Source organism: Haliotis asinina, chromosome 9 (genome assembly GCF_037392515.1).
Source record: "Haliotis asinina isolate JCU_RB_2024 chromosome 9, JCU_Hal_asi_v2, whole genome shotgun sequence".
In the NCBI taxonomy this organism is placed as follows: Eukaryota; Metazoa; Mollusca; class Gastropoda; order Lepetellida; family Haliotidae; genus Haliotis; species Haliotis asinina.
The window spans coordinates 60,640,583-60,712,671 of record NC_090288.1 but is presented as its reverse complement, the minus strand read 5'-3'; the positions used below and the strand labels follow the sequence as shown (position 1 = coordinate 60,712,671).

General features: G+C 40.7%; 2 protein-coding genes across 3 annotated transcripts in view; both read right to left on the bottom strand.

Annotated features, from left to right (window-relative positions):
- LOC137296218 (beta-1,3-galactosyltransferase 1-like) overlaps window positions 1–8,469 on the bottom strand; it is a 12,266-nt gene extending 3,797 nt beyond the window's left edge. Inside the window, exon 1 of the mRNA XM_067827957.1 lies at window positions 8,356–8,469. Coding sequence (XP_067684058.1) covers window positions 8,356–8,381 — 26 coding nt within the window. The 5' untranslated portion in view covers window positions 8,382–8,469. The remainder of the gene's footprint in view (window positions 1–8,355) is intronic.
- A 29,794-nt stretch (window positions 8,470–38,263) lies between these two features.
- LOC137296346 (NK-tumor recognition protein-like) lies at window positions 38,264–71,848 on the bottom strand. 2 transcript variants are annotated; one of them, XM_067828121.1, is made up of 9 exons: window positions 71,474–71,848; window positions 69,261–69,380; window positions 63,911–64,017; window positions 61,088–61,806; window positions 44,923–44,957; window positions 42,053–43,386; window positions 40,807–41,753; window positions 39,264–39,316; window positions 38,264–38,677 (listed from the first exon to the last, which is right to left on the bottom strand). In XM_067828121.1, the coding sequence occupies exons 1-9, from the start codon at window positions 71,599–71,601 to the stop codon at window positions 38,533–38,535; spliced, it is 3,588 nt and encodes a 1,195-aa protein (XP_067684222.1). In that variant the 5' UTR covers window positions 71,602–71,848; the 3' UTR covers window positions 38,264–38,532. The 2 variants fall into 2 exon arrangements, with proteins under 2 accessions (XP_067684222.1, XP_067684223.1); XM_067828122.1 differs by lacking the exon at window positions 71,474–71,848 and adding an exon at window positions 71,298–71,354.
- Between the last annotated feature and the right edge of the window lie 241 nt (window positions 71,849–72,089).

Sequence of the window (72,089 nt, the reverse complement as noted above, 5' to 3'; positions counted from 1 at the left end):
ATTGTTTCCAAGGCAAACTGTTAAAATGGTTTGAAGGTTATTTGGAAAATAGAGGATTAGGGAATCAATAAACGGGTACATGTATACATCTACTAGCTGGAGTACCTCGGGGCCCGGTCCTTGAACCATTTTCTTCTGATATACATTGATGATATCGTATGTGATATTGATAGTAGCATTCGCTTCTTTGCGGATGACACTTCGTTATATAATAATATATTATCACAGAAGATCCATTAGTTTGTGCAACCTGTCTTACAAAATGTCACAATGGGCCCATAAGATGGGGCTTAGATTTCACCCAAGTTACGCCGAACCTACTCATGGACGAAACAGTCACAAAAGAAGTTAAAAGTCCTAAACATTTAGGATTAACACACTTAAGCAGCTGTAAATGGAAAACTACACTAAAGTGATGCTGTACGTAAAGCTCGACCAATGATATTTTGTGTGATGAACTTTAAATATCGTTTACCACGTATAAGACCGTGGTTAGCACCATGTATAAATCCTATATTTTGCCAGTATCTGACTGTTGTTCGGTCATTTGGGACTACTCTACCTCCGAGCAATCGCTTATATTAGAAAACTTATATCTTGGCAAACGTTATGATAAACTCTACAAAAATACCAAAGTTTAGTCCTTGCGATATAGAAGGTACTACCAACAAATAACTTTTTTCTCAATTCTTTCTCTCAAACTCTTAAAGTCTCTTTATGATTTCCCCAACTCCGTTTCCGGAACTACAAGGTATTATTAAAGAATTGCTCTGAAATACAGCTTGAAGGAATGTCGAATTTACAATCGAACTGCCTCAGTCTTAAGCCAGATCATTTTACCAAAGTCCAAATAGTCATATAGTCTCTTAAAAACCTAATTACAAAAAACCGAAAATAATATATATTTTGCCCTTACTAGTGGCACTCGATTTTGTCAAATCGTTAACTGCCGCCTCGGCGGGTTTTTTTTGCTACCTAAACGCCGATAAATATAAGCAACATTTAGAGTTAGACAGTTTACATGTAGTAACTATACTAAGATAATACTTAATATGTATGCCTATTTTATAGGTTATATCTGGATAAAAGTATGTAAGGAAACAAAAAACTTACTCAGGGTGAAAACCTTAGCTCTGTATTTAGAAGCATTTGTTTACAAAATAATTACATTTGTATTTTCTGCAAATGTATGCATATATTATCTAACAGTCAATATCGATGACGTCCCATTTTTCATTTGATTTTGTATAAGATGTTGCTTGTTTATACCACTGTATATATGTTATCGTTAACATGCTCGGATCTGCATTTATCAGATTGTGGTGGCGTTAACATACTCAGATCTGCATGAATGAAATTGTGTTGGCGATGCCATGCTCAGATCTGCATTATCAGATTGTGGTGGCGTTAACATGCTCAGATCTGCATGTATCAGATTGTGTTGGCGTTAACATGCTCAGGTCTGCATGTATCAGATGAGGATTGAAATAGGAGTGTCTTGCCGTGTGTACTGAGGATCTTTAAGAATATGTAAGTTCCCAGACACAGTTTGTATATGGGTATGGAGTGTAAGCTCTTTACAAAACAATAAAGTAGTGTGATAATATCTACCAAAAATGCTTCACAATGAACATTTTGTATTATGGCCAGCATGAATAAGGGACAATTTGGCTGGATGGGCTACATTTGTGATGTTGTACCATGGATTATAGACTGATCGTGGGGAGACAAAACTTACAATGTACAGATTGCCAGAAACTAAAGTCAGGGCACCACACTGTGGACTTACAGAACCACCGCTGCTTGCGGGGTTGGAGTCATTGTAAATGGTATCATCCGTCCTTGAATGGTTTATTCTCGTTTTGCCGGCACCTTCACTGGCAATAAGCGGATTGGGATTAAAGATGGGCAGAGGCAGCACCCTCCGTGTGTATCTAAGCCTGGGGTCTTCTCACACACCTGAGTTCGCTCACAAGTCATATACTCTGAACACAGCTAATAATAATTAGTGAACTCAGTAATCATCAGTAATCATCAGTAATCACCAGTAATCAAATATGACGCGACGAGACCTGTTATAAGAGGGAATTTTTGCTTTCAATGTTACATCTACCAGACAATGCCAAACTAAAAGTGGATTCATTTATCAGTGGCTTCAAGGAACTCGTGACAGTAGATCATAGCCCAGTGCCAACCATCTACCAAGAAGAGATAAACAATAAGTCTTGTAATCATCATTGCAGATGTTGATATTTTCAGCTGCCAGTCACCAAAATACGTTCAAGTTGATTAACATCATCAAATCTGAACAATGTCATACTGAAGTGACCATTCTGGTTCCCTTCGACCAAAAAGCAGAAAATATCGACAACTCGACGAGAAGATCGACATCCAGAAATATAGACTTTTAACTGGCACCATCTCACCACTTGTTTTTACTGACGCAGTGTCCCATCTTGTTGGAGTGTAAACTGTTGGAGTGTAAACTGAAATGCGGCTAAATAATACGTGATATATATGTAAATTTAAGTGTGAGTAATGTAAAGTTCATGAATTTTTCCGTGATATATTTAAAATGTGACTGTGAGGTCTTTATGTAAAGTTTCTTTCTATGTGTAAATTAAAATGTGACCGTGATGAGATGATGAATTAAAATGTGACTTTGTAAACCTCAGTGTGGTATGTTACTTTTTTTCATTAAGGTATGGTGTGAAGTTTGAGGTGAACCCTGAATAATCTGTTTGTTGCCATCACGACCTGATCAGATACCGAGGGCCAAGTTTGTTCAATGGCGCGTCGAATATCTTCACGCACTACATATAGTGAGACAAGTAGAGTCTGTTCTCTCTTCCCGTTGCCACACACCTGAGTAAATCCATCTATTTATAAAGTATCTGTACCCTTCAAACCCGTACTCTCCAACATTACTTCGCGAAGGTTAAGCAGGTTTCATCTCTGTGGAGGCGTTTTCAACTTAATGAGAACACGAAAGGCCACAGTATTTGATTCATCGATCTAAGGAATCGATTCCAGAGTCAGTTTATGATAAACAAAAGTGTCATAAATATGAAATTCAATTCCAAGTTTACAAAGTAAAGCTTTAAACCTTGAACACTTGAAAATAGAGCTTCATATAAGATATCAAATAGAACATCATTATCACAATATTAATAGCATCACCATACTTCAGGGAAAAATGGACGATGTAAAATCACTTTTTGAATAACCTGGTGCAAATGTATACCATCTATGCCGAGGGTGAGTGAGTGAGTGAGTTTAGTTTTACGCCTCACTCAGCAATATTCCAGCTACATGACGGCGGTCTGTAAATAATCGAGTCTGGACCAGACAATCCAGTGATCAACAACATAAGCATCGATCTGCGCAATTGGAAACCGATGACATGTGTCAACCAAGTCAGCGAGCCTGACCACCCGATCCCGTTAGTCGCCTCTTACGACAAGCTGAGTCGCCTCTTATGGCAAACATGGGTTGCTGAAGGCCTATTCTACCCCGGGACCTTCACAGGTGAATGACGAAGGGTAATTACCTGAACTACTATTGCCTACAAGCATGTGTGTGTGTGGTGTGTGTGTGTGTGTGTGTGTGTGGTGTGTGTGTGTGTGTGTGTGTGTGTGTGTGTGTGTGTGTGTGTGTGTGTGTGTGTGTGTGTGTGTGTGTATGTGTGTGTGTGTGTGTGTGTGTGTGTGTGTGTGTGTGTGTGTGTGTGTGTCTGTGTGTCTGTGTTTACGCACAAAGTAAGAACATCAGAACTATGTTCTACCTTTTTCATCATAAGTGGTATTGGGCCGTTAGTTACCATGGGTGATGGTGAGGCCATTCTTTGTAACAGGGTTTCAGCGAAATCACCATCATGCGCACACTCGGTTGCGTAACATTTTACCATCATTACATATGCTTTAGTTTGATATGTTGATGGTTTCAGGAAATGAATTTTGAAGTTAAACCAGTGGACGAGTCGCACATATTCTTCAGTATTAATCATTTTAGTCCAGCACACCGAAAACAAAGAAGAAACAGAAAAATACTAGGTTCCGTCCTATTGCGCAACTTAGTACAATAACCAGTCCAGAATTTTGAAACAAACTCATTCAGGTGAATAAAAAACAGTATTATCTGTTACATGTAATCATTAGTATATTGCGACACTGCACTCCGTATATTCCGTCGTATAGCACGCCCTCTGTCCTGCAGCGTGCTCTAACAAACGAATATCTGGTAATCGTGGAAATCTCAAAACGAAAACGTTCGACGGTCATGTACGGCATTGCTGTCAATCACATTCTGCTTTACAAAAATACACGTATTGAGTGCAAAGAACGCATGATGGCAGGTATAACCCATGAGCCAGATGAATTGTGAATCGTTTAACAACGTCATCTGTGACGTCTCAGGTTAGCGCCACGATGCCTGAATCTATAAAATACGATATTTTTTAAGTTTAAAATTACATTCATTTGTAAATACCAATCTCTCATGAAACTTTCGAGTAACCATAGTAGTTTGAAGTGTCTCATTTTACATTCACACGAGAAAATTCGGATCGGTTGAAAAGTAAGTCAATGTCTGAATTAGTTCCTGAGACTCATGTTTCGGTTCGACCTCGACCATACATGTGGTAAGCTCTAAAAGTCTTCATTTTGCCTCAGACTGCATGTTAGGGGGATACACTACCGTCTCCACTGCCAAGTCTGTGTTAAAAAGTACCATCAACAGTGGGATATCGAGAGTTTATGCTGTGAAATCCACGCAACTACATGGGCAGTTACTTAAACGTAAACATCCAAAGCAATGAGCAGTTTCAACGCAACTCAAGGAAAATGTACAGTTTGATTTTTCGACCATAATTAAAGAATTACTGGCGCATTAAAGCCTACACTGTGAATGAAGATCTGAAGTAACAATGTCTAAGATCTGAGTATATGTTTATAAGATGTCTGTATGAATCATTATGAAATAGTGATGATAGCAGGTAAGCGTATCCTGCCCCACCGGTGGCACCCGTCATGAACATATGCCAATCCAGCCAAATGCTCACCTGAAAATAGTTTGGGAGGTATAAGTCAAAAAGGGACTTGCACCGGACATCATTTTTGTCTCTGCTGTATCAAATTTCGAAGTTTCCTCCATATGTCTAACTTATAAGTTCTGTTGAAAACAGAAAAAAAAACTTTTTTCACGTTATCTCTACAATGTATAATGTATTTGATATGCGAAAGAGTGCGAAACATCTTTTAAAATACGCTCGGCTTAACTACAGTCCCAGTGGTTGAGATAGAAAACGTCAAAAGGGACTTAACTGTGGAGTGATTAGTGCAGAAATGAACAATACGGATTTTTTCAAAGTCCAAAGCGACTTATTTGGAACAGACCATGGCTTTATGCAATTTAGTGTACGGTGATATCATATTACAAAGGGCACTTTTTAATTGTACATTTTGAAATGAGACATAATAACAACAGCTGGCGTAAAATAATAACTTTCATGCTAAAACTATTAAGGATGTAGTTACCGTGGAGTCTCACTATCACTAGAAAAGGGAACGGGTAGGAGGGGTCGTCTCCACCCAGGAGCAAAACCAGGGACAGACGATGGTCGGGGTCGGCCTGGGGGGTTAGAGATATCAGATAAGACATGATAATCCCAGGGGAGAAATAAAGTAGGGAATCACACAGCACGTCCTAACATATATGACAATATCCAGTCATTCGGGTGGTCACGTCACCTATATATTATGAGACATTTCATATGATGCTTTTCCAAGGGTAACTGTATGAAAGACACGCAAAATGTTTATCAATAGACGATACATATTCAGCACACGTGGAAAAGCACAAAAAATCGTTGAGATGGCCTCATATTTCATGCCAGCTTTCCGTCGTCATACCTGACTGAGCGACCTAATTGCCATCTATAGTCTGATCTATTGTCTTTAGCAGCTCTTCGTATTTGAAGTATAAGAGTAAACATGATTTTCTGGATAACCTCATACGCATCCCACTGAATGTGCAGTTAGGTCGAAGCGACTTATTTCGACATAACCTGTTTGCAGTTGTGTAAATTTGAAGAATAGAGATTAATAGCCTGCAGCAGTATTTTTCTATTCTCACTGTGCTTTAAAAGCTTGAAAACTTTAGTGATGCCCCGAAAGTTGCTAACCTGATAAAGCAGTTTCTGAACAACACTTGTTGCGGTCTCACTTATCTCCCTGAAGTATCGTGTTTTGATTTTGCCAATTCTGGGTCATATGCATGAAGAAGCACATCCGCAACGAGGGCTGCAAGGTTGTTGCCCCAACACAAAGAAGTTATCAATGAGGAAGTCCAGCATTTCACATATTGTTTTCTCGGTAAACCTGAAATGAGATTTGCTTTCATTTTTGACAAATTGTCCTGAACCCCATATCAGCAAATCCTTTGTCAATATCGAGTAAGTATTAGGTATCATGATTCATCAGGGAAAGGGATTTGCTGGTAATATACTGGACCAGCTATATCTCTCTTTGTACAGATTCTTGTGTAGCTTTGGAATCTAGTACAAAACAGGAATGGATACTTTAGGTTTGAATGTCAAGTCAAACGTTGAAATCATAGTTGCGTGGTTTAGGCATTTTGTCTTCCTCAATTAACGTATCAGCCTTGTATCTGGCATTATTTACGGAAGCGTAGTAGGGCTATGGTAAATTTTGGTTTAGTCTCGCTGTTTCCTGGGTAAGACATTTAGCATGTACTAAGTAGTATCCCCTTAATATCTCCTACATAGGAGATGATAAATATATAATATATACACAACATTATTCGATATGTCAGAAAGACTAAGCTTTTCGAATATACAATTTATGTAATGATAGTTAGATAATAGTTCTGGTATTTAGGGCCTTGTCAATGGGAATAACTGCAGGCGTTTCATGCAGCATTTCATTCAAGACGCCAAAAGATCCCTCGGTCTTAATATAATGGAAATGCTCATATGGTCACAATACCCTGTAGTGGCTTCCAGAACTAGGTCAAAATATAGCACAGTTCTAATGATAGCACACCACTGAGCCCTTCTGAATGGCCACAATGTCATAATCGTCCAACACTTACATAATGAATAGCACTACCATATGGCATTAACGAAATCAAATAAAATTGCTCAAAGTGACTTAGTTAAAAGTTTACAGCTCGACAATGGTCCACGTTTTACAACCAGGAAAATGGGAGCAAAAGCCAATGCTAAAGTCACCTGCATTCTTCAAGTGGTTTCCAAAATACTTAAACACAGAGTGAATGAGTTAATATTTAACGTCACATATATATCAGCCATATCGTGACGAAAACAACTTGAGAAAAATGAAAACATTTTGAAGAATGAAACCTGTTACGATGGGCAGTAAAAATACTAGGGTATCACAGATATGGGTATAAAACTAGCATGGAAAATGTAAAACATTCTAATGATTAAAGCAGACAATACAATATAAAGAAACTGTAGATCGCCAACAACTGGTAGATCACCATACTAGAGACCAGTACCTTTGCTACATGCATGGACCCTAGTTGGATTTACATTATCCCTTCAGGCGCTGGAGAATGTGCGAAATGCTAGTCAAAATTAAAATAACATGAATACTACGATCAAAAAATGGTAGACTTAACTTAAACTCAGAGGTTGGAAGAAACATATGCAAAACAGGGAATGCCTTAAGGCTGCAGGAACACACATTTATAAACAAGCATGGGCTTTTGTTACAGTGGATTGCAAATGGCGTCACGTCACGCCATAAGCGTCACGTGAGGGCAAATGAACAAAAGTCTCAGAAACATGAATACGGGACTATAACTGCCCTTCTCACGGAACAAGGAAAGAGGAAGACCAACTAGGTCTTATCGGCCTATCTTGCTCACTTCAAACATCTGCCAGCTGAGGGAGCAATAATTACAGACGCACAGAGTAAAGATGGTGTAAATGTCTGTGCCGTATACCAAGAATGGAAAATGAAAGCTCAGTCAGCCACGAGGGGAGTAGATAAATGGAGCAATAAATTGGAAATTCACTCTCTCAAGCGATAAACCAGTGAGCGTTGTCTTCAAGAATGGTATGATACCCAGTCACTTTCTAAAAGGCAAACCAATCAAACCACATAACTGGCAAACGTTCTAAGCAAATGTAAAGATGCTATGATACCCAGTCACTTTTTACACGGCGAATTAAAAAATGGTCACACTTTCTAGGCAAATTCTGAGATCAGCACCTAACAATTAAATATGTAGAAAACAGATATCACAAAGCAGCGAACGCATTGCTGGCAATTCCACGTACATTTTAAAGTACCTCTAAATGACACCTACCTGGATACAGTTGTATGACTGGACATGAAGAGGTGCTGAACTTCCCCTTCTTCCTTACGTGAAAGATGACCTACTGGAGGCAGTGGATGCGACAACTGAGCTGTCAAGGTACGGTGATTTCAATAACAGTGTCGTGACGACATGGGTTCTCGGCCATTTAAAAAAGTGATTTCACTCCAATGTAATGTTCACTTGATTAACCAAGCTTGACTCGCGAATATTACGAACACTACACGGAGGTAAAGTATTACCCAAATTTAATCGTGTGAGGGAGCACATTGTGGCCCATATTGCCAACATTTGAACTGTACGTATCATTATGGCCGCCTAATTTGCATTAGTTTTGCGGGTTTTGAAATAAAAGATCATGAGCAAACATGAGCAAACATGACAAAGGGATGTCAACCATCGTTTTCAAATATATACTGAGTCAATAAAGAAACGTCACAAAATGTAATTTTAAAAATAATGAATAATTTTTCTCTGATGGTACATCTATGTATCCGAAGTGGGATCCCTATCTTTTGGCTCTTGTAGATCGAGCGTCTTCGGTAGAACGAATGATGAAGAGTATGAGCAACGTCGCGCGCCGTTACCCACGCTAACCACCATGTCAACCAAGTGCTCGATCATGGTGGAGGTCGGAATTATCCCCCTATGCACAACCTTGGGACTTCCATCTTTCCAACCTCCATGGGCAGACGTAGAGGACAGCGTCGCAATTTCCGCATCGCCGTGCCCGTCTCATCGCCGTGCCCGGGGAACCTAGGCATTTCCGAGCAGTAGCCAAGCTGGCTCGGGTTTCCCTTATACAGAAAACTACGTCAATATGTTGGAAACTTAAACTTTCACCTGAGGGTAGTACACATTTTAAAAAGTTCATAAACACTTTAATTGAAAAGATGGAGCAACGAAATTTTGCATGTAATTCTGCATTCTGCTCAACGTCAGACACGTTCATGCCATACACCGTCAGAAGCGCATTGTAATTCGCTTTCAAATGAATATAAGATATTAGAAATCGCATCAGGCATGTAGACATATGATAAGAAATTATTAGCCAACGAAACATGCGCTGATAGTGTTGGCGACGCACAGGCCATGCGGCATGATACGTTTGCAGCTTGACATGCCCGTGCACATGGGCATGTTACACATAGCCTTGAAGCGAATTGGAATGGGCTTTCATATGCACTATAGATTTTAAGGATCCCCCAACGGAAATAGAAATTATAAGGAAGCAGAAGTGAGTGAGTGAGTCACATCGGCAATGTTTCAGACATATCGTGACGAGAACCATTAATGTAATACATAATAGAGAATGGTAGAAAATCTGTCAACGAAGGACAGTAAAGCAACTAGACTATCACAGACAGATATTAAAATTAGTAATTAAATCTAAACCAATTTAACTATAGAGGACAATACAACATAAAAATCAACATAAAAAGACCGTCAACAACTGAAAGTAGATCATCATACCAGGGACCATGGGGACTTACAGTACCTTTGCTACCTGCATGGAGCCTAGTTGGATTTACACCATCCCTTCAGCCGCTGGCTATTGTACGAATGTTTAGCCACATTTTAAAAGAGCAAATATACTACGTTTAAAACTGGGTAAGCAAAAAGTAAACTGAGAACGTTTTGGGACTTACGTACCCTCTCAGAAGCACAATAATTTTACGATACTTTAACCCCCTTTGAGGATACCGCCACTAACAATACCAGTTGCTAATTTATACCACCAATCATTAAAATACATCTGTCTACAGCATTCATTAATCAATAATGAAGTCAATTCCTTGTAAGAAAACAATAATTAAATGAGAACAAACAGTGGTAAAAAGATCCTTACCAGTTTTGACATTGAAATATTTATCCCTTGTGATGGAGAATTCAACACAGTCAAGCAGGATATGCTCATAACACAGTTATTTGACCAGCAGTATATACGCTTTGGGGGTTCTCTTGACAGGGTTACCAATAGCTAATATTTCCCCAAGATAACATCGTTGAATATTGCCAAAAACACCATTTTCGGCGACTGTTTACCTTGTCATGGTTGTACGTACGTCGTGTGCATCACCCGGAAGCGAGCGTATGCTAAATAGCATTCGGAATCGTTCGGGTACGAACCTTTTCGAGATACAAAATGAAATAGGTATGTGTGAATGTGCACTTTCGCGATTTGGTAAGCTATGTTCTGATTGGTCAATCTAAAAGGTTACCTGACACGACCTCCCATAAGGTTTTGTTAGACTCAGTGGTGGAATGTAACGAAAAGTACTGAGGATAAGTTTACTTAGACTGCACATTGAATGTCAGTGATGAAGTTGTTGGTTTCAAGGTACCAGACTAGACGATTATTAACTAGTTAAATAAACTGGTCTGTACTTAGATGGATCCGTATGATCCCGGCCAGGTTTAGGAATAGGAATGATTATGGCATTGCGCCATGATGGTGGGAAATTACCACAAGTCCAGATACTGTCAAAGATATTCAATAATTTTTCTAAACACGATTCAGGGAGATGTTTAAGGAGCTGATAATGAATATTATCGGTTCCTGAAGCAGTGTCATGAGCTTGCCCAAGAGCAGCATTGAGCTCATGAACAGAAGATAGTTCATTATAATCCTCTCTAATATCAGAATTAAAATTAATATTCTTTTTTATCTTGATGATTTTTTAAAATTTCTGAAAGGTCGGTGAATAACTGGATGAGGAGGAATTTTTAGTTAACGTTTCACCTAGTTTATTAGCAATATCAGCTTTTTCAGTTAAAAGAGTGTCACCCTACTTTTGGAACCTTTATCTTTTATCTTCTTCACTATATTCCATACTTTAGAAATTGGTGTTCGTGAATTAATTTTAGAATCATAATTTGACTGTCGTTTACTTTGTTTGAATGTACGACGAGCCTTGGCGTTTGAAATTTGTAACTGGTTTAAGTTATGGACGGTTGGATGCCGACGGAAATATTTTTCCGCCTTTTTCCTAGCCCTTCTAGCTTGTTTGCAATCACTAGTAAACCATGGCTTCCGAATATGTGGAACCATAGAGGACTTGGGAATACAATCATCGGCAATCATGTTTAGTTCATCAGAAAACATCTGAATAGGATCAGACACATTGAGAAAGAATTCTGGTTTTAATCTGTTAGTGCATAAGGTCTCGAATAAAGACCAATCTATCTTGTTACAGTTCCATCTAGACGACACTGGGGTTTATGGCCAAAGGTATAGTGGGAAAATGGTCCCTACCACAAAGATCATCGTCGACTGACCATTCAAATTCATTGTATAAACAGGAAAGAGCAACAAATAGGTCAAGAGAGGAGTATGGACCAGTCGCAGGATGAACATATGTGTGAGAATTATCATTGAAAATGCATAAATCAGTATTAGTGAAGAAATCCTCAAGAATCTTGCCTTTCCCGTTGGTGTTACCCCAAAGTGGGTTATGACCATTTAGGTCTCTCATGATAATGCAAATGTTTGGGAGTTGGTCATAAAGGCTCCTAAGATCAGATTGCTCCAGAGTCGATGATGGTGGAATATACAATGAACACAAGGTAACACCAACATGCAGAGTAACACGGACAGCAACTGCCTGAAGAGGGGTATTGAGATGAACAAGATTGTGGATAGTTCCCTGCTTCAACAAAATCCCCCAGCTGCATTATTACCTGGAGGTGGGAAACAGTTGTATGAATCATATTGTCTGATATCAAAGTTATCCGTGGGTTTTAGATAGGTTTCTTGCAAACATAATGCTGATGGCTTGAAGACTTGAATTAATAGTTGCAAATAATTGAAATCGCTTTTAAGGCCTCTACAGTTCCACTGAAGGATATTGAAAGAACAGCTCATGGAGGCTGAACTGGAGATCGTGATCTTGAGGAAGATCCTCTCCGCTGATTTGTCGGAGATGGAGTGACTTCCATGTCTAGAGGTTCAAAATTGTTATGAACCACTACAGGGGATGGGAATGGGGAAGGCACCTCTACATGTTTGATGGTCCTAGATTCTTTCTTCTTTGATTGTTTCTGTTCTTCGTTAGTAACTTTTACACTGTGATTTTTCCATTGTCCACTTCCACATCATTCGACCAGTCATGAATAAATGCGGTTTAACGAGGCAACTATCAGGCTATCACTATTTAATGATAGACTAACTATTATGCAGGCACATTCCACGTTTTCAAATGTAAAGGTCAGTGACTGAAAACTACAGTATGCTTTGACTGGCACTAGGCAGTACACAGTACACTACTTATTATGCAGACCAACTCTAAGCTTTCGAAGGCTAAAGGTCAGTAATATAAAACTTCAGTATGCTCAGATTGACACTTGGCAGTCGCACTTCCCCCAACTCAGCAACACTAGAGAAGGTACTCACTCTGTTTAAAAGGCGACTGTTCCATTTCCAGAGTGTAAGTTTCCCAAAGTGTCCAATGTATATTCCACTAGGTATCCAATTTGACTGACGTGTGTGTTGTTTACATGCTTATGACCTACTGACCCCGTACTATCTTGGTCCTTTCGCTTAAATATGACCGAAGCGGACGTCAGAGAAAACAACCTATAGTCGCCAGTCCAGATTCACGTCGTTTGTTTCTAAAATACTCTAATTGCCTTCTCATGCCTGTACGCATTAAGGGTAACATCTCTCATCATATGTGCAGGGAAAGATCTGAAACTAACCTATCTAACTTTATGATACGATATTACCAACTCCTACGTGCAAAAGAGATATTTAATTATAAAGTAGTTATTTTTTACTACTTCCGTAGTAACGAACTGAGAAAACGCTAAACTCTCAGTGTATCGAAAACTTACTTAACACTAACAATAATGTAACGGTGCTATGAAAAGTGGGCTACAAATTGACATAAGCAAAAGGTGGGTGTAAGCAATAAATAATGCGGTCGAAACACAATTTCCCGAGCGCACTAATCACTTAAACACTCAACTGCCGCCATTTTCAATTAAAATGTAGCTACACCGTTACAATACTTTTGTTTGATATTCTGGAATTGCTTCTGAAAGAATTGACAGGATTTTGAAGAAGGAAAGTGGTCACTGTTGCAGTTAATACAGCTGATATCATCTGTACAAGTATCCATACCTTCATGAGTTTTACTGCAACGACGGCATATTGGAGATTTATTGCAGGACCTGTCATGTCCAAACTTCTGACAGTTATAACAACGGAGTGGAGTCGGTATATAACCATCCACACCAATGTTGAAATAAGCAGTCCTAATTGATGGTGGTACTTTTGGTAAGGCAAATGTAAGGAGATGGGTGGTCGTTTCTCTTGCTGCTTCATAGTTAATCTCTTCACAGATGTCACTCCTTGAGACTTCAGCTCTAGCGCTATCTCATCCTCGGACATGTCAGAGAGACATCTAGCACGACCACGGATTACACCTCAACAACAATTTAGATATCTGTGTACCGAGACAGAAATTTCAGTGGTTCCAAAATGGCTTGTTTTGAGTAGACTGATAGACTGTTGACGCCTTGGACATTCAACTATCAGGGATCCATTTCGTAAACGTGATGCGTTCTTAACGTCTCCACAAACCTCTTCAACAGCCTTAGAAACAACAAAAAGGGATGTACCATTAATTCCATCGACCACCAGAAACCGTGGCCATGAGTCGTCATAATCTTGTGAGACACTTTCATCATCAGATGAAATGATTTCTGTATCTAGATGCCTTCTTTTACTTTTCGATCGTGAACCAGTGTATTGTAAGGTTGCCATGATAAGGAAAATGATTCAACATCCCTGTTGCCCGCCCACCATTGAGTGTCAACTACAAGCAACAGGGTTACAGGGATGCTATACTCCAGTAAAAGAGACACAGGTTGCTACAATAGTCAAACAGAGTGGACGTAAGGCTGGTTCCGCCCTAGACATTTACCTGATGACAAATAGAACCCGGAGGTCAATAATGCCAGACTGGCCAATGAGCCACCGCCTTCTGGAAAAGACTCTAGTGAGTGAGTGACTTAATATTTAACGTCACATCGGCAATATTTCCAACATATCCTGACCAGAAGATTTTGATACTAAAATGAAATATGTATACATTATAAAAACCTGTCATCAAAAGGCAGTAAAACAACTAGAACATCACCGTTACAAATAAAACTGGTATGGAGACTTAAAACAAATACCACTATTTGGACAATCCAATATAAAATACGGGCTGTAGATCGCCAACAACTGAAGGCAGATCACCATACTAGGGACCATGGGGACTTACAGTACCTTTGCTACCTGTATGGGCCCCAGATGGATTTACACCATCCCCTCAGCCACTGGCGATTATACTGAAATTTAGCCATTATTAAAAACTACAAATATACTACGATTAAAAGTTTGGTCGTACTATATTTACATAGAATATTTTGGACTTACGTACCATCTCAGGAGGACAATAATTTTACATTACTTCACACCACCACCACCCCTCCCTCCACCCCCCACCCCCCCACCCACCACCACCACTACCACCACTACCACCACCCCCTCGAGGGCACAGCCACTAACAATCTCAGTTATTAATCTAGACTACCAGTAATACAATATATAATTATTTACAATTCTGATAACAAATCTAATACAAAACGGAGGATCCTCACCTTTAGCAAATATTTATGTGTATATCTTGTGTGGCCAATACGACATCGTCGTAAATAACCTCTTCATATCTAGACTGACAACCCAAGTAGGTGTAACCAATAAAAGGTTTTATTTCATGTAATTTATTTACACCTACCTGGGTGTCCCACTTCTTCTGCATCAGATCACGGATGTAAGTTCTAATGCTAGCTTTGTAATCAGAGTATGGAATAAGAAGTGGTGTCACAGATTTGTTGAGTGCTGCCTTGACAACAAGATCGGCCATCATGTTAACAGAAATGCCTACGTGTCTGGGTAAGCAACAAAAGACAATGTCGTACTTGCCAGTAGCAAGATCATTATACAGTTCAATAATTTCTATTAAAAGTGGATGTTTACAAGATAAAATTTTTAATAGCCTGAAGGCAAGAAAGAGAGTTGGAAAAATTATATACCGTTTATGTTTAGGGTGTCTTTGAATATATTTAAGAGCTGTTAATATGGCGTTTGCTTCTGCAGTAAAAATAGAGCTGTTATCTGGAATTCTAGAAGATATTGTTCTCGATCCAGTGGCACAAGCTACTGCACCACCGTCCTTAGAACCATTGTAGTTGTTATATTTAGTTTTTAAATGATTATATTCTTGTTTATATTGTAGTTTCTGATTTTTTTAAAATGAAGTTAATGTTAGGTAAACTTGTGGCCTAACCAACTGCCAAGGAGGAGAAGAAAGAAGACGGGGTGGAGCCATGTTTTCCAGCTCAATACCGACCGAAGAATGAAAGAGTTTAATTCTGTGCCCTAGAGACGGACGGAACAAGAGAAGACTTCTTGTCGTACAAATCCTCATAAAGTGGATTTTGTAAATTGGAGTTATACAATCACAAAATAGATGTATCATCATGAGACCATGACAGCTGACAAAAGTCTTAAATAATTTCTAAACATTTATGCAGCAAAATGTACATGTACAGGGCTTACATGCCCAGCCGATTGATTGAATCGGGCCCATTCAACCACCCGTCTAGGTGAAGTCAGGGCCAAAGTGGTGTGTTGAGCAATAGGAACAATGGTCCTGCCCCCTTGCCCTCAACCACCAGGATCCCTTCCTGGACCGACACAGGGCCGCAACCCACGGCAAACGGGTTGGTAGATCAAATATCCCCCCGGGTCCACAACGGGGGTGAACGGCTCTCAGCGTTACCCAGCACCCAACACGAGGAGGTGGCCGTTCAAGGGTGCCTGGACTCCAGGCAAATATATTTTGCAATCATTTGTATACTAGAAATCAAGATGACCAATACCGAATAAGATAAGTGTGCAAAACATAATTGCTATGCACAGGGCATGGCGTGACCAGCCGATTGATAGAATCGGGCCGATTCTACCACCGGTCTAGGTGAAGTAAACGCCAAAGTGGCGCGTTGAGCAAAAGGCACACGGTTCCAGGCTCCTATAGCCTTCAACCACCAGACTACCGTCCTCCACCGACACAGGGCGCAACCCACGGCAAACAAGGATAATCTACAACACTGTATATAGACTCCCTGGTTTAACAGAACTTCAGCCAGTTTATTTTATCAGTCGGAATTTTACAGTAAATTAATCAGTGAATTATAGTAGGAATTAAGAGTAAGAATTATGTGAATGAATGAAAGAAATAAAGAAAAAGAATAAAAAGAAATAAGTACATATGTGAATGAATGAAGGAATAAATGATACACCGCGTAAAGAACGCAAAAGTATCGAGAGAACACGTGCCAACATCAGCTGTCCTTTTAAAAAATCTACTTTGAGACATTTTTGTTTATATTAATAATTAATTCAAAAATCTTATTGCATGTGGGGAATTGAATGGACATTAACAAAATGTTAACTGACACTGTCACACCCCTCAAAAACAGAAAGTGTAAAACTGTCACAAAGCGCTCTCAACACCTTTCCACCTGTCAAATAATATGATCAACAAGAAAGAAGTTATGGATCTATAACCCTCAAGCATCAATGGCGAATCAGATCAGACCGGCGATATGTCATATTTTTCACACACTTCAAATACACCCTAACATTTTGTTTTAGATTATGAAACTATCACTGTTACTTGCAAACACACTGTCACACCCCTCAAAAACAGAAAGTGTAAAACTGTCACAAAGCGCTCTCAACACCTTTCCACCTGTCAAATAATATGATCAACAAGAAAGAAGTTATGGATCTATAACCCTCAAGCATCAATGGCGAATCAGATCAGACCGGCGATATGTCATATTTTTCACACACTTCAAATACACCCTAACATTTTGTTTTAGATTATGAAACTATCACTGTTACTTGCAAACACATTTCACCTGATGGTATATTCCCCTTGTGTGAATTAAAGGTATATGTGAAAGATGTTTTTGAAGTAATATCTAGAAACAATAAAAAAACAGCGTGTAGCATTTCAATGGCAGATCAGATCAGATAAGTGATATGTCACATTTTTCACACCTCAAATACACTCTAACATTCTTTTTGAGATTATAAAACAATCACTATCACCTGATAGTGTATTCCCCTGTGTGAATTAAAGGTATATATGAAAGATGTTTTGGAGGAAATATCTAGGAATACTCAAACAACGGCTTATAGCATTTCAATGGTGGATGAGAACAGATCAGATCAGATTTTTCACACACCTCAGTTACACCCTAACACTTTTTTAAGTCACAAAACTATCACTATTACTTGAAAACACCTTTCGACAAAAGGTGTGTTTCCCTTCTAAAAATTACACGAATGTGTGAGAGAAGTTTTTATCGGCACAATTTAGTCTATCTTCGCGGTAAATCGGGAATACAAGTCAGTGAGCTATAACATACCGACGTGAAACTTGACTACAAATCTACTGTCCTAATACGGACACTAATACCAAATTATTTGACTTAAACTGAAGTGACAAAATAGTGAACCTGTTTTCTACATGTAGGATTTCATTTCTTACAACGCTCAGCGAATTTAATCAGCTGTTGAACATAAACCGGGCTCAATCTTACATACTACGCTGCCACCATATTGGCTACACTGGTTTCGTAACGACCCGAGACATACGTTGAGGGGCTTTCCGGGGAGTTTCTTCTCCCTCTATATACAGTCTCCCTGTTTCAAAGTAGGTGTAACATTACCCGTTTATTCACGTTTTCAGTCAGACTCACATATTATGCAAACAACAATGAGGCTCTGTTATAGACGTACACAATCGCTGTAATCGCTATCAGGTTCACTAGACATTTTTGCTGGTAAGGTCTTCATCGTATCATATACCTCCTTTCCGGTTACACTGAATCTGTAAATGCTGAAGGTATCTCAGAATCAACAGTTGTGCTTGACAAGCTTTGTCACAAACAAGATGCACTATATGCACTATGATGTATTCCTTTTGTTAAGAATAAACTGTAACATAATAGGCTATGTAGAAATATAAGCAATGTAATACTGCAGTAGAGCTATTGTTCACAAAGGCTTTTTTTACAAAAACAATAAAGGGCTAAAAATATCAAGGGTGTACAATGTGAATGACAGGCAAGCACACAATAGCGCTTGACAAACGTACGATAGTCGTATACAGAATGGTGGTTCGGGACCACTTCCCTGTACTGCTCCTACAAAGCTTTAGTTTAGTAAATAAACCCTACAGAACCCTGTTTGATTGGCATTTTAGAAGTTGATGGAAAATAGAAAAGTATAATACTTTACGGATGACAACTTCTTTATTTCTATGATGCGACGTTTCGGTATAGCTTCTTATATTTGTTTTCAAACAAGAGTAAAGCCGGTTCTTTGCTGTGTTGCCTTACTCTTGCTTGAAAACAGTATAAGAAGCTATACCGAAACGTCGCATCAAAGAAATAAAGAAGTTGGCATCCGTAAAGTAGTATACTTTCCTACTGAACCCTAATTTAGCTACCACTTTTGGAAATCAATAAGCATGCCCTGCAGAATTGCTGGTCAAATTGTTTTGTTGAATTAAAATTATTTGTTACATTATGAGATCAAGTGCAAGTAACTGCTTTCCCAAATGGCAGTGGAGGAAGATAAAAGTAAAGCCAAAATGGGATAGACTGACAGCTCTCACAGTCAGCAGCAAAGCCAAACAATACTTGGTCAGCGTTGACGTCATGACTGAGAAAATTCAGAAAATGCCTGCCTAAGAAATTGAGAAACTGTACACCAGGTATGAAGCCTGGCTCGGTGTTGAGATGACAAAAACTATAGGATCGGTCATGACCCAAATTTACACCGGCATATCATCATACTTTCTCCCTGCTCCGCTGGAGTATCAGCTTTAACTGTGGGAAGGCCTCAAGAAAGATCTGTTCATCAAAAACGCTTTGAGCACCATCAGCTGTTCTCTATACCACAAGTACGGTATGTTTTTAACCCCCATGATGGCGGTAATCATCACGGTAAAGCATTGTCAATTTAAAAAAAAGAAAAAAAGAATAATGTTATTATACAAGATGGATACTGTTCAGGAAGAGAATCTGGAGATTCTCAGAGAGAAATGACCACCCAAGTTACCAAGGAGAAGAATGCTAAACGAGTTGCTGCTGGTAGAAAAGGCAATGGCCACCAAGTACGTTTTCGTAAGACAAGGAATTATAATAAAAAATATGGTGAAGAAAATATATACAGAAAATGGCTACGACCGCTATGATCGTCGGCGTGGCTTTAGTGAATGCCCTGGCATTTTCCGGGAGCAATTACCTTTTCTCCTGATTATAAACGTCAAATGAAGATAGAAGCTGAACGAAAGTGTCACAATTTGATCGTGGAGCAACTACATGTCGTGCAAGCTGTGTGGTAAAAAACCTATGAGGAGGCTCGATTTCATCAACAAACAAAGCGAAAACCACAACCTCCGAACTTTCAAAAAAGTTGACGACGCTTTGCAAGAATACTACTGCTAACTGGCCAACAACTCAAACACCTCCTCGATGAACCTACTCTCTCTCAGTATTATACAGTTTCAAGGGACAGCAAGATCGGGAGCTGATCTTCATTTGCTCTCGTTGTAGTCTGTATCATTGCCAATGTTTGCTTATGGGGAAATCCAAGATTTGTGACAAGAAATGCAGGACTGAGCCATGTTGCGGCATACACATGGGGGGGTATAGAAAGGGTTTAGTGAACTACACACGCTCTGAGTGAGTTTAAGTTTTTTGACACATCGGCAATGTTTCAGCCATATCATCACGAGAACGATTAATTATAAAAATACATAGCAATTAATGGTACATTCTAAAAACCTGCCAAGGAAGGACAGTAAAACTAACTAGAATATCATAGAGAAGAATGTAAAACTAGTAATTCGATCCAAACCAGTTTAACTATAGAGAACAATACAATATAAAATGGGCTATAAATTGCCAACAAGAAGTGATGTCACAGATTTGTTGAGTGTTGCCTTAGAAGCCATTGTGTTCACAGAAATACCAACATGGCTAGATAAACAACAAAAGATTTTGTCAAATTGGCCATTAGCAAGATCATGATATACTTCAAACAATTCTATTAAAAGTGGATGTTTACAAGTAATATTTTTAATTGCCTGGGCAAGAGAGTCAGAAAAGATTATATATCATGTATATTTGTCTTTGAATATATACACATGGGCATTAATTAAGCACCATCCATTTTCATGCAATAAGATTGTGTTTAACACAACACACCGGTCATTCATGATATGGAAACCAAACACATGGTTATAATTTCATTAACTGAACCATCTAAAGTGTCAATCCATCAACTACCAGCACTACTGCTACTTTCGCCTGTATTTTTTGAAGGATCAAATAGGGGCACTAAAAACGTTAGCAATAATCATGTCCAAAACTATGGTCACACAGACAATGTCTGTGCTCCAACGTACAAAAAGTTCTCAAACAACGTTCTCTGTGCAATCCTAAGCCAGCAGTAATTGTGACATCAGTATTTAGTGTATCCTTCCCTCGCAAGGATAACTGCTGCAACCCAAATGCCTAATGCGCATCATAAGAATTCTCTGCCATTCCTCATGAAGAGCCTAAGCTAATTCCTGTAGATTTTGAACAGGTGGGTCCCTTACTTGAACTTGACGCCCCAGATGGTCCCATAAATGCTCAGTTGGTTGAGATCAGGTCTTCTTGCAGGCCATGGTAATCTGTCATCTGTGTTGTTCTGCAAGTATGCGATAACAGCTCTGGAACGATGGAGCCTAGCATTATCGTCCAAAAATACTGGCAGTCTGACAGAAGTGGTTATCAAAATGCAGGACAACAGCAGCTTCCAGTACTTCCTGTTGGTATCTCTGACAAATGAGTGTCCCTTGAAGGGTGATAAGATTCACTTTACAGTCATAGGAGATGCACCCCCACAACATTAAAGAGTCATCGCCAAAGAGTTAAGCTGCATGGATCATCCGCTGCTGATAAGCCTCATTACTCCTCCAAACTCGCCAACGGCCAACAGAAGCACAAAGAAGAAAACCGCTTTAATTGGAACAATGGATCCTGTGCCAGATTGTGATTTTGCCTTTGATTAGACCACGCCAAACGTTGAGCCTCCACCCCATCAGGAAGGCCGGGAAAGACCACTCCCAGTGATGACCGTGCACCAGTTTGCCTAGTGAGACGCAGGCCCATGACCAATGCCAAAGATCTCAGAGAATAATGGAGAGTGGGTGTTCGACTCTCAACCAGCAGCCATCAAAGTTGTAAAGGAAGCCAAGTTCATGGGACTTATTTATGACTCTCCTCTGACTCTTTTTACCATATATCAAATGCTTAAAAAAAGATGCCTGAAGGCACTAGATTTACTGAAAGTAGTTTCTAATTCAAAGTGGGGAGGGGACTTTGAAATTTGATTATGGTTCCATCGTATATGGTGGAGCCTGTAAAAGCAACCTCAGAATACTTGATTCTATTCATCACCAAGGTCTAAGACTTTGTCTTGATACTTCTCCTATTGACAGCCTCTGCACTGAGGCCGATGAGCCATCTCTTAGCCAACGACGTATAAAACTCTGCTTACAGTATATAACAAAACCATATTCTCATGAGTCTAACCCTGCCATTAGCTGTGTTTTAATCCTCTTTATGAGGATCTGTACAACAAATGACCTTCTCTTTTCTAGTCAGTAGGACTAAGAGTCAAACTTTACTTACTGGTGCTGGAATTGATCTCAATAATATATCTCCTTCCCGTATTCTTTCTCTTCCTCCGTGGCAGTTGGGACCTGTGGATGTCCTGGTTTACAATAGAGATTCAGCAACCCATGCTTTCCGTAAAAGGCGACAATGCTTGTCGTAAGAGGCAGCTAACGGAATAGGGTGGTCAGGCTTACTGATTTGGTTGTCATGTGTCATCGGTTCCCAATTGCTCATGTTGTTGATCACTGGATTGTCTGGTCCAGACCACCGCCATGTAACTGGAATATTGCTGAGTACAGCGTAAAACATTCCAAATAAATTAAAACATTCCAAATAAATTAATCATAGAACATGTGTCTTTTAACATATGGCTAAATGTAACTAAATTGTTAACAGCTGAAGGGATTGTGTAAATCCAGCTAGGGACCATGCTAGTAGCACATGTAGCCCACGGTCCCTAGTATGGTGATCTACCTTCAGTTGTTGACAATCTAAAGCCTGTTTTACATTGTCTTTTTATTTCTAGTTTAAAAGTTTCATACTGATGACGCCCCGTGAAGGTCCCGGGGTAGAATATGCCTTCAGCAAACCATGCTTGCCATAAAAGGCGACTATGCTGGTCAGGTTCGCTGACTTGGTTGAAAGATGTCATCCGTTCCCAATTGCGCAGATCGATGCTCATGTTGTTGATCACTGGATTGTCTGGTCCAGACTCGATTATTTACAGACCGCCGCCATATAGCTGGGATATTGCTGAGTGCGGCGTAAAACTGAACTCACTCACTCCTTGGCAGACGTTGAGGCCACTAGCTGACCTCACACTAACATATTTTGTTACCGTTAAATATTTACCGTGACAAAAGGTATAAGAAATCCCCTCAGAACCAGCAACATATAACACTGACAAGTCTAACACTTTCAGTATGATGTATTACGCAGTCAAATAGCAGGATACATACATTCACAATAGAGGATTCATGTACAAAGCAACTAAGTCTAAAGTAATGGATCATGATCAGTAATATAATATCAACTCAAGTCTTGGTTTGATATTTAGAGTGAGAAACAATTATACTGAATGTAACACGGCGAGCGGCCAGGCAGCGGTTATGTAGGTCAAGCGCTGACAGAGAGGCGGGCAGGCTGGTAGGCGAATGATTTACTCCAATTAACCGTTTGTGTGTGCATGTCGTCAACACAATAACCAGCCTTTATATACACAGTCACCGATTCTTGAATATTTGACCACATGTGCCAGCATCGCCAGTAATGTAGAATTTTCTTGTAGTCTCCCACAATTAATCAAAACACATACTCAAAGAGGGCTAACTCTTAAGTGCTACCTTCAAGCCTGCTGCCAAAATACGAGACGAGGAGATACCAAAAAGTTTTGAGCCTCGCCCTGAAAACGCAAGATTTTGGAATTCATACTGCTATATTTTTCAACATAGTCCCCTTCCAACTTCACACACTTCTCCCATCTGGTATGCCAATTGCTCCGTCCTGATCTGAAGAACTCCATATCTTGGTCCCCTTAAAAAAAACCTCCAGAGAAGTGATAAGCTCATCATCATCCTGAAATTTCCGGCCCCCGGATGTGTTTTTTCAGTCGAGGAAAGAGGTGGAAGTCGCTAGGGGCTAGGTTTGGTGAATGGGGAGAGTGAGGTAAAATCGTGCACACACCTTGGATATGTGGAGATTGTCATGGAGTATGCTGTGAATGGATCCATATGAGAGCCCGGTTGCATCTTCTAACTCGTGCAGGGTGATACGACGATTTCCCATCACTGGTTGATGCACAGTGTCAATGTTTGCTTGGGTGGTACTGGTTGAGGGTCGTCCTGGACGGGGGTCATCATCTAAGCTCTCTCTTCCTCGCTGGAACTCTTTCACCCAACATTTGATGGTTGCAGCAGAAGAGGAAGACTCCTTGTAAACAACAGAGAGTCGCTCTTCAACCTGCTTGGACGTGTTGCCCTCCGGGACAAGAAACTTTATTACTGCTCTATATTCAACCTTGTCCATTTTTAACATTCACTAGGGGATATATCTCTTCTACAAATCACTGCCATTGAAGAAATGCATCCAGCTATGTGATCCTACCGGGAATGTGTAGCTAGGACACTAATATACGTTAGGTGCACTGCCTATTACTTTTTGTCAAGTATGAATATGGAAGGCTCAAAACATTTTGATATCCCCTCGTATGATGCGACCCATAATAGCAATCACTCAAAACCCTAAACATTGTGACCCAATAATAATTACCACTTAATCAATAATACAATGTACAGAAAATACACTCCCATTACCTTCTCTCCCTTAAGGAATAGAAAGCTTTGCTGAAACTTTCTGTTACAAGCATAGCAAGATAACTAACGTAAGAACATATCGACCCGTGAAGGTCCCGGGGTAGAATAGGTCTTCAGCAACCCATGCTTGCCATGAAAGGCGACCATGCGTGTCGTAAGAGGCGACTAACGGGATCGGGTGGTCAGACTTGCTGACTTGGTTGACACATGTCATCGGTTCCTAGTTGCGCAGATCGATGCTCATGTTGTTGATCACTGCATTGTCTGGTCCAGACTCGATTATTTACTCGAATATATCCCTTTATCACCATATCGCAAAATCGCTGTATCGCCATGTCGCGTAGCCATTTTGCTTTATCGCAGTATCGCTATATCGTCATGCCGTTATGTCGCAATATCGCCTGTATATATTGCATTACAGCCATATCGCAATTATCGCCGTTTCGCCTTTACAAGTCGGTGTTATCGCCATTCCGTATGGCGCTATCGTCGTTACGTGTCTTGTTATCGCTATATCGCTATGTCGTGTCGCCATATCGCAGCATCGTCTTGTACTATCGCTTTGTCGCGATATCGCCTATTTTTCTTCTGGCCGATAATGTGATGAGCGGAATCAGCCACCATTCAATGTCCTGTGAGCGGAAACCTCAAGTGGAACCTTCAGGCAATTAGTGGAGAGAACCTGAGATTGGATCTGTTTTCCGCATTCTAGAAACAGAACAAACATATCGTAGTTTCTTGACTTTATTGACTTCAAATAAGTTATTAACCTCGAATTTACCAGGCATCTCGACAGTAGGGGACTTTTGTCATCCCTTTTTTCGGTTTTCGACATGTTGGAATGTATACTCACAACCATTTATTGAGTAACAGTTAGTTGCAATTGACGCTGGAGACAGGTGTCATAGTGGATATGCTGGCAAACGCTTTTGAGATGCTCATGCTGTTGATCACAGCTTATACCATGAATATTGCTCAGTGTGGAGTTATACAACATCGGCAATAATTAAGTCACATCTTGACAGATGTCACAAATAAAATGTCTGGTGTATGACTTTGATATGTGGGTTCGAATCCCGCATTGGACCAACCCACCAAGAGTAATAGACTCTGTACTTTGTTAAGAAAGTGTAATGCCTAATATAACATATGTTACATTTCACCCCTTTCTACATGGCACTGTGTATTCAATATAATACCTGTCGTCGAAGAACAGTAAAACAACTAGACTATCACTGTTCAAATAAGCCCGTAAAGTTAAAACTAGCAGCGCTATTAGGACAATGCACAATATAAAACCATGGTATAGGTCACAATACTAACGAATTCTGTCAGGAAAGTTTTTCATGCACGTGGCATGATCAACCGACAGACATAACCCGCCGTGTGTTGAGACTGACCGGAGCGCTCCGGTCTAAAACTGACCGGAGCGTGACGATTATGTAAAAATTGGGTCAGGCAAAAGGTGTAATCTTGCACAAAGGATGGTTTGTCAACGAAACATCGCTCAGGCGTTGAACGGGGTCTTCTCGTTCGGTGTCGTCCCAGGACAGGATTTTTGTTTGTTATACTTTTTGCACAAACATACACCATTCCTGCCTTCGTCGACGACAAAGTACCGCATAGTTATGGAAGTCTGCCCAATAAGAAGCAAGCAACATATAATCGCTGACTTTCAGCCTCTAACTGAGTCACCCGTGAAGGTCCCGGGCTAGAACAGGCCTTCAGCAACCCATGCTTGCCACAAAAGGCGATCATGCGTATCATAAGAGGCGACTAACGGGATCGGGTGATCAGGCTCGCTGACTTGGTTCACACATGTCATCGGTTCCCACTTGTGCAGATCGATGCTCATGTTGTTGAACTCTGGAGTAGGTACACACAACACCTTCCACTACTTGTTGACTATATGATTGTCTCATGTTCTCTTTTCCCACGACCCGTGAAGGTCCCGGGGTAGAATAGGCCTTCAGCAACCCATGCTTGCCATAAAAGGCGACTCAGCTTGTCGTAAGAGGCGACTAACGGGATCGGGTGGTCAGGCTCGCTGACTTGGTTGACACATGTCATCGGTTCCCAATTGCGCAGATCGATGCTCATGTTGTTGATCACTGGATTGTCTGGTCCAGACTCGATTATTTACAGACCGCCGCCATATAGCTGTAATATTGCTGAGTGCGGCGTAAAACTAAACTCACTCACTCACTCACTCTTTTCCCACATATCACAGATTCTGACGAAGGTACACACAACACTTTCCACTACTTGTTGACTATATGATTGTCCCATCTTCTCTTTTCCCACATATCACAGATTCTGGAGTAGGTGCACTCAACACTTTCCACTAGTTGTTGACTATATGATTGTCTCATCTTCTCTTTTCCCACATATCACAGATTCTGGAGTAGGGACACTCAACACCCTGTCAACTACACCCTTCCCTTGACATCAACAGTCATAAACAAAGCTCTGACAGGCATCCAAAACCTATCATACACACAACATTGCTGATGAACAAAACATAGTAACATAATAAATAAAAACATTGACAATATTTAGTATACCTGTTCTACCAAATTGCAGAAAACACTAAGAATCTGTAGTCTGGGGTTATGAAACAAAGAAATACTACAAGGTGTGACATTAGATGTCGACAAATAATATGTTCCAACATCACGCAAGGACACGAGTAAACGAAACTGGACGATAATTGCTAGCTAAGAGTCTATTACCTTTTCTAGATACTGTGTTCGCCCTTCTCCAGTCTTCTAGCACTTGTCCCCTGCTTATGGACTGTTTGGGTTTAACCAAGTGCGAGTTCTTTGGAGTATGGTTGCAAGACTCTGTTTGGTAAATTGTCTGACCACTGGTTTATTTGACTTGTGTTTGTGTATTGGGGCTTCGATTCCATTTACATCTGTGTTCAAGTCCTTTATTGCGGAGTAAGTATCATGTAATAAGGGTGGCATCTGTTCGTCGACTACCTCTTTGGTGAGGACTGATTGAAATTGTCTGTTTAGTATTTCCGCTTTCTGTGGACTGTCTGAGTGAAGCGTGCCGCCATCCTGCAATGGGCCTACTCCATTATTGTCCTGTTTCTCGACCTTTGTGTATTTCCAGAATGGTTTCCTCTTATTGTCTTTTAGACTGGTTTCAAGCGTCTGTTTTTTCAGCTTGGCGTGGTAGTTTTTGTGTGTTTATCTTGTGCAGCTTGTAGTTCTCTCAGTCTTCCTTCATACCACTGTTCCTTGCGCTTTAGTATAATCGGTGTTTCTTATTCACCATTCATCATCTTCTTTGTTGAGTCATGGTAGGCTGGGACAAGAGAATATTAGTTTAGTTTCGATGGAATTTTGTTGTTGGTGACGGTGTTGATTCCTTTATTATCACTCGTAAAACTTTTCGGTTGTACCTGATTTGGTTATTATGTTGTTACTAAGTTCGTGTGGTTATTATGTTGTTACTAAGTTCGTGTGGTTATTATGTTGTTACTGAGTTCCACCGCTAAGTCCTTTATCTTGTTCCATTCAGCTCTCTTATATAGTAGCGCATTGCGGGCATTGGTAGTGAGTTACTGGCTTTATGTCTGCATCCACTACTACTATCTCATGGTCAGACATACCTGGCACTGTCTGAATAGACTTAACAAGAGATATCCCATCTCTTGTTGCTGGAAATGTACGTCTAGGTTATTGCCAATGGTTGTTGGACTCGTCTCTACATTAGTGAGCGAGTAACTATTGACAGTGTCAATTACCAAGTTATGGAGTATGCTTTGAGGTGATCCATCTGGTACAGTGGAGATGATATCCCAGTTGATATTAGGCAGATTAAAATCTCCGGCTACTGCCAGTTGTATGTAATCAGGCCCAGTCACATGTTGGAGTGATGATTCCAGTTGACAGATAGCATCTTCGGTAATTGAGAGGGCCTATAAAAGGAACAAAGTCGCGTCTTCTTGGCGTCTTTGAGCTGAACTTCAACCCATAGGATTTCACCTTCATCGTCAGGATTCGGTATTAGTGAAGAGGGGTAGTTTGACTTGATGCAGATGAAGAGTCCTCCATGTGGATCTCTGTCCCTCCTATTTCCTGTGTAATCCTCAGGGAATAGTTCACTGTTCCTTATATCACCCGTGAGCCATGATTCTGTACCTATGATTGCGTCAGGTTTTATATATAGTTAATTACAGTTTGGAATTCAGACCAATAACAGAACAGGAAATATTAGCAAGTATTTCAAACATGCCAAGTAACAAGAAACCTGGGCCCCGTTCCTCAAAGCGAACGTATAGCTACGGCAGTGATCAGACAAAGTATGGCAGTTACGTACGGCTCCAACAAAGGATATGATGTCACATTGGCAAGTAGTATATTTTTGTACAATTCAAGAATTTCCACTAAAATTGGATGTTTACATGACGTATTTTATCTAAAGAATGTAAATCTGAAAATACTGTGCACTGTTTAGATTTATAATGTTTCTTGATATATTGTATGGGCTGTAAAAATGGTATATGATTCATCAATGGAGCTGTTGTCTGGAAATCTAGAATAATTGTACTTGATCCAATAACAGTGGCAACTGTGTCTCCATCCACCATCCCCCATCCATCAATACTGATTGGTCAGAGACAAATGTATTTCGTAACTGAATATATTTTTGTCTGTACATCAGTTTGTTAACTTTGTTACTGATGTTTAAAGTAAGCTAATGTCGGGCTAATTTCTGGTTTTACAATTTACCAAGGAGGTGATGATAAAAGTTTGACGGGAGCTATGTGTTAAAGGCTAATATATCAGAAATATGAGATTGTAAATGTTTTCCTAAAGAGGATTAAATACGAAGTATTCGTAAAGAGAAATTGATTTGTTAAAATCTTGTTGTAATGTATTGTAAAGATAATACTAGACGGCGTTAGTTAAGGGATTAGCCTCCACATAGCAAACACATGAATGAGGGTGTAGAAGGCTCTCCCCTACAGTAATAACAGATCAGTACCAAATAGCCCAAACTCTGCTCACCACGTCCGAGTCAAGTCAACCCCTGTTCTTTAATATAGTTTAATGGGTTTCAGGCTAGCGGCCTATGCACATTATTGAACATGAATATAATGATATAATAAAATGACAATGATTATTCAATGCAAAGAAACAAGCAATAATTAGCATGTTTGGTTACATTTAGAATAGCTCCGTGATCTTCAGTCCATAGCTGTAAATGATCAGAATAAAATGGAGGGTTATCAGAAAATCTGCAGTTGGAAGACAAACAGAAAGTGTATAACACCTTCAACAACATTATCATGACAAGTCTCTTTATCACATTTGTATCTATACCCTGCCTACGACTACAGAGCTATTAGTTGAGCAAGTCCGTCGTAATGGGTAGGAGCTTTTGCATTTGGATTCACTCATCCATATACGTTTGCCCGTTGGACTCAACACAACCGTAGTGTCATTTTCACCAAAGACCAAATGGATCAGCCTATGATTTAATAAACATTCAAGACAAAAGGCAGGTGAGGTGTGTGGCGGGTGCACACACCTCCCATCCCCACCCCCACCCCACCCCTCTGAATCCGCCTATAAAATGTAGTTTGTAAACGTCCGATATTAATTTCCCATTTAATTCAGGACAGGTGTGCACTCACGAAAAAAATCGCTTTGAAAGCCTTGTTGTTCAGCGAGCGGTCTCAGTTGTTAATAAACAGCCCGAGTTCGCGCCTTCCGTTTTCCTCATCACAACAGGTCTGCGTAGTAGACTTTGTGTACAATTAGAACTCACATCCTCAGGCCCACGTGTCAAATTACTTCTTAGTACTGTGAATTCTGTACATTTCGAGTCGGGGGCCATCTCAAATGCACACGCACGCGCGCGCACGCACATTTATGAAGTAATCTTCGCAGACTGTGCCCACACTCTGATTGCCAGCAGACAGAGTCAGCCGCCTGACCCGCCTAGCCATCGCGCATTCCACCTGAAACACGTTAAGCGGCTGACTTTGTGTGCAAGCGACAAGGGTTCGAATCCAGGATAAGACTCAACTCAACAAAAGTACTAGAATTATTACTTTAATGAGAAAGTGTAATCCCAAATATAACATGTTACAAACAAGGTACTGTCTGGGAGTTGTATGTGATAAGACAGTAACAAACATACACATGTGCAAGTTATCCCTGATGCCCTTATCCAGTATCCCCTAACATCATGATGTGCTTGTTTGTTTGTTTGTTTGTTTGCTTAATCTGTTAAAACAATAGGCCATGATGACAAGACTGAAATCTCATAAATAAATTAGTTGAAATGTCAGGTTTTAGAAGCAGTATTGCAATTAAAATAGACACTTATAATTCAGTTTGAGAGATGAAGTATATTGGTTTCATTGCCAAAATGATTTTTGCCAGTATAAAGTGGTATGTAAGAAGAGATCAATGTTTCTAAACACACGGGTCAAGTCGGACTGAACACAGACCAGACAGGGTATTATGATCAGAAAATGGGAAATCTGATTGATGTAAACTACTTTCTTACTGTCTTGTGCTAATGATAGAGAGGGAATTCAGTCCACGGAATTAACGGAACAACATCAAAACAAAGCAAGGCCACATCATTCATAACATTGTTTATTGCTGAGCATAGACATTGCTTAACAATAGACCTACTACATTTTCCTAACTTCACTGGTCTTGATATACTTCCTATTGGCACCACTGACATACAGGTGAAAACTGCTGGTTCAGAAAGGCCAATGCACAAGAAATAGGCCTCACACATGGACCACCGACCTTCCACCACACAAGCAATGTCTTAATGACTAGACTACTCCACCGCTCCTGATCATTTAAAAGATTAATATTTTTTTACCAGACCTGAGGTCAATATTCAGCCTCAAATCTACTCAATTTCCCATCTGGAAAAATGTAATTGCTGAGTTGGAAAAATGGTACAAATAAATCACAGAAGACTGTTAAGTTAAGAAGTGGTGTGATCACCTGGCAACTCGACAATCTAAGCTCGTTAAGTGACTGAGAAGCCATTCAATTCGACCAGCATTGTCAAAACAAACACAGAATGGATATATTTATTCCAGGAAATATGTAAAAATTGTCGTGACTTTCATGGATTTTTCTAAATCCCCTCAAGTCCTCTATATCTACTGGTGATGATAAGTTGATTGCTGAATTTTTCAGGTATTCTTCTGATTCTAGTTCTATACTGAACAGTTTTATTCAACATGAGCTGTGAGAATGGTGTGTTTCCTACTCAGTGGTCGGTCAGTCTTATTGGCCCTATTAATGAAAAGGCTGATCTAGATTTGGTTTCAAATTTTAGAGAGATTACTATCCTTAGCGTATTTAGTAACATTAAATAGATGTTGTTAACGACAGACTCAAATTTTGAAATGAAGCGTACGTTAAAATATCTGAAGCAAAGGCAGAGTTTCCTACAGGATACAAACTGTCGACAAAATTCATATTCTCCATTCTGTCACGATCAGAATTCTATCGAAAATGGGGAAAATTGTATGCTTTCTTTGTCAACTTCTCGAAGGCATTTGATTTGATAAATACGTTGTTAGTTTTGCAGTAGAAAGGATTAACACCAAAGATGCTAGGGTGCATCAAATCCATCTGTAGTTGTGTTAAATCTTGTGATAAGTCAATAATTCGTCTTCACAGTTGACTGTAGTACTGGAATTCGTCAAGGTCGTGTCTTCAGTCTCTTCCTCTTTTCCATGCCTATAAATTATTTAGCTAATAATATAAAATCACTGTGCTACGCGGCATACAGATACATCCAGGATTAATAAACTCAGTTGTTTCTCCTTCTATCTACAGATGATGTTTTTCTATTCTCTGACACCATTTATGTACAACAAAAACGCATCAATGTCCTTGAACAGCATTGCAAGGAATATTAACTATATGTCAAATTTGATAAATCCAAACTTGCTGTGTTTAGAAATGGTATCATCCTTACTAAGCACGAAAAATGGTATTTAGGAGATAAATTAATTCATCATGTTTCATCATATATATATTTAGGAATAGTCTTTCACAAACATTGTCATTGCATAAGCATTTTGAGAGTTTATCTTACAATTCAAAAGGGCTTTGTTTGGTATTTTGAAAAGTTAAACAAAGTTTGAAGACATGAGATGTGATGTCTTCTTCTCTCTCACACGCATGCATGTACGCACTGACAGGGAGAATAGTGTCTCCAACAGTCAGAAGATGCATCCCAGTTTACACAGATAACTTGTCTGTGTACTATCAGTGCTATATATCAGTCACAGACTGGTTAGGTAAAAACAGTTTTCAAAAATAAAAATTTGAACAAACATGAAATAAGGTAAAATTTGTATACCTGTGTTCAAACTTTATGAAGCAAATCCCACATATCTTATGGTCAAATCTATTTTAAAAATAAAAATTGATACATAAAACAGAAAAATAAAACATTCGAGAGTTACAAATAAAAAGTACTTAAAAGAGAGGCCAAAAAATGTGAGAAAGGATATCTTATACCCCAGCATTCACTTGAACAACAATGAATAATGATGATTCTTGAGAAAAATACACGATTTGTATCAAACTTTGCACGGTACCTTTCCAATATACAAAACAAGTCATTACCTTAATTTCAAAACAATTCACCAAATGACTATGAAACTATGTGTTGAACAATAGTGTCATGGGAATTTTCCCCGAGTTAGGAGATTTAATTTGTAATAAATCTCCTCAAATTAAACATATCAAATACATTTATTTCAAATTATTGATTGAACATTAATAGGGCCCTGATAAGCCTTGTCACAAACAAAGACTGGCAGTCACACCACTGAAAATGGAAATGTTCTCAACACCAGTGTGGATGACCTGACAAATCAAAAACTGGTATTGAAATTTCAACAAAGTCTAAATGTGTGATACTGAATGTAACATGATATATTGTCAACTCGTTTACAGATTTTCAATTGTTGACACAGAAACTTGTTAAACAGCTGATCTTGGAATCTGTGAGTTCTCTGATGAATATTCCTGAAGCTAATGGCACACATGCTTATAAAAGCATAAAGCTTCTGTCAGTACCCAGTGACAAGTTTGTAAACATTTCAATCTCCAGTCAGTAAATAGCCATACAACCACTGACAGTATGATGTATTTGATGTGTTTGATTGTAATGTTTCATAAAAGAGCTATATATCCTGACATCTTTACAAAAACTAAACATACAGATCTTCATAACAGTTATAATCGTACATAATTAGCATCACTAAATATTTTAGTCAACAGTTTAATCAACAAGAGAAATCAGTTATGCACTAGAAAACAAAAACAACACTGCTTACCCTGAGTGCTCGGACTTAGAGAAACATGGTGATTACTCTTGCCTATCATCCAGGTTAGCTGGTAAAATGTTTTACAAACATAAGCAACACAGAATATAAGTAAATTCTGTAAGGTTGACAAAATTGTTGCTTTTCTGTCTTTGAAGTTCATTTCATCTAATTAAAAAAATAATCTGAATAGTATCATTTTTGGTCCTCTCACCTACATACCAGAACGCCAAGAAAGGAACTGGTCAACAGAATGGCCAGACAAAGGTCACTGCCCCACACTTTGTCAGCTGTGGTAAGGGAAAATAACATCAGAGGTAGCAGTATTATTCTTCAAATTCTTACAAAAATAGCTTATGAAATATGACTAACACTAACCACTTCAGGTAGGAAATACCTTTATAGACGACCAAGTTCTTTGTCTGCAACATACCTTCTTGACAATGACACAGGAATCTGCACAGCAACACCTGAACAAAGAAATTGTTCATCCATAAAGTTTGTCCTCTTATACTCAGCAGCCTTTAAAATTGCCACTCACAAAGGTGACACTAAACACTTCTTTTCACACCGAGTTTGCACTTGATCAACATACAGCAGTAAAAAGATAGAGGAATATGAAAAACACTGACATTTCAAAATGCAACACACAATGATGTGAAACAGAGCACAGTTGACACATGAGTTCTTTAAGATCTTATTGCACCTCAGTGTAATCAACACAAAAAATTAACCTTTGACAGCTATCACAAACAAGTTACATCCAGCATTGATTACTGTAGAGTAGAGACGATCCAAGCACTGAGAATACAGTAAAGGTTCTATGTGGTATACATACTCATGGAAACAAATAAGTATATACATTTGGCAGAACAAAGCATCCCTGCTTGGCTATTACAGGAAGCAAGCACTAGTCACTGAACATTAACTGCATTCCCTCATGTATATATTTACCTACATGTACTTCCTTTAAGGGTCACATGCAATGTAAAACACAACTTTGCAGATTCTGATACCCTTTGGTATGCACTTACCGAAACAAGTCATCAAAAATGCCACTTCAATCTCTAAAGTTAAAAAAACAAATGTGATGAAAAAAAGCCCTCGCAATCAGAGTTCAATTGATTCACAAATTTTTTGTTTTGCCCTAGCCCTGGGGGGAAAAGTGGTTTTTAACAGCTGTGCTGCGCTGCATCCATAACGCATGCGCAGTGAATAGGTTCGCGGAGCTTGAAACAGTATGCCTGCCCAGAGTATGAGGTAGTGAGCAGTAGTCTAATCTTGTTTGTGTACACAAACAAGTAAATAATATACTCGTAACTTAAAGAAAACATGCTTATTGTGATAAGCAGCCTCTGTTACAGAGAAAACGCAATGTCTGGTTTATTCACACCTATATGTCAGCCTGTCTGCTAATGACAATATGCAATTCACAACTTCAATCACTGACCACATTCAGTTTGAAATTTACACCTATCAGGCTTATACGCCATAAACAGAAAGCCGGCTGAGTGTATCAGCAATGAGCCAACCAATGAAAAGATTTTGTTACACTTGAGTGCACACCCACCGATTCTGACTGGGTTTGGTATCCGGGGTCCTTCATTTCGAGTGTAGTAGACCTAAGTACAATTTCTTGCACTTTTGATTTCCGATTATATGCTTATAATATTGTTTGTTTGATTTTTTTATAATCTGCAATGCATATTATATGTCATAAATAAGTGACAATTGTGTTTTAATAATGTTTGCTTTTTTGGTTGCATGTGACCGTTCATTTACACATATTCCACAAGCACTGATATATTTCATAGAGAATTTCAACCCTTTGAGTATCCACAAACTTCAGGGATTTGATACTTTATCAAGCATGCACATTCAACATCATGCAAGCACATTCATCATCATGCATGCACAAGCATCATCAAACATGTACGAACATCACACGCTGATCCTTCCAAAAATAAACATGGACATTATGCATGCATATACATTGTTTTGAAATTATATATTCTTTCTGATGTACACTCTTCTGATACACACATCTTTGAAGCACACACTTATGTCAAAACTTTCAACTATGAATGGTGCATACCCTTACACATTTTAAGCACAGAAGTCACTACATATGAGCAATCACTATTTAAGTAGTATTTTCAGAGGAGGTATAGGGTACCCCAACAGTATTATTTTGGATGAATTTCAACAACAAGTTACCCCAGTGGTATTATTTTGGATGAATTTTGTTCTGAAAACTGTGGTACCCATGGGTTAGTATGTGGTTAATGTTGTGTCAAAAACCAAGGGGTACAAATACAGGCTACCCTAAGAGGTCCATCGACTGGTTAATATTTTTTTAATTGCATCATGCATTACACAAACACCTATGTTGTTAAAACGCCAAATACAGGCCATTTTTGAGCTATGGCCAGTCAAGTTGGTAACCTACTTCATTTATGGATTGCTGAACACAGCAGTGTGCCAGTGAAGCAAGTAAGCTGGCAGTCAGCCAGCCAGCTATATGTTAAATTTGCTGAATCTTGACTTGTATACTCTGACTTCTCACTCGACTCGACTACAATTTAGACTCAAAGTTCTGAACACTCAGCTATCCAAGCCAGTGTTGCTCAATGAACTTGGGTGCAGGGGCAATGCTGCAAGCAGTTGTGGGTTCATATCCCAGATCACGATGTTGCGCATGATGATGCTCTGGAATGCTGCTGTTAAGCCACACAGCACGGCCATTCAGCCTAACAGTGGCACTCATGGGTGTGAGCACGAAGTCGTCAAGTCAAACAACATGGCCATTCAGCCTAACAGTGGCACTCATGGGTGTGAGCACGAAGTCGTCAAGTCAAACAACATGGCCATTCAGCCTAACAGTGGCACTCATGGGTGTGAGCACGAAGTCGTCAAGTCAAACAACATGGCCGCTCAGTCTAACAGTGGCACTCATGGGTGTGAGCACGAAGTCGTCAAGTCAAACAACATGGCCACTCAGTCTAACAAAGATATCAACACCATAGTTAAGGCAACTCATTTCTAAAATAAATTCTAGTGTGTGATGGATTGCAACAGGTCTCAATTCATTTATCAACACAACACCATAATTTAAGGTGACTCATTTCTTTCTTACCTTTTTTATTCTGGTAGTAGTGGATTACGTTCATTGAGATAATCTTTTTATCATAAATAAGTCAGTTTCATGATGACCTATAATGACATTTCACTCAAATACTGCACACCAAACACGTGTAGTTCACAAAACACTTTTGGATAGACGTCATGTGTTTCCAACAGTATTTGGTCCTGCAGTTTTTGCGACAAGTCTCAACTCTTCCCAGAACTATGTGTATGCAACAATAAGGAATGTGTCTCATTGTCACAATATGCACAAAGATATATGTCTAAGACTGACAATCAACACAGTTGCCTCTAAATCTACTGCCATGAAAATGAACTCATGATCTTTCTGTTCTGGGGAAAGTGTGTAATACTACAAGAGTGTGAGTTTGTCATCGACAGGTTCGAGTCTTTTCCGGTGACAAGATAATACATGTTCATGGATTCGTCAACGTTCAGTGGTGTGACCCTCTCACTGGAGTTGCAAAAAAACTATTCTCTGCATGTGTTTCATCACGTAGTATGCTTGTGAGGCTTGTTATTTCTCGATGGCAAAATCATGACGTTTCCTTTCCGCTTCTACCTGCACCTTACCCAAACGCCGCTTCTCCTGCCAGTGTTCTCAGGATTCAATCCATCCCAGAAATATACCAGTAAATACGTTTGCATGAGTGGTGGCTGCCACCAACAACAAAGTCACCAGGCTCATGGGCATGAGACCTGTTGAAGCAGGCTGTATCAGCCGGATGAATACGAGGGAGGAAGTAGAAAACATGCCACTCATCAATATGGTCCATGAAAAAGAACAACTTCAACCTAGTCCACATCAAAGATGGTGAACCGAACTTTTACCTCTTGAAAAACAGGCCGCCTAGAGGATTCATCAGAGAGGAATTACAACTTGTCTCTCACGACATGGTATTACCTGCCTATTAAAGAATCAAACAGTTTGTCATCGTCATCATGTGGAGATTGACTGAGAAATGGCTGTTAAGTCACATCAGAGTGGACATTGATGGACTCAGTATTTATTCAACCCTACATTCAGTGATTAGTTGAGGGCAATTCACAAACCTGTATGATAGTTAAAGTTCTGTGTGGTACCAAGCGGTTACAATATTTTGTGGATACTGTAGTTGATAATAGCCTAAAGACCAGAGAACCCAACACTTGTACTCAACTTACTACTTACCTGTCTTCAATGACTTTATGATCCCATCCACAAAGTCATCGCTAGCCAGTAAAAACTTAACCAACAAATCAACTGCTTAGGGAACCATGTATTTGTACCCCTCAGTATTCAACACAACATTAACCACCCATAAAACCATGAGGTACCAAGGTATTCGGAACAAAAATCATCCAATACAATACCACTGTGGTACCCTATACTTGTACCCCCACTGAAAATACTACTGACCAAGATATTGCTACTTGGATTTCTAGTGATTTCCTCTTCTTGGACATCTGTGGTTCCAAAATTTATAAGCATACAAAAATCACGAGAAAAGTAATTCGATTTGATACTCTGTGCCATGACTATCAATACACGTGGCTTGTCAGGACAGCACCATATGGATGACTGCAGTACTAGGGTGCCTTTTGTCTTGACCTTGGGACATGGGAGCTGAGTGAATCGATGAACTCTTGGAGTTGGCTGACGAACTTGGCGCCAAGATCGATCAGAGTGTTCTTAGCACTATTGCACATCTCTTTTTCCAGACTAGGATCCTTACTGGAACAAAGAAGAGTGCATGACTGAGTATGTGAGACAAAGATAATCAAATGAGTGTCTTGAAACAAAAATCCATAACCTCCAAGGTATACATTCTGATAAACTTCCACTACCACCCTGGAGGCATCTACAGCTCTATTACCTCCCTTTCCTGGCTCCACCTTCTCACAGTAGCCAATCAGATGAGGCATTACAACCCAGTTTGCCAATGTCAACAAAGATGTTGGCTGCAACCATGAAAGTTTGCTTGCTGTCCGACTCCGATTTCAGGAAGAAATCATACAGACAAACTGACAGGTCTGAAACCTTATAAAAAATATATGCAACTCCTTCAACCTCTTTCAGGGTACATCTGCAATAAATGTGTTTGGCAGTTTAATCTATTTCAACATTGAAAAGAAAGTCAACAGACTCTTGCATGGCAAGAAATGTATGAAGCATTGTAATTGGTATTGTAACTTCCCAGTGCAGACACCTGATCGGACCAGTCTCAGTGAACTAAGACTCATTATTGACACTGCTATGATGGTACTGAGTCTAACAAATCCTTGTTACCCACCCCTAATTTGCAGCAGTCAACACTCACCTCAAAAGTACCTTGGTCACATTACAGATGGTCTCACAGTCACTCTTGAAAGCCTGCATACAGACAATTTAAGCAATCAAATAACCACAACCAGCATGCATTATATGCAGAATATACTTGTTATCACACCCAGGCAGGCAGAGTGACAAGCACATGATTTTTGTATAAGCAACTACTACCATGCTGTGAAGTCTCAGTGGCTGAACAGGTCTGCCGTCTTGACTTTGTGTGCTGGCAGTTAGGTGACTCTGAGGGTGCAGGCCCAAATCGTAGATGGGACTCAACCCAACACACGTTCTAGAATCTGTACTTAACAAATCCCAAATATGGTATGTTACCACACTGCTAAGTGAATAAACAAAGGTGCCACCATTGTTTTGAAACATCAAGGATTCCAACATCTAAGTGTTCACCCCAACTGCCATATTTTACAACATTTATCTAAGAAATTCTTCACTGGATTATGTTTAATTTATGTATAACAGTAATCTGACCACGCAGTTGTCTATTTTGTACTTTGAGTAATTTTTTGTCTCAGATAATTGATTTGCATATGATGAATGGAAATTACCAATGTTTTGCAAACGCATATTGATGGAAGGGAATTATCTCTAAATTTGTTTCTCTTGTCATCTTCTAGAATCTGTTGACTAATTACCTAAATCAGGTACTCCTTATTATCATCCCATACCTGTTGTTCAAAGAGTTCAAAATCAACAGTGAAGTGTTTGCTGAGATGCATGTGTTGATGTACCCTCTATGCTTCTTTATGTTCAAGGGCTCAGGGAACATAAGCAAACATAGAGGGTACATCAATCCATGTACACCAATGAACAAATCATATTATATATTATTATACCTGAAACATAAATGATGCTCTCTGATTGGCTAAGCTGTCTTCTAGTATTTTCAATGTACCTCACTTACAAGCAAGGTACTTTGCAATGCACCCTGCTGCAGATAGCAACTCCTTCCATACTTTGTGGTAGTACTTCTTTATCTCAAATAACACTGAATCATGCATAACGCATGCAAATAACCAACGTATTGCAAATCAATGGTGGGAAGATAACTCAAAATGTGTCATCTGCCAAATCTATTAGTGGCTACAAAAAGATATACCTCACATTCCAATACATAACTGTGAATATTAAGAAGGGGGATTACAGACAAGCGAATTTACAAAGACAATACCTGTGGAAAAAAACAGCAAGATGCAAGATTCAAATCGTTTGATTCAAACAGGTTGGCTGAAGTGAGCTATCCGATACCCAAGCTTCAAACAGTTCAAAATTTACATTGTGGTGTTTAGTAAGATAAACTATAATGTCGCCCCTTAAATAATCAATATTCAGACGTATGGTCCTAATAATTGTGTATGAATGCTGTGAATCAACCATACAAAGGGAAAGACACTGTGCTTTTTTTATTCCTACATCAACATTTTTTAAATAGCAGATTTGTAAACAAATGTATAAAACAAGACTGAACTTGATTTGCTGTAACTATTAACACTGCTGAATTATGAACAAAAAAAACATACCGCCTCTAGTTCTTGCTTTTTCAGGTAAACCCGCTGCATCTGTCCACGAGACAAGGCCTTCCTCTCCCATCGATTGGACTTATGGGTTGAGGTCAAAGTATTCTTCCCACAGTTGTGACTGGTTTGAGATGTGGGCTCCCCATCTTCCTGTCTTTGCCTGTTGCTAGGAGACCTTGATTGATTGCTAGTCAAATTTGATGTGTTGTCAGATGTGAGTGACCTTGACCTGGATCTTCTAGGAGACATACATTTCTTCCATTTGAGTGGGGATTCTGATCTGTTCCTGGGTGATGGTGACCTAGACCTGTTCTGTGACCTGTTGGGTGATCGTAACCTTTTCCGAGAACAAACAGGCAGTAGGTACGTAGGTGAAGAAGATCTTGATCTCACCGGAGATCTTTTACAAGGTGATGAAGATCGGGATGAAGACTGAGACTTTTGAATATTTCTTTTAATTCTTGTTGGAGACAATAAAGAGCTAGGTGAAGGAGATCTAGACCTTTTTCTTGTTGCAGTCAACATTTTCTTGGAGACATTCAGTGGAGACATAGACCTTGACCTTGATCTTGACCATTTTGGAGACATTGACCTGTTTTTTGAAGAAACTGATCGTGATTCCAACGTGTCTTTCAAATTGTGTCTGTTGGGAGATGAAGACAGTTTTCTTTTGCTCAAATATGGACATTTGCTTTGTTGTGGATGTTTAGCTGCAGTTATGAGGCTCGAATCACATGTCTCCACTGGGGTGTCTGAGGTGGTGCTGGTGCTGCTTATCCTGCTCCTGCTGCCATCCCTGGGCACAGTAACATGTCCCTCAGACCCATGCTGCCTCCTGGTATCATCATCCGGGTCCAGCTTTAGATTAGTGGATTCTGCCATACTTTGCTGGAAGGAGGCATCAATCACAGGGTACGGCACAAGGGAAATCATCTTCTTGGTCCTTGAATCTGTTGATTTTAAGAGTATTGTAATTTAATTTAGTTTAAAAGATTGTGGATTGGTGTCACACTCTGCTTCATTATACTGCAGTATAACTAACACACCAGTCAGATTTCTGAATAGCAATGTGTAATGTATGTTAGTGACATGATCTCTCATATTACAATTTCTCTCAAATGATTTTGGCACAAAATATCAAAATGTTCTAAAGGTCAAAACCTGTGAGGAATTCAAATTTGAAAAGAACATTTTTAAGTAAGAAAATACTGTAAAAAAGGACGTAAATACAACAAAGAAACTTAATTACCAATATGTTTATGTAATCTCAAAGCATCACTTGAGTCAGGAAATGTTTCATCATATGATTTCTCCAGCTCTGAATCAATAAAATCAAGGTCATTTCTATCCTTCAAAGGTATTGCAGAAAAGGGACTCTCTTGCAGCAATTTCACGCCTTTCGGTTTGGATACAACTGCAGTAGAGGTGTCCTCTGATGGCAGATACATCTTCTTTCTACTTGGATGCAAGTCAGTGGACAATCGGGTCTCCTCCATGCTAGTGAACACAGCTAGAGGAGACTGATAGCTGAGGCGATGAGGGGTGAACCTAAGAAAGAAGGGTCTGGAACTGGATGAAGATTCACGTTCAACACTGGCATCAAAATGCTCATCTTTGTTTGGTGTATCTTCCTCAGAGTTTATATACTGTGGAGTTTTCCTTGATGATTTCAGTTTGGTGTCAATCTGGAGGATCTCCTGGGCTCTGATTTTTTCCAGAGAGCTGATGGTCTTCTTGTGAGACAAATTATCTGTCTTGATATTAGTCATATGTGTTCCAGACCCTCGAGGTTCAAGGATCTCTCTGGTGAAGCTGTGTTTGGAGGCATGATGGAGAGACATTGTGCATGCCTCTTCCAGCCTCCGCATCCCTACCTCATCAGATGACCACTCAGGATGCAGACAGTTATCAGAATCACCAGATGACTTCCTGCCACTTTTGTGTTCTTTTACCTTTTTATGTGGACTAGAATTGGTCCCTGAATCATGATCTTTTTCAGATATTTCACTTTTTAAACATTTTGCATCCTTGTCCAACATAAATTTGCGATACTGAGTTTTAGGACCCTTTTTTGATATTTTCCCCACTTCTATCCAGCAACCTTTGAAAGTACTATTAGTGCTTGTCTTGGTCAGGGACTCTTGGGGCAGTTCTTTTTGTTTGGTGGCACTTTGGTCATCTTTTGATTTTTGTTCTAATATCTCCATGACCGCCAACTCATGACTTTTAACCCCAGCAGATTTTTGTGAGGGAGAAAGGTTACAAGAAGGTTTCTTTGGTGGCACTGGCCCATACCAGTCTTCATTATCATCTGGGGAACTAGCACTTGCCAAACCTCCTGGTTCAAAGTCCTTTGCTTTTTTCTGGGAAGGTTCCAGTGCCAGTTCCATCTCTGAGTCATCAGATTTTGGTGAAGGTGGTGACCATGGTGACTCCGTGTCCACTGCAATGTCCTGACTGGATGTTGATGTTGACAAAAAACATTTGGTGTCATGTTTATCCACGTTCTCTGATGATGAAGGTTTGTTTGGTGTGTCTTCTGGTTTCCTATGCAGTGTGGTAGTTCCTGATTTGTTGGTTGATCTGTAAGCAACGTTAAAATGTTAAATATTGGAATCTATGAATTAGAGAAAACAATTGTTTCCCATACAATGTTTACAGGACAAAAAGGTATCTTTTCAATACTTCTGAATTCATGTAGATGTATTTGTGAAGCTTGCACTGATTTTGTGGACAAAAACTTCAGTGCTACTAAAGCAGAATAATAGATGCTTTACCTTTCTTTGTCAGCAAGAGGTGCAACAGGTTTTAAGAATTCTGACAATACGATGTCAGTCTATCATGCTCATGTTTGTTTGTTCAATGCCACATTTAGCTGTATTCCAGAGTGAGGGAGTGATTGAGTTTTATGCAGCTTTCATCAAAATTCTAGCAATACCACAGTTGGGGGGACACCAAAAATGGGCTTCACAGATTGTACCCATGTGGGGAATCGAACCTGAGTTATCAGCATGACGAGCAAACACTTTAACCACTAGAATACCCACCACTGCTGTATTCCAGAAATACCACAGTGACCTGCATTTAGTCAAGGCTTGAGATGGTCAGGAGTAACCACTCATGCTCATTCACCATAGGTCTTGTCTTACAAACATCATGAGTCTCTGCTGACCTATTCTAACAAAGACTCACAACAGATGTAAAGTCAACAAGAAGGATATAGAAAACCTTGGGGATACAACAAGAAGGATGTAGACAATCATGGGAAAGCCAAAGAATAATATAGAAAATACTGAGGTACAAAGAAGAGGGATATTGACAACCCTGGGGAACCAACACGAAAGGTATAACAAGCCCTGAGGAAAAAACAAGAAGGATATAGACAGCCCTGGGGAACCAACAAGGATATAGACAACCCTTGGGGAACCAACAAGAAGGATATAGACAGCTCTTGGGAACCAGCAAGAAGGATATAGACAACCATGGGAAAGCCAAAAAAGGATGTAGACAATACTGAGGTACAAATAACAGGGATATTGACAAATAACAGTGAACCAACAAGGAGGATATAGACTACCCTGGGAACCAACAAGAACAATATAGACAGCCCTGGGGATCCAACAAGAAGGATATAGACAACCCTGGGGAGCCAACAAGAAGGATATAGACAGCCCTGGGGAACCAACTAGAAGAATATAGACAGCTCTGGGAATCAGCAAGAAGGATATAGACAGCCCTGGAGAACCAACTAAAAAGATATAGACAGCCCTGGGGCACTAACTTGAAGGATATAGACAGTCCTGGGGAACCAACTAGAAGGATGTAGACAGTCCTTGGAACCAACAAGAAGGATATAGACAGTCCTGGGGAACCAACCAGAAAGATATAGACAGCCCTGGAGAACTAACTAGAGGGATATAGACAGCCCTGGGAACCAACAAGAAGGATATAGACAGCCCTGGGGAACCAACAAGAAGGATAAAGACAACCCTCGGAAACCAACAAGAGGGATATTGACAACCTTGGGAAACACTTAATAATACACAATTTTCTGAAACACCTCTTAATACATGAACAGCCAGCTAACAGTTTGCAAAAATAGATATCTACAAATCTTACCTTTCTTCAAACTGCGTTTGTTGATCACGGCTGAACTGCAAAACACAAAGTGCACAACTTAATGACTCCCTTTCATCATGTTGTGCTTGTACATTTTTAAAAATCTTCCCATTTCATTTGGAATTTTGGCCTTAATTGCCAGTTGATCCCTGGTCGAATAAACCACCCACATTTCAACTGAACAATGGACGAAATAGGCTTCTACTGTAACATCCCAGGCTAAGAACATACTGACTTACGTGTCAGTACAATGAGGAAGATTGAACAATATTCTCACAATCCCTTATGCATGAGTTCTATTGCACAACTACATTTCTGGGTTGTGATAAAAAACGATAGTGCTACAACAATCCTAAGCCTATGATACACATTAGGTTTACTACAGCTTGTAAAATATTGAAAGCTTGTGTCTTATGACCTTGGTTTCCTGCTTTCACAAGAACTTTGAAGCCTTCTGGATGAACAGCTTCTTTACCAATGAAACATGCAACTTCATACACCATAGCTTACAATCAAATGTTGAGAGGAATATTATACATAGTATGTTTCGAAAAACAGCAGATTAACATTAATAAAAATATGCAATTGAATAACAAGTATTACATAACTGAGAGAGGCCAGTAAGTGCGAGTGAGTTTAGTTTTCCACTTTTAGCAATAATCAAGCAATATCACAGCGAGGAACATGAGAAAATGGGCTTCACACATTGTACCAGTCTGGGTAATCGAAAGCTGGTCTTCGGCGTGATGAGTGAACATTTTCACCACTAGGTTACCCCACCGCCCCAAGGCCAATAAGAGGTCTGATAGTGAGTGAGTGAGTGAGATTAGTTTTACGCTCGTCACGAGTGTGTATTTCCTGTATATTTTTGTCATTAATTAGGTAATAATCATTATTGGGTCACAACATTAAAATTTTGAATAATAATTATGATGGGCCACATCTTGTATAACAGATGGTCAGCATTTTTAAGATTTTGGCAGGCTGAGTAGTATATACAATGACAGTTCTGGACCACTTTCAAGAAATGTCTCTACAAAGCCTTATTTACTAAATAAGGCTTTGGTTGGGTCATTAGCTCTTGCTACTATTACCCCTACTACTTAACGTGTGTTGGAGGTAACACTGTGCCGTACGGTACGATCAATAATTCTTCTCTTACAAACCCCCTACCCGGCCCATCCCTCAAGTAGTACAAGTTAGGTTCGTCGGCTTTCATATCCACTTTATCTATGTTGTAAGTTTTGACTGACCATATAGGATCGGTGGCTCGCTTACGGCTATCACCCTCGTGTTCCCCCGGCTGGTATAGATACCTCACTAGGGCCCTATCTGGTATCTGTTTCTCTGGACCACTTTCAAGAAAAGTCTCTACAACACCTTATTTACTAACTAAGGCTTTGGTTGGGTCCTTAGCTCTTGCTATTATTACCACTACTACAAAAAAGTTGGCGTGCCTATGTCACGTTTATATCGATGAAACAGTTTAACGTGAACCGCCTATGATCTCTTTGGTGTTCGTAATAAAGGCTTGCTGGGCTTTTTGTATCCCCTGTTCTATGTACTTTTTTTTCTCGTCCTCGCTGATAGCAGACTTACGAGACTTGGACCGAATATCTTGTTTCATTCCGTTATATTTTGTGAGTTCAGAGAGGATTGAACGAAACTCCTCTTCTGAGATCTTACTATCAGAGAGTGCCGTGGAAATACGCTCACTCACTGTGTTGAGCTTTGCTTCGGCCAGAACCCTGATCTCGTCGTGTTTCAATGCCTTACGATGAAGTCTGCGTGATACTAACTTAAGCGCCAACCCTAACACCCCTGCCACCCCAGCTGTTATTTCAAAACCTAGCACTATAGGTGCAGCCACGATGGTAGCCAACAACCCAACGCCTTCCGCCCCTAGTCCCATGCTGGTTGCCATAAGGGTAGTGTCAGCCCCGTCCACGATATTGAAAGCTCTATTGTACTTTTTACATAGAGCTTTCCGCGTGTCACGGTCTTGTTCTAGTTGGCGTTTCACATCACATAACTGCCTCAAGCGGAACCCATCTACGGTTTCCAGCGTCTTCGCTACTTCCTCTACGACTGGGTACAGACCCATCCTATAATATATATTTTGGAAGATATTTTAATTGGGGTTCAGTTAATATTCTATCAATGAATTTGAAGTCTACAAGTTCTAGACAACTAGTCAGGGTAATAGGTGAGAATCTAATAGACTTTCCTGTTGTAATAAAAACCCCACGGAGGCTTATTAAGCTGGTTATAGGGCCCGTGGGGGTATCCTGTTGTATAACAATACGACAATATTGGTTTATGTGTTCGTCATACCAGTGGATTGACACCCCGGGTAAAATTTGGCATACTCTTGGGGGGTTTTCATTGCCTAAAACCCAAAAGAAGACTTCTATGATGAGTGTGAAAGGGGAGAATCTTCTATTAACAAGATCTTTGATATAAGGATTATTGCTAAATGTTAATTTATTTTTTACTATAGTCCTTAACCCATTTTTTTCGATATCAGGAGATATCATGGGTACTAATCCCCTCTCCAGAATGAAATCCCCGGGCCAGATACCGTTGTTCCTAATCTTAGAGATCCACTCATTTTCGTCTATTGTGATATAAGGTGAGGTGAGTGTTAAGTTGATCAGCCATTTGGGCTCTTTAAAATCTGATAACGACACTCGTCTGTACACGTTGTCTTTGAAGTGCAGGATATATAATTCATCTTCCTCACCAGGCTGATCGAATCCCTCCGTATCTCCTAGGTCGTTAAGCGTAGTGTTGGGATGATGACTGGTCATTATTATACTATTACAATATAATTTCCAACTGGTTTTCTGATAATAATTCAGAGGTTAACTTCATACCCATGAAGTGTATGTTGTTAGGCAGGAAGATATTGATTAGTGATATCTTGTTTTCCACGATCACGTTGACCCCCTGCAGACTGGTCTTGGAGTCGACACCCACCCGCACGTAAACATTGCAAACTTGATACTGATGTTGTTTGCCCCACCCGAGTTTGATCCCCTTCACGATCTCGACATCATTCCCCAATGGTTCCCCTAGGTAGACTTTGATGATCAGTGTTGAGTTTGCCGGTAGACTCTCTAGTAGAGTGGCCATGCCTTCGAATTCAGACACCAACTGCAATTTCACGTTTTGTGTGGCCGGTTTACTCGATAGCATGTGGGCTGCCACAGTGTTGACTGGGCTGACGACTACGCTACGTCTCTGAGTTGGGACGTAAGCCACGAGCATGGTTCCATTGTTCACGACTTTGTTTAGGTGGTTGTCTTTGTTATCCGTGAACACGTAGGGAGAGACGAGTCTAATATTGATAAACCAGTCGTTATCGGGTAACAACACCCACTTGTCATCTTCGGTGAAGACGAGCATATATGGCTTGTTTCGGGCGACGGTAGTGCTCTCAACATCGTCTAAGTCGAACAGTTTACCCCCGAACGATGGGTATATTACCCAATTATTATTACCGGTGTTGACAAGGGCGTACTTAGTGTTGACTGTTGCTCTTGTGGTATCTACTATATCACTTAGGGTTCCACCGGAGGGGATTTCAACGCGTTTGTAAATGTTGTTTTTCAGTTGCAAGGCGTATGATTTACCATCTACTCCGGGAGCGTCGAAACCGCGTGTGTCTCCGAGGTCGGAGATCCCGATATTGACGCATTTTTTCACTCCGGGCCCTTGTGCGGTGGTCATTTTACATGAAGTGTTAAGCTGAGGTATCCTATATTTACAGGATTATGATTTATATCTAACACCGATATTGTCAGCTCAGGTATGTTGCCCTGGGTTAATCTCTTATACTGCCGTGGTGAAAACGACTCGGTTCTACCGTCGTTGTATTTCTCAGTTTTCACCGGCACTGCTCTCAGTATAGTGGAAGGGTGACCTCCTTGAATGTTATACGTTGTGCTCACCTGATCGAGATGAATGTACAGCTCTCGGTACGGTACTAGGTCGGGTAACTTCATGCCTGTGACGGTTGTTGTTGGTTTTATCTCGTCAGGAGACATACCGAGTATCCTCGCTAATGGTCGGCCGAGCCTCAAGGAGGTTCTTCCGTTGTTGATTAACACCACTGTGCCGTTTGAGTCGTTCATCTTGAGTTCGGCTCCAAGGGGTTTGAAGACCTCGTCGTTTAGAGAGCACACGCTGTAGTAGCCGTCAGTTATCTGACTGCGAGTTCCACTGACGAACAGCTTATTGTTGCTGGCGTTGATGTTAGTCCATTGCGGTAGGTAGGTGATATCGCAGAGTGCGACTTCGAGTTGACCTGACGTGTTATCGATTGCGTGCGTCAGCTGAACGGCCTCACCGCTCGTTATTCCTGGAAGTGTTATGTACATATTATAATATATAATTTATATATTATAATATGGATTTAGCACACTTGAAAATCGTGGTGAATGCAGATGGTACGGGGTTTAAAACAACCTTTATTAATATCTTTGAAAACTATATCGTGTCCGTTAATAACGCGCAGGCGGTGGTAAACTGGAATCAAAACCCAATGCAGTTTTGGCAGAACCAACTCAACTTTGCTGTGTGGTGTGCGACGACAGGGTCGGGTGTGACACCAGACTACGGTATAGACGAACTGAGTAAGGCGGTTATTTTGTTTCATATTTATTATCAAACGAGACGAATATTGAAGGAAATAAGTGCTCCTCTTCCCCAAGATAAAGCGTGGAGTATGACGATTAACCCCTATGATAGACGCGCTTATGAACGTGTTTGTGGGGAGTTTGAGATTCCAACGAATAAAGACTTTCGCCTTCCTGGTGTGAACCATGGTCTCGGTATAGTTCTCGTGTACTTCTACAGGTCCGGAACATATTATGCCGGTTCTAAAGATGGTTCATACAACCCAAACCGTCATACAGGCCCCACAACGAATGAAAAGATCCATGTCAGCTGTATAAAGCAAACCAATCCTGATGCAGCCACAGCCTGGACTAAAATGATCTCAAAAACATCGAAAGAATTCACTCGTGCTGGTACAATACGCGTGAACGACTCGATTCGAACGTACGTGTGGGCGCTGTTGGGTGCGCAGTCGATGACGCGTTCCAACATCCTCGGTAAGGGAACTGCTTACGACGCTCAGAAACAGTTCGTTTCCAACGTTGAGGATGCTATAAATTCTCCAGTTGATCTCCCGCGGGCCATCGACCGTTACCAAAACGTGTTAGAATACGCCAGATCGAAAGTCAACTACGTGTTCGGCGTGGGGCTGTACATGGCTCCCAGTGATATGCAACTGAGAGTAAAAAAAGTGGTGGGTTATAACAACAAAATAGTCATAGCCACGGCGGGTCAAAAGTTGGGTATCAACCCAGATATTAACACCCCCTATATCCCACACATCCCACCACGTGAAACGGGTATAGTTGCGCCGCCCCCGGAGCCTAAAGTTCAACCAACACCACAGGAGGTGGCCCCCCATATTCAGGCCTCCTATCAGCAGCATATTGATAATAAAACAGCCCTAGTGGTTGGTGGGGTAACTTTGGGTCTTATTTGGTTAAAGATTTCTTAGCCGCTACGTACACCAGACCCGCCACGGCGACGATGGCTGCCCACATGTTTTGACTGAGCCACATGGCAGTTTAAGCCAGAGCGCCCAACAACCACGAGACGATGCTACCCAGGATGCCGGGAAGGGCTTCGGCGGCTTTACCAGCCAGTTTAGCTAGGCCTTCCCCGAGTTTTTTTATCCAGTCTTTAATACCACCACCTGTGGGAGTTCCCCCGCCGCCAGGTGTGGGGGTTCCCCCCCACCAGTGACACCACCAAGGTTGATATGATGAAACCCAATGCAGTCAGAATGCTGGCGATGGTGATCCCTTGCTCCCGGAACAATATCCGAATCCTGTCTGCTAACGTGGTGTCTCGGTAGAGGACTTGATTGATGGTTTCCCGTATACGGTTGACCTGGGATCGAAGCTTTTCTTTGAAGGAGGATGCTGTCTCCAGCCAGGTCTGCCTTTCCTCTTCCAAATTACGTATTTGTTTCTCGATGTGGGCTTTCAGAGCCTCGTCATCAGTTTCACCGAGTTTTTTCTTTTCATAGGCGATGGTGTCGTCTATCTCACTCATTTTGGCCGTGCTTTTCGCAAGATGTCCGCGAATGGTTTGCATCGTCAGATCCAACCCCCGCAGTTCCCGAACGGTAAATTCGAGCCCCGGGAAGGGTTTGTTCTCGTAGTCGGCCAACACTTTTTTAATATCATAAGTCATGTTTTGATCTGATATGGCGATTATATAACAAAGGACCTGGACCTAGGCTCCGTGCAGATCGGTGAATACCTGACCACCAAGTACGCCCTATGGTTGGACATGCGATCCACGGATGATGATAAATTGCACGGTAGCGGGCGCCGTATAGATAACGGCAGCGAAGGGATAACCATCCAGATTACTAAGAAGGCTCAACCCGCTGGTAAGTTGAAATTATATCTGTACGTTATTATGGACGCGCAACTTAATATAGACAATGGTAGATTCGTGCAAGCCATCTACTGATGGGGGGTACCCCCCCACACCCCCCAACAATAAACAGTCCCCACTGCCCCACACCCCCCGGGGGTACCTACAACTACCCACTGACCCACACTGCGCCATAGTGTGCGGGCAGACTGGCTGTGGGAAGACCGTTTTCGTCTTGGATATGTTGGAGGGTTACTACAAGGATGTGTTCGATAACATCGTTATCATGTGCCCTACTCTGAGCATGAATAAAACGTACGCGCGACCTTGGGTACACAAAATCGACCCTGGAACACACCTGCAGGACTGGTTGAAAGCTCTTCACGAGAAATTTAAAGGAGAACCGACGCTGTTCATACTGGACGACTGCAGCGCTAATCGCGAGATAACAAAAAAGAGAGACATGCTATCGTACCTGGCCTTCTCCGGCCGGCATGCAAATCACAGCGTCTGGGTGCTAACGCAGAAGTTCAACTCAGTGTTGAAAGACCTCAGGGAGCAGACGCGATGGGTGGCCTTATTTCACTGCAAGGACAGGGATTCGTTCGAGGAGTGTTTGAGAGAGAACGATGTGATGAGTAAATTAGAACGGGAACGGGTGAAGAAACAGCTCGCTGAAACTAAACACGCTAAGCTCGTTCTAAAAACCGACCAACCAGTAGCATATATAGTATGCTAAGCAAAGCTAAGCAAAGCTAAGCAAAGCTAAGCAAATGCTAAGCATAGCTATGATATTTGAAGTGTTTGTTGTGTGCAACTTAACTTTCATTTCTCTGTGTTTTGTCTGCATCGGGTATTATATAGTTAAAACTAAATCTTACTTGTTATATTATAAGATGGAGTGTGAGGAATTGCTCGAACAATTGTCGTTGGAGGGTTCCCCCACTGGGGGTGTGGGGGATTCCCCCAAGCGAGAGAAACTGGTGGCGTTGGCTGTTGGCGGCAAAGCCAAACATTACTTTGGAGACTACACCCTGGATAAAATTCACAAAATGTCAGCCGAAGAAATCGATAAGCTGTACGCTAGATACGAGTCCCGGCTCGGAGCAGAAATGACAAAGACAATAGGATCGGCTATGACCCAGATATACACCGGTATTGTATCACACTTCCTTCCCATTCCACCAGAGCGCCGACTTTACCTGTGGGAGGACCTCGAGAAAGACCCTTTTATCGAACACGCCGTGAGCTCTATCAGCTGCGGGCTGTACCACAAATATGGTATGTTGTTGGCTCCAGTGACAGCGGCGATTATCACAGCAAAACATTGTCAATTTGAGAGAAAGAATAATAATAATAGTATAGATGGATGCTGCACAGGAAACCCCAGTGAGGGAAACCCCAGTGGTGGAGACCCCACCCCCAACAGTGAGTCCCGAGGTGACGGTGGAAACACATTCAGTGGGGGTGCCCCCAACAGTAACCAGACAGAAGAATCCTAAGAGAGTAGCTGCCGGTAAAAAACGGTGGTGTAACCAACATAAAGTGGCCAACCCAACCCGACTGTTGTTGGCTGTAGGTGTAACTGCTGCCGTGGTTATAACATGGTTATACGTGGGGATACCCTCCCACAGTGAGCCCCACAACAGTGAGGTGCCTCCAAACAGTGAGGTAACCCCCACTATTGACCCGCATATCATGTTATAATTTTAATATTTTATATCATATACATAATGTCTGAGGGGAAAACGTTCGTCAACGACGCATACCACGCCACAGTGGTCGCCAGTCTAGCCGTAGGGTACGCTCGGTTGACTAAAATGGTGCTTAAACAACCAACTATCAAGCTAGATTTCAACCTGCAGGATATGGGTATGCTCATAATGAACCTTGGTATGGCGATGGCCACAAAAGACATCCTAGTAAAACAAGGGATAATACCTGATAATATAATGAAATAAATATAGGGATGGCCACGATAGCTATGATGGTCGGTGGGGCGTTAGTGAATGCCCTGGCATTTTCCGGGAGTAATTTCCTCTTCTCGAAACTACGAGATGATCACGCGGCTGAAATACAGGAAGAAAGGAAGCGGCACGATCTCGCTACTGAGAAATTACAAAGAGCACAGGCCGAGTACGCTAAAAAACGTCTCCAGAGGATCGATTTTATTAACGAACAACTCCAGCGTGAAAACCATGCCGTTCAAACATTCAACGATGTCGATGAAGCAATGAAAGAATACTACCTACTAACTGGTAAACAATTGGAACCGCTCAATAAACCCACACTCGCTCAGTACTACACACCATCCAAGGGACAAATGAATCGTGAACTGGGCTTCATAGTGTTGGGTATAGCAGCTACTGCGTTGGTTGCGAAGCAATTAAATTAAAATACCTATATAAGTAAACATGAGACCCGCTCCATACCGATGCGAATACATACTTATGGGGAAGACCGAGGCCTGTGGTAGGAAATGCAGGAATCAGGGGTTCTGTTGTTTCCATATGGGAAGTCCTAACTACACGTGTTCTGTGTGTGGTATCGGGGTTAAAGGACACTACTGTCTATGTAAAGCTCACGGAGCGAACGTAGTCAGACATCAACTCATCTACAAGAATAAAAAAGGCTACATAAAAGAACGTAGGCGACTGCTCAAGATAGACTCCAATGCGTGAAACAGCCACTTAAGGGTTACCTCCCTTTACTGTGAACCAATTAGACATTGGTTCTCTTAGGTGTAAACACTATGGCTACTGTACGCGAGCTGAAGAGGGTCGCAAAACAGAGAGGTGTGATCGGGTATTCTCGAATGCGGAAGTCAGCATTGTTGAGATTACTAGGTTTAGAAGCCCCTCCTACGGTAACACAATTAAAAGCTCAAGCAAAACAGCTTGGATACACGGGTTATTCAAACCTGGGGAGAGCCGGGTTAACCGCATTGTTATCACATGCCCCTGTAGCACGTCCCACTGTAAAACAACTGAAAGCCGAGGCACACGATTTGGGTTTAGGCGGGTATTCCCGTATGAGAAAACCACAGCTTGTAGAATTATTACGACATAATAGAGCTATTGACCTACAGTTCGTGCGCACTGAGCGCGCTGTAGGCAACTATTTGAGAGGTTGGCGCATGCACGTTGATAGAAACATAGACATTACAGATATCAAGCCTCTGATAGCTGATAAGGTCAACCAGGAACTAAATAACCTAGGAAGTATCAAGTTTCAGATCACAGTGAAAATGTCGCTCGATAAGCAGGTTGGGGGCCCCACAGGGGCCACTGAGTATGTTCAGCCTTACTTCCGAGGTAAACAAGAGGTCGTCACACATACAGAGACCATTGACACATCAATCGATACCAGTTTTCAGCAGATACGAGAATACCTAGAACGCTACACACACTTGGGGTCCGGGTGGGCTGTAGATAAAATCGATAATGTCTATCTAGACATAGCTAACTACGTGCCGTTCAGAGGCGGGTCATACCTAGCCTTGCCTCCCTACTATAGGAACAAACATGCCATAGTAAACGTTAAGAATAGAGGAAACGATTGCCTGAGGTTAGCTATCAGGTCAGCCTTATTTCCAGCTGGCACTCATTCAGATAGGCTTTCTAGCTATCCCCAAGACGATGGGCTCAACTGGGATGGTATAGATGAACCCACCCCCATATCCCAGATCACTAAAGTAGAAAAACAGAATAATATGGCTATAAATGTCTTTGGGCACGAAGGTAACAAAACAATAGTACACAGGGTCAGCCCGGTGAAGGATCGCCAAGTTATCAATATATTCATGATCCAACGAGGTGACAAGTATCACTACACATGGATAAAACATCTCAGCCGGTTGTTGCACGACCAGTCGTAACACGATGGGGAAAAACACTTTTGTGTACGATGCCTACACGGTTTCAGTCGAGCTGATTTATTAGAATCCCACCGGAAGGATTGCCAAGGTGTGGGGCAGACGGCCATACGAGTCGACATGCCTAAGGAAGGTGATAATATCCTAAAATTCAGTAACCACAAGAACCTAATGTCTGTGCCTTATATCATATACGCCGACTTCGAAGCCTTAGTTGTGGGTGGGGATTCCACCAGTGATGCCGCCGTCGAGGCTCCCTTCACCCACAAAACACAAGAGCATAAAGCCTGTTCGTTTGGATACATTGTCGTCCGTTGTGACGGGGAAACGAAAGCTCCGGTAGTATATAGGGGCCCTGACGCGGCTGAAAGGTTTCTAAAGTGTTTGCAGGAGGAAGAAAAAATTATTAGGAATGCATTGTATAAAATCGCTCCCATGCGTCTGACCCGAGTCGACAGGCTAGCTCACGCTAGTAGCACTAACTGTCACGTGTGTGACTCACCACTTAACGGTGATTCGGTGAGAGATCACTGCCACATAACTGGTAAGTATAGAGGCGCCGCTCACAGCGCGTGCAAACTCAAGCTTAAAATCAACCCTAAGACAATAAACATCCCCGTTGTCTTTCACAACTTGAGAGGGTACGACTCACACTTGATCATGCAGGCCATCGCGAAAATCGATGGTAATATAACGTGCATCCCCAACAACATGGAGAGATACATCTCCTTCAGCTTAAACGGACTTAGGTTCATTGACTCGTTTCAGTTCCTCCTGTCGTCACTCGACAGTCTGGTCAAGGCCAACAATACCTTCCCTATCACCGATCGATACACAGACGCCGAGACTAGACCCCTGCTTATGAGGAAGGATGTGTACCCCTATGAGTACATGGATAGTTGGGTCAAGTTCACCGAGACCAGACTACCCCCTATTGACTGCTTTTATAGCAAGCTGAATGAGGCGTCCGTCTCACGAGATGATTACTCGCACGCGACTAACGTATGGAATAAACTGGGTTGTAAGAACCTGGGTGATTATCACGACCTGTACTTGAGGACAGATGTACTGCTGTTAGCCGACGTGTTTGAGACGTTTAGGCGGACGTGTTTCAAGCAGTATAAACTCGACCCCGCATGGTATTACACCAGCCCAGGTCTGTCGTGGGACGCCTTGCTTAAAAAGACCGGAGTTAATTTGGAATTGCTCACAGATTACGACATGCACCTATTCATTGAGAAAGGCTTGCGAGGTGGGATTTCCATGGCATCCAAACGATACTCGAAAGCAAATAATCAATACGTGAAAGGTTACGATCCAACCAATCACATTCTCTACCTCGACGCAAACAACCTGTACGGCTGGGCCATGAGCCAGTATCTACCTACAGGGGGATTCGAATGGGTACCCCACGTTGATGTTATGGGGGTTGCACCAGATTCGAACAAAGGTTATATCCTCGAGGTTGACTTAGAGTATACCAAGGAATTACACACATCGCACAACAGCTACCCCCTGGCCCCCGAACGTATGAGGGTTAACCCAGACTGGATGTCTGAGTACCAACATAACTTGTCAGGTGGGCGTGTGACAGACGTTGAAAAACTCGTGCCTAACTTAATGAATAAGACCAAGTACATCGTTCACTATCGCAACCTACAGCTGTACCTGTCGTTGGGTATGAGGATGACCAAAATACACAGGGTGCTCATGTTCGACCAGAGCCCATGGATGGAGCCCTACATCAGAATGAACACAGACCTACGAAAAAAAGCCACCAGTGATTTTGAGAAAAATCTCTACAAGCTCATGAACAACTCGGTGTTTGGTAAGACTATGGAGAACCTGAGGAAACGCGTGACCGTGAAGCTGGTTCGGTCGAGTGAGGAAGACAAGCTCAGGAGATTGATAGCCAGTCCGGCATTCAACCGTAGTAAGATATTCACAGACAACCTGGTTGCCCTACACATAAAGAAAAGCCACATAAAATTCAACCGGCCTGTTTACGTGGGGATGAGCATCCTCGATTTATCCAAACACCTGATGTACGACTTTTACTACAACGAGCTCAAGAAACAGTACGGCGACAGGTGTGAAGTGCTGTACACTGACACGGATTCCCTGCTGAAGGAGATTCGAACCGAGGACGTGTACGAGGACATGAAAAAACACCTCGATTTATACGACACCAGCGACTACCCTAAGACCCATGCCATACACAGTACGGTAAATAAAAAGGTCCTAGGTAAGATGAAGGACGAGTGTGCTGGCACGCCCATAGCCGAGTACATAGGTTTGAGACCTAAGATGTACTCCATACTGAAAGCCGACAATAGTGAGATCCGGAAGGCTAAGGGGGTTAAGAAGTATGTGGTGAAACAACACATCAAACACGCCAGATTCAAGGAAGCCCTGTTCAAGACCCGTACCTTTAGACATAAAATGAACACACTTAGAAGTGATGGACATAAGATATACGGACTGGCTATAAACAAGACGTCCCTGTCGCCTATGGACACGAAACGTTGGATAGCTATTGATGGGATAAACACATACGCGTATGGACATGAGAAAATTTGAGGCTATTTACTACAGCCCGCGTGGGTACTGGAAAGGAGCTAGCGCAGTTGATAAGCTAGCTAAAATAGCGCGAGTACCCCCGGAGGAAGCCAAAGCGTGGCTTGAAAAACAAGCCCTGTGGCAGATCTATTTGCCGGCACCACGCTACGTGCCTAGAAGGAGGTTCGGTATTAACATACCTAATAGCGTTCACCAGGCAGACCTACTGTTCCTACCCCACGACAAGAGGTACAAGTATGCCTTAACCGTAGTGGACGTAGCCAGTCGTTACAAGGAAGCCGAACCCTTGACCACGAAAGATTCGGCCCAGGTAGCCAGAGGATTCGAACGCATATACAAACGCAGTCCGCTGACGTGGCCAACAGAGCTGCAAGTTGACCCCGGACGGGAGTTCATGGGTGCCGTGTCACAACTGCTAGCCAAACACGATACAAAGGTCAGGCGTGGCACGGCCGGAGCCCATCGCAGCCAAGCCATAGTTGAGAGATTTAATAGGACTTTGGCTGAGCGCTTGTTCGGCCATCAGTATGCTAGGGAGATGGTCACCCCTGGAAAACGATCGACTGAATGGGTCACGAGGTTATCCAAGGTGGTGTCGGCAATCAACCATGAAGTCACCCGTCTCACCGGTAAGAAACCGGCAGACGCTATCAAACTAAAATCAATAGTTGCAGAGTCGTCCGCTCCATTGCGTGGGAAGGAGAAACAGATACCAGATAGGGCCCTAGTGAGGTATCTATACCAGCCGGGGGAACACGAGGGTGATAGCCGTAAGCGAGCCACCGATCCTATATGGTCAGTCAAAACTTACAACATAGATAAAGTGGATATGAAAGCCGACGAACCTAACTTGTACTACTTGAGGGATGGGCCGGGTAGGGGGTTTGTAAGAGAAGAATTATTGATCGTACCGTACGGCACAGTGTTACCTCCAACACACGTTAAGTAGTAGGGGTAATAGTAGCAAGAGCTAATGACCCAACCAAAGCCTTATTTAGTAAATAAGGCTTTGTAGAGACATTTCTTGAAAGTGGTCCAGAACTGTCATTGTATATACTACTGGCTGTCCGGAAATTATCTGCCCTTGGTTTTCTATTTGTTACTTCCGAGAGATTTCTACAGTGTTGGCGATGGTCGTATGTGCCCGAACTTTCGGGAAATGATTGAGTATATATAAAGGCTAGTTGCCGTGTTGAGATACGGACACATCACTTGAGTAGTATCATAAGTCGCTGCCAACGTTTGATCTACATTAACCGCTGTTGGACCGATCGCTGTGTTACATTCTGCATGACTGTTTCTCTCTCACACTAAGACTTTGGTGAATTTGCTATATCATATTTTGTGACCCATTGCCTTAGATTTTGTCTCACTTGTATTGCATTTGAAATCAGTATTGTGAAATTGACTTCTGACCTTGAATAACTTGTTCTCTTTATTAGATCTAATAATACAGTATATGAATGTTTTAGACTTGTCTTTGTTCTGTTTTGCTGGTTCACAGGGGGTTTCATTCATCGTTTGTCACGGCAAATTCTTAACCGTAACACGCTGCGCTCAGCAATATTACAGCTATATGGCCGCAGTCTGTAAATAACTGAGTCTATTCTACCCTTCACCGTTCAAGAGGCCTGAGAGGATAGAGATGTTTTGGTCCAGATATCGGTATAAGTATCTATACGAGTACAAAACGGCGTACGTATCTATACTGAAAAATCATGCTTCCATAGTTTGATGTAACTCCGTATTATTGATACAGAAATAGAGGGAACTGTTGACTTATGTCCTTAGGTTCAAAGTGGAATTAGATTACTGAATGGTTTTGACGTTTTGCTCTGAAAAAGAGCTCTACCAGTTTCAGGGAAAGTAAAACTTGCTGCCATGGACACAACAAAAATATTTCATTCAAACATCCAAAACTAACTACAGGCACCAGTTCAGAACCAGATCCATCTGTGAGCCAAGTTACTGGGAAACAGTTATAAAGTTCTGCCCTGACTACCTCTCTCGTGCAAAGTCAAACTCAAGGCTAAAAAATAATACCCCCTGCATATGAGTTGCAGGGGATACTGGCCACTTCTACAGATCTGTATTCTTGTTAAATGGTCCCGAAGTTGTTATTCACATGGGAGGATCAAGGAATTTTGAAAGGAGGGGGTTCAGGGAACCTGGAAACCTCATTGGCTTAGCCAAAGATGAAAAAACCCTTCAATGTGATCATAAGTCATTTTCAAAAGGTGGGGATTCGAACCCCCGGAACCCTGCCTGCATCCACCAATGGTTTATGCTGACAAAGAAATTTCAGAACACATGACATTTTCTTTTCAATCCTCAGTCTTGTGTTAGATATTGACACCTGTAAAATGAATTAACTCTCTTCAGGTTGGTATTATTGGTTGGTAACAGTGTCTCAATCCTCTATGGTATATAGTTCTGTAAAGTCCTTAAAAAATAGTTCTGTAAAGTATCTGGAGATGTGAAGTTTAGTTAGCAATTCTTTAGGTTTCCAGGGAGTTTGAATTCCACCCACACCAGATCCTCTATCATTTACATATACTTCACTGTTATTGGGTGAAAGCTTGAAAGCTATTAAATGTACCATCAAACAGAATCTCCAGGAAATGGAAACTGAAATTTGCTAAATAAATGGAAACCTATATTGGGAGAATATTCCAAACAATTATTATTTATATATCTATTTTAAATTATCAGTGTGCAGATCATGTCACTAACAAAAAAACTGAAGGACATATGGTGACAAATTTGGGTTCAATCTTGGATGCAAAATAAATGTGCCAATGTATCAAGGAATGATGGTGTACACAAGTATTCCTTTGTCAGCCAAAAGCCAGTGTTTGATTCCCGACATAGGTACATTAAGACATACGTGTATGTACCATCAAATTTTAATTTATGAACTGAATATGTAAAATATACATAAGATATATAAAACAAATTCATTAATTCTATCACTTGAGTTTTGTCACTTTTTTTACTCTGACATGGTTGCTAAACCCCCTCCGATCACAAAATATAGACTCTTCCATACCCACTTGACCTAATCTTGAGAAATCAAACAGGAATGATACCTGCATCACCTAATGAATTTTCCGTACAAAGCAGGTAAAAATTAGGTGAAGTGGGAGGGCACTGGTACCCGGTCTCTCTTCTGTAGCATCTACCAGCAAATTAAAAATATACATACAACATAATAGATAGGAGCACAGTAAAATTGTTTATACATACCATTGACCGCACCCTTCTTCTTGTCATGTTTGTCGGGTCACATGGTTTTGTCTTTGCCAAAACATTTTCAGGCCTGTTTAATGTCTTTTCACAAGCTTTTCGTCTTTCATTGTACATATCTTCAGATGAAGAACTGCACCTTTCTCTCGATCCATCAAGTGACCTTTCTTGAGATCCAGCCTGCAAGTCCTCTCTGGATCCATCACATGATTTTTCTGTCAATCTATCCATCAACCTCTCTCTTAATCTGTCCTGCAACATTTTACCAGATTCATCACATGACCTCACAGCCAATTTATCCTGTGAACTCTCTCTGGATCCTTCATGTAATCTCTGTCTCAATCTATCTTGTGACCTCTCACTGGATTCATCACATAACCTCTCTGTCAATCTATCTTGCGACCTCTCTCTGGATCCTTCATGTGACCTCTCTTTTGACCTCCAATGAGATCGATCACTGGATCTGTCTGGAGAGGTATCACTTGAACTATCCGATGAGCTTTCTTGAGACCTTGCCCAAAGTGTATTGCTTAATCTTTCCTTTGAGTTCTTATAAGAGGTAGCTACATTAGAAGATCTGTTGTAAAATCTGTTTCGTTGCCAGTCACTTGACTTGTTAAACGGTCGCTGCATTCTTCCTCCAGTTCGATTAAACAAGGGCCTAAACTGCCACTGCCACCGTTTGGCCCTACTTACAGTACAGGCTCCATAGAGACTATCTGGAAAGACGATCAAAATAACACGATTAGGCTGGAAGTGTGACAGAGTCTAATGCTACCTGAACAGCATTGGAGATCTGCCTCTGTCATGTTAGTCTAGGAGGAATACCTGAATGGATGCTGACCAGTTCCCACTATTGTGAAACACGAGAGTGCTATGGTCCTGACTAGCCTGCAAACAAGGGCATAGGCTTCCCACAATCGGTAGGACTTATAGCATTGTCGTCAGTCATACTGTGGATTGCAAAATATTAGGTCACACTTAGCCAAAGCAACAAACACTGCAATAATTCATGGTTCAGAATACATCAACATCAAGAAAACACATTTAACTGTCAGCTGAATAAAGCTTGACAATATACAACTACCCCATAACACCATATCAATGTACAACACTGCAACAATGCACAACACCTCAAATATATACAACCATGCAGCAATGTATAACACCTCAACAGTGTACCAATACACCTTAACGTATAACTACACCTTAATGTACTAATACACCTTAAAAACATACACCTTAACGCGTATACCAACACCTTACCAAGGTACTACTATACTTTAACAATGCACACCAACACCTTAACAGTGTACTACTAGAACTTAACAATACACTACTACACTTTAATAATGTAAACCAACACCTTAACATTGTACATTTATATTCCATCTGAATTTAAGTTTATATACTCTCAAACTCAGTATGTTGGGGCCCTAGGTCCCTCACATACCACCAGCTACCACCAGCACACCATCAATAGCCACCACCAAACACCACCCACACCAACGGTAACACCGCCCACCACCAGAACCACCATAATCACCAGAATCACCGTTGAACCACTGACTGCCATCCACACTTCACCAGCAGTAGGGGGCGTTTACATTGTTCCCTGGCTAAAACACAGGACCCACCTCAGACCGGCGGCCAACCCCTCCGGCTCCTCTATAGTATATATAACCCCAGTCACCACTAGCTTCTCCGCCTGATTAGTCCAACTCTGACGAAACTAGTCACCTTAGTGCTAGCATCACAGCCCCTCCTCACCCACTCTGGTCTCTTTCTCTTCTAATGTATAACTACATTTTCACAATGCACAACTACAACTTAACAGTGTACAAGAACACCTCAACAACATATAACTACATCTTAACAATGTACAACTACACCTTAACAATGTACAACTACACCTTAACAACATACAACTACACCTTAACAATGTACAACTACACCTTAACAATGTACAACTACACCTTAACAATGTACAACTTAACAGTATACAACACCTTAACAATGTGCAACAATACTGAGTCAAAAAAGAAACTTCACAAAATGTAATTTTTAAACATAATGAATCATTTTTCTCTGATGATACATCTATGTATCCGAAATGGGATCCCTATCTTTCGACTCTAAATAAATGTTAGCAAAACCCACTCAAACCCATCCGTTCATAGTGCAAATGACATTGGTGCCAAGTCAGGTTTTGCATGTGCACCTTGACAATGTACAAGTGTCATTAGGACATGATACATGCACCATCTGGTGCAATCGAATTTGACTGAATCACACTAAGCTTTTGGTTCATTGCCACTGTAAGCCTTTAGTATAGTTGGGAACAGAATAACCCTATTCAGTGATATTTCATTTAATTACCAATCAAAAAAGCACTAGTTATTGATAACCTCTTCCTTTATCTATGTTGCAAGAATCCTTTAAACAAACACTCATATGTTTTAGAATTCTTTAAACAAGCAATTCCCTCATTTTACATAAATTTACATAACGTTGTCATGATGAAAACATAAAAGATATTAAAAGAGAAAAAAAATCCATCATGAAAAAGGCTCTAACAAGACTGTATAAAACGTTTCTACAAAACATATTTGATGGCTAAGGACTTTGTCTCTGGAAACAGAAAATGGACGGCAGACAGATGGACTGAAAGATGTGTACCGCTCCTCTGTAAGAATGCACTTCTATACAGCAAAAACATACTTTGAAAGTGTACTGCTGTTAGACAACAGAAACAGTACTACTACTCTGTCACAATACATCATGTCACAATACATCATGTCACTGTAACACACAGAAACATACCAGAATTCTGCTGCTTCTTCTTCTTCTGCTCCAGGTGGTACTTGAGAACATCCTTGTACCAATCGACTTGCAGGAAATGCTGGCCTTTGTACTCCCACCCATCAAACCTAAGGATACAAGATACAAGATACAATACACACAATGAATCCTTGTACCAATCGACTTGCAGGAAATGCGACCTTTGTACTCCCACCCAAGAAAGCTAAGGATACAAGATACAAGATATACTACTGGAATACAGTAACTGTGCATTATTTCATGGTATACCACTTAAATGCAAAAAGATATTAACATGATTTGTGATATTCTCCTTCATCGCTGTTTAATTGTTGACAGGATAATATTTATATCTGTATGATTTAACACTAGATATCATAACCACCCTTTAGAGAGATATTGTACCAAAAGTCAATTTACAAATTTAGTATCCTGTGCGTCCACCATTGGCTTTGATGCAGGCTGAACAAAGACATTGCAATGACAACACTATGTGGGTGGATGTGAGCAATCTACTATTGTCAGAACCATCATATCTACTATTGTCTGACCATCATATCCACTATTGTCTGACCATTATATCTACTATTGTCTGACCATCAGATTCACTATTGTCAGAATCATCATATCTACTACTGTCTGACCATCATATCTACAACTTCTGAAAATCATATCTTCTATCTACTTTTGTCTGACCATCATATCTACTATTGTCAGAACCATCACATCTACTATTGTCTGACCATCATATCTACTACTGTCTGACCATCATATCTACTATTGTCTGACCATATCTACTATTGTCTGACCATCATATCTACTATTGTCTGACCACCATATCCACTATTGTCAGAACCATCATATCTACTATTGTCTGACCACCATATCCACTTTTGTGTGACCATCATATCTACTACTGTCTGATGATTGTATCTACTATTGTCAGGATCACCATATGCACTATTGTCTGACCATCATATCCACTATTGTCTGACCACCATATCCACTATTGTCTGACCATCATATCTACTACTGTCTGATGATTGTATCTACTATTGTCAGGATCACCATATGCACTATTGTCTGACCATCATATCCACTACTGTCTGACCACCATGTCCACTATTGTCTGACCATCATATCTACTATTGTCAGGACCATTATATCTACTATTGTCAGGACTATTTTGACAACCATCTATTCAGTTCAGTTTGTAAATCTGCAATTTTTTTTCATTTTCTGCTACCATGAATATAATCTTCATGGGGTCGACTAGTCTTTCCCAACGGCACACCTGACTTATTTTTGCACAGTTGCGCTTGTCCATGGGTGTCAGATGAGAGGTGAGCCTCAGCAGTTGATGGATTTCTATCACAATAAATCTTATTGATTCACCAAAACCTACAAGAAGTACTTCTACTGCTTTTATAATACTTTTGACATTTTGACATGTCATACAAGACAGCAATTCTCAAACTTGTCATAACACAACCGAGCAGCGTTGTTGGTTTTTTCCATTCTTGTTCAAATTTGTATGCCTTAATTTTTTATCTTTGCTTGTGACTACTCACATTTGTCTCTAATTAATGTTTCATTTCATCATCTGTGTTCTATATTACCCTGCATTGAACTGCCATAGACATTGACAATGTTATGGAATCATTCATGTTTGTATTGGCACATTTCTATGTTTAATTGCTTTCTTTACCAGTCTTGTCAGCGACTTCACTTCACTTCACTTGATTCAGAACAAATGTTTCAATGCTTGAATGTTGTTTACTATTGATATCAATGGTCATTTTCATTCACGTTTTAGATAATCAAAGTTGGCACATGGCTTAGTATTTCTCACAGCCAGATGGGATACATCTGTGAGCTATTACTTAAAACGATGCCATAGTGTTTTAAAACATCAGTGACATAGTACTCATGAAACCATAGCAACATCACCACATCTTTAATGGGCATTCTAGAAGTTGGCGAGTCAAAAATGAAACATACAGCTTTATGGATTACAACTTCTTGTTTATTATGTTGAGCGATGTTTCAATGTAGATTCTTACATCGTTTACGAGCTAAATGTGAATATAACCAAATAGTGAGAAGCTTATATGCATGCGCCAAGAATATTTGCTCCAGCAGCGACGACCTACAAAAGGAACTCAGCCACATATAACATGTCTTTACCAACTTCAACCAGTATCCACCTAACCTAGTCAAGAGGACCATCTCCACCATGCTCCTGGACAATACCAAACTGGCCAAGCAAGAAACCACCCCATTAGAATTACCCTTCCTTACACTGACAAGACCTCCCATCAAATTAGCAGACTCCTTAAACACCAAGCAGACATCGACACCATCTTCTCTGGCTCACCAACCATCAGGACCATCCTCCAAGCCAATGGCCATAACCCCTCCTCCAGCATGCAGCCCCCCTAAAAGGAGTGATTTACAAGGAGTGATTTACAAGGAGTGATTTACAAGGAGTGATTTAATGTGAAGATTCATATATAGGTGAAATTTCTCGCCCTGTTGACACCTGCATAAAAGAACACAAATCCTCTACAGCCAAGGCAGACAGCAATTCTGCCCTCTCAGACCATCAACAAAAATTCCCCAGTCATCGCATCAAGTTCGACAAATTCGAAATATTGTCAACCAGAAACCAGGACTTCACAAAAAGGAAACTGTTGGAAGCCATCGAAATCTTTGATCAATAGAGACCAAGGATACTACATACCATCAGTCTATGAGGAACTGATCAAACCATAGACTATCTAAGCATTGTGTCTGTTTTGTTGTTACTACTACTCCCATTCATTGGCTTCATCACTTGTGCTCATTGTTGCTTTAGCTCCCTACTGGCCTCCTCCAATTATGTACCACTTGTTTACTCTATCACATGCTATTTTTAATGTTAATTCGCTGTTTGTCGTAACTTACCATGTATATAAGCTTCTCACTATTTGGTTGTATTCACATTTCACTTGAAAACAATGTAAGAATCTACATCGAAACGTTGCTCAATGTAATAAACAAGAAGTTGTAAACTACATGTGCCCTTTAATCAGTCTAGTCCACTCTCTGCAGTCCAAGCCAATCAGAATTGAAGCCTATCTATTGACTTCCTATTACAGTTTAGGTGTTATCAGGTCAGCTGCACTCTAATAGCCTTATCATCAAGCCTAACCTGTAGCAATCATCTCCACACATTAAACATCTGAGATTAACAAGATTTATGTTTTGGTATCTGCCAGTTTCTCACCTACTGCTAAGTTATGGGAGTTGAATCGGAATTTGATAAATACTTCTTGTAGAGATATGGAATAGATTTACGTAAATAATATTGAAGCGAACATTGACTGAAAATGTTTTCAAAATTTGTCAAATTTGGACAGCATAGTAAAAGTACAGCCTATCATCATTATTTCTTTTTTAACAACTGACAAATAATCGGTAAGACATCCTCCAGTATCCAATAAATTTGGGGAAAATTGAAATGAGGAAAATCTTCTTTGAGAAGCATTTTTAGAAGTTGGATATATCTGTCAGTATGTTCAGATACAATTAAAGTTAAAACTCATCCTTATCAGATAAGGAATATATATCCAAGTGATATGATTTGACGAGAATGGAATTTAAGGGGTGATATGGGTGGAAGTCTTTCCAAATAACCTACGGGTAACACCTGCCTTAACCATAGTCCACTGAAACCAATGCTTGACAAAATACACTTAACGTGATATGCCAAATCCTTAACAGCATGGGTCTCTACCCCCTCAAACAAATACTCAAAGCATGGGAATTCATGATCGGTTGCCATGGCAATAGAATGTCCAATATCATCATGAATATGGGAATTACCATCAAAGATAGTTATGCTGTCCATACTGATAGGTAACCATGGTAATGAGTTCATATTTAGACTGGTACGTTTCAGTTTAATTTGAAGAAACCCTAAAGTGAATTATTGATCATTAATTCCAGGAATATAAAATTAGCTGGGTTGAGATACAGTACAAACAGTAAAGAGTTCATGAGAAAAGATATTTATGGAAAGAAAATATAAATGTGTTACTTCTTAAAATGAATAATACAAAATACAGGCTGGTTATTACCTCCATCGAAGCTTTAATGGAGACGCTAAGGAAATACATTTTATTTCCAGTTTTGTTTCTTTTGCATAGTAAATTTATTTTAACTGAAGTGCTCAAGTAATTAAAATTGAAAATGTGTTGCAATTATGTGGATAGAAAATATTTTCTTGTAATTATATGCATAGAAAACATTTTTTGTAATTATATGAAAAGAAAACATTTGTTGTAATTATATGAAAAGAAAACATTTGTTGAAATGATATGTACAGAAAACATTTGTTGTAATTATATGAACAGAAAACATTTGTTGTAATTATATGAAAAGAAAACATTTGTTGTGGTAATGATATGTACAGAAAACATTTGTTTTAATTATATGAACAGAAAACATTTGTTGTAATTATATGAACAGAAAACATTTGTTGTAATTATATGAACAGAAAACATTTGTTGTAATGATATGTACAGAAAACATTTGTTGTAATGATATGTACAGAAAACATTTGTTGTAATTATATGAACAGAAAACATTTGTTGTAATTATATGAACAGAAAACATTTGTTTTAATTATATGAACAGAAAACATTTGTTGTAATGATATGTTTACAATGATGCAGGATTAACAATGAAGGATACTGAGGTAAAAGAGAGGGTTCTTGTTGAGTCAACCAGCCCATGAATTTTGAGAAGCATTGGTGTCCAGCAGTGGTGTAGCTTTGGCCTACCTTACTCAAATTCAAACCAGGCTTCATGGTTGTGGATTGTTATTTTCTGTTATGTAGTACAGAAAAATTCAAACCAGAGATGATGAAACTGGATTGTTATTTCCCATCCTGCAGTATGGTGAGTGAGTGAGTGAGTTTAGTTTTACGTCACACTTAGCAATATTCCAGCTATATGGCGACGGTCTGTAAATAATCGAGTCTGGACCAGACAATCCAGTGATCAACAACATGAGCATCGATCTGCGCAATGGGGAACCGATGGCATGTGTCAACCAAGTCAGCTAGTCTGACCACCCGATCCCGTTAGTCGCCTCTTACGACAAGCATAGTCACCTTTTATGGCAAGCATGGGTTGCTGAAGGCCTATTCTACCCCGGGACCTTCACGGGTCTCCTGCAGTATGGAGAAATTCAATGCAATGTTCATGAGACTGAACAGTAGTCTTTCCTGCTCTGCAAGATGGAGAACTCATACAATATTCATCATCATACAAAAGACTGTTTGCTCCTTGAGGATATGTCACCTACTTGTTTATCGCCTGTTGAGCCTCCGCCGTCTTTTCAAAGCGTAAAACAAGAAACTTGCCATTGGGACGCACTTTGTGGATTACAATCGAGCAGTGACCACATGCACCAGCAAATAAATCTCTGAAAGAAACAGGTGATTTCAAGGTGTTACCACTATTAAGGGTATATGCATCTGTAGTAGGTTATACAAGTAATCAAGTGAGCCATGTGGATGGTGTAGGTTTGTTGGTTCATGGTCAGAACAATTCCTGACGCATGTCATCATATCCCAGTTGTGCAGATCAATACTCACGATATTGATTGTCTGTGCCAGACATTAGAATACAGAGCACCACCACGAGGAGGCATGAGGAAGTTTGGACTTATTCTGACCTACTCTCACAACATGTGTCAGAATAAGCAACTCGTGGGCATGGCAGTTACTTAGTCTGGTGAGTAATGTAGTGTATCAAATACAGGTACTACATTTACCTACCACCTAATATATACCCACCTATAATCCACCAATCCTGATATGAACCTGTTTATAATATACCAGTCCTGGTGTCAGCCTGTCTATAATCCATCAATCCTGGTATTAGCCTGCCTTTAATCCACCAGTCCTTGTGTCAACATGTCCAGAATCCACTAATCCTTGCATCAGCCGACCTATAATCCACCAACCCTAGTATCAACCTGTCTATAATCCACCAATCCTGGTATCAACATGTCTGTAATCCACCAATTCATGTATCGGCCAGTCTATAATCCACAATCCTGCTATCAACCTGCCTATAATCCACCAATCCTAGTATCAACCTGCCTGTAATGCACCAATCCTATACCTAGTATCAACCTTCCTATTATCCACACAATACCTGTATCAGCCTGCCTATAATCCACCAATGCTGGTATCAACCTGCCTATAATCCACCAATCCTGGTATCAACCTGCCTATAATCCACCAATCCTGGTATCAACCTGCCTATAATTCACCAATCCTGCTATCAACCTGCCTATAATCCACCAATACTTGTATCAGCCTGCCTATAATCCACCAATCCTGGTATCAACCTGTCTATAATCCGCCAATCCTGGTATCAACCTGCCTATAATCCACCAATCCTGGTATCAACCTGCCTATAATCCACCAATCCTGGTATCAACCTGCCTATATTCCACCAATACTTGCATCAGCCTGCCTATAATCAACCAATTCTGGCATCAACCTGCCTATAATCCACCAATACTTGTATCAGCCTGCCTATAATCCACCACTCCTGGTATCAACCTGCCTGTAATCCACCACTCCTGGTATCAACCTGCCTATAATCCACCATTCCTGCTATCAACCTGCCTATAATCCACCAATACTTGTATCAGTCTGCCTATAATCCACCAATACTTGTATCAACCTGCCTTTAATCCACCAATACTTGTATCAGCCTGCCTATAATCCACCAGTCCTGGTATCAACCTGCCTATAATCCACCAATACTTGTATGAGCCTGCCTATAATCCACCAATACTTGTATCAACCTGCCTTTAATCCACCAATACTTGTATCAACCTGCCTGTAATCCACCAATCCTGCTATCAACCTGCTTATAATCCACCAATCCTGGTATCAGCCTGCCTATAATCCACCAATCCTGCTATTAACCTGCCTATAATCCACCAATCCTGGTATCAACCTGCCTATAATCCACCAATCCTGTTATCAGCTTGCCCATAATCCACCAATACTTGTATCAACCTGTCTATAATCCACCAATCCTGGTATCAGCCTGCCTATAATCCACTAATACTTGTATCAGCCTGCCTATAATCCACCAATCCTGGCATCAACCTGCCTATAATCCACCAATACTTGTATCAGCCTGCCTATAATCCACCAATCCTGGTATCATTTAAATTTAAATATATCAAAATTGCCATCGTTTATATAGATAACATTACTATCATATGCTAACAATGAGAAACTATGTCATAAATTACCAGTGCTTTCAAGTGTGAGTAATGACATTTTGATAGTTCCTGTTTTAACATTGACTCTACCTGGTTCGTGGTAGCACATTGTGTCCCATCGCACAACACACCCGGTTGACTGATTCCATTCACTGCTGACTCTTCAGGTGTCTGTGAGTCTATCAACTGGCCAATGGCCATATGTTCACAGATCATCATGACAGTACAGTGTTGTAAACAATTGTTCAGCTACGTCTGTTGTTTACCTTATGTTATCCGGCGAGGCGTTTCTCGGCAAACCTCTCACGAACACACTGTGGCGACTCTCTGGAACCAGAGACATATCGACGTTGAGTTTACGATATTCATGTCGTGGTGACGGTGGTGGGGGCATGTCGACCCCGTCCTACGCGTCTGCAGCCGAACCCTGGTCGCCTCAAGTGTACAATATGTTGGTTCTTTTCCTTCCTGTTTCTGCCTGCTCGGTGCGTCGGTTCATAGAAACCAATATGTCGCTTACAGCAAACATCGATGTCTCGGCTGTACTCTTTCATTCATTATGCAAACCGATTGATCGATCAATTTGAAATATACAGCTATAGTCAGACCACACCTCCTTTCTGTGAAGCACGTGCATGGATAGTTGGCGGGAGTAAAGATGCTAAACGGGGTACTGCCAGCCTCAACACGTACACACGCGCGACGCGGAAATAATAACGTGTAGTTTTGTTCGCTTTGTTGAGAGAAAACATATGGCACATGTATATCGACCGCTTCCTGTGACACAGACTAGAACAAAGTAACGCGCACGCACGGTCAACAGTTTCATAGTTTTAATATCTACTTAAACTCTTGAGAACCCACTTGATTAATTTTATTGTT

Excerpts from the sequence above, each read along its gene's own strand:
- LOC137296346 (XM_067828121.1), bottom strand. The coding sequence starts at position 71,601 with ATGCCCCCACCACCGTCACCACGACATGAATATCGTAAACTCAACGTC. Across the intron at positions 69,381-71,473 it reads GCCTCGCCGGATAACATAAG|AGATTTATTTGCTGGTGCAT; the intron begins GTAAACAACAGA and ends TGTTTCTTTCAG. Across the intron at positions 43,387-44,922 it reads CAAACGCAGTTTGAAGAAAG|ATCAACCAACAAATCAGGAA; the intron begins GTAAGATTTGTA and ends CGTTGCTTACAG.